The sequence below is a fragment of the Pithys albifrons genome, chromosome 4 (genome assembly GCF_047495875.1).
Source record: "Pithys albifrons albifrons isolate INPA30051 chromosome 4, PitAlb_v1, whole genome shotgun sequence".
Lineage (NCBI taxonomy): Eukaryota > Metazoa > Chordata > Aves > Passeriformes > Thamnophilidae > Pithys > Pithys albifrons.
Genome location: NC_092461.1, coordinates 57,318,402 through 57,379,349, shown reverse-complemented (window position 1 = coordinate 57,379,349; position 60,948 = coordinate 57,318,402). Strand labels below are relative to the sequence as shown.

Here is a 60,948-nt window from a genome sequence, read left to right as displayed (position 1 = left end):
GACCTGCTGTACTTTAGAAATCCCTAGTGTGTACGACCCAAGCACCTTTTCCAGATTTTAAAAAACATTTAGAGTTGTAAACCTAACACTATTTTAATAGACAAGATTGAATCTTTGCAAATATGTGACATCTGACACACAAGATTCCATGTATTTTCAATAATGTGTCAAAACTTTATTGAGTTGGCTCAACATCTACGAGGATTCATGTGGAATATATATAAAAAAAGATTACTTCCTTTTTTATTTTAACCTCAAACAGAAGTACAGGAAGGTTTCTGGTGTCTGTTACAGCATTCTCATTCATTTTCATGCAGACAATTTTTGGTACAAACAGGACTCAGACCAAAAGCTGAGTAACTGCAGAAAATCACTGAGGTAAGAAATGTCTCTGACAGTGTTCTATCCCTTCTGCTAGACAAGGCATTAAATGTTTTGCTTTCTTTTGCAATGGAAAAAAGAAGACAGGTGTTTTGTCCATAGTTTTATTTCATCAGGAAGGTTGATACAGTTCTGCATAATAAAGGTCATTGTATGCACAGTCTGAAGTACAAAGTTCCCTTTGAAAACTCCAGCACAAAGACACTGCATATTGACAACATTAAACAATGATGTGGGTGGTATGGAGAAAAAAAATTAAAATAAACCAGCATTCTTCCTACTGGAAAAGCAGAATAAAACAAGGCACTTTCAGTAAGTGAAGAACAGAAACAAGCTGTATCAAAGATTCCACAGAACCTGACCCAGAGCACTGTAACAAAAATCTGCAGTAATGAACAAGTAAAATACAAAAAGGCACTACATAATCCTTTCCCTGCAACTCCTCTCTCTTAACCAATTAGCCAACTGAACTTGGCACAATGGAGTCTTAATTATAAAGTGCATTTCCTGTCAATACATTTTGAAAAATAGGCTATACAACATAGGTACCAACATCCCCATGTGTACGATATATTGAAACAAAAATACACTGCAACTAGATTCAATCTAGTTATGAACTGTGCAGGAAAAAATATGGCTTCTTTACAAGTCTTTCAATAACCACCATATAATCTTGAACATCTTTAAACAAACATAAATGCATTAGCAAGATGGTAAGAGGTAGTGTTTTGAGTAAAAGGCAAACTTACCGATTTTATTGTTACATGGGTATATAGCAAAGGTATCCCAGATTTTCAAAGCAGCATTACTGAACACAAAGTATTACAGCATGCTATTTAGGGCTGAAAATACACAGTGTTTTGGGGGGGTCTCATATTAGTTCCTTCAGGAAAAATGACCAGTTTTAAAATGTCCAACTATCATCCCATTTCTTAAGTACTCTTCTGTTGGTACTGGAAGTTTTCCTATTGCATTGCATTAAAATTTCCAGAGAAACATACTTCAACTTCAGAATTTAAAACCAACACATTTTCCATTCTTACACATAGATGAGTCCATTTTTACTTCAACAAGCATTAATTTATGGCTATAGGAATATGAAAACACAAATACCAAACAGATGAACACACCAAATGTGTCACAACAGTGGCAGCATGTGACACCTGAGTTAGATGTGTTTGGTGATTTAGTGTGAAACTTGTCATTCCGCTAGGAAAGTCAGCCAAATTGTGTATGTCCACTATCTAAACTTTAGCTGATTGTAGCCCTTATTAGACTTCAATATATTAAATATATAAAGGCTAGATAAAAACTGAAATCAAAGCAGCACTGGGTATATTTCTTACATTTATAATTTGTAAGGATTTATGTAAACATTCAATATGTGCATTCTTGCTCTTTGCTGTAAATTCTTCACAGCCACTCTATGTTCCTCCCACAGACACATCCCAAACATGAGCCTTTCCCAGGCAACAGCGGCTGCTGCTCATCTATTCTTCATCCACAGTATATGCCACTTCAGCGACCTCAATGTCTGGGACAGAATTTCCAGTCAAAGAGCCACTCCAACATGGCTCATGGTTCTCTTTGTCTGAGCTGCAATGACAGATCAATAAGCTCTGTCAAACAGAAACTACTATGATTCTCCATAGTCATTCTATGCAGAAAATCCATGAAACATCTACAACGCTTTTTCAATTTATCACTTATTCCAGATCTAAAGTTATCTATCCCAAGGGTCTTTATGCAGCAGACGTGTACAATAAAATGCTGAATTCCTCAGCTGAGCAGAATTTATGCAAGACCAAACATTTTAAAAAACATACTTTTAGAATAACTAAAATGTAAGTATAATAATAGTATTTACCAGCTGTCCTCACCCAGGGTACCCTGGTCTGCTTCTACCGCAGAAGACTCCACCTCACCACTGCACTCACTTTCTTCTCCTGACATTTGATGAGCCATTTTTCCTAAAGATAAATCCCTACAACAGATAAGAACAGAGTACCACCAATTCATACAGCAAACATTCATCACTGACGAACTGTTTGTTTCATTTTAACCTTTGCACTTTCTTGGAACCTCTCAATCTCAATCCTACATGCTCAATTTCTCTTACTAGCACAGATAGGCAGGGCCTGCTCTGAGTAGCTTTTAAAACAGTTTATTTGCTCCAGCTGCTTATTCCTGAAGTATATTCAGTCCTCTGAATCTCTGGGCCACCAAGACAACAGAGGGATGGAGCACCTCTCCTATGAGGAAAGGCTAAAATAATTGGGATTGTTCAGCCTGGAAAGGAAAACGGCTCAGGGTGACCTAATTGTAATCTTTCAGTATCTGAAGGGAGCCTACAACAAGGAGAGAGACTATTTACAAGGACATGTAATGACAGGACAAGGGACAATGGTTTTAAACCAAAAGAGAGCAGGTTTTCATTAGATAGTAGGAAGAAATTCTTTACTGACAGGATGGTGAGGCACTGGAACAGGTTGCCCAGAGAAGCTATGGAGGCCCCATTCCTGGAAATATTCTAGGCCAGGTTGGATGGGGCTCTGAGCAACCTGGTCTAGTGGAAGGTGTCCCTGTCTGTGGCTCAGAGGTTGGAACGGGATGATCTTTAAGGTCCTTTCGAACCCAGGACATTCTACGATTCTCTGGTTGCATCGCAATTGGATAACTTTAAAAATTCAAGCCCCTGAGGAGGGTGTATGACTTCAGATAAAAAATTACAAGCAGATGATTTAAGCCACACACATCTTGCCTAATTGGCAGAAGGATTATAACCAAAACATAGTCAGAATGAAGACAGGAAGGATGATAAAAGATTTCTTCAATAGTTTTTCAAGTTTCTCACTGTAACTTTACAAAGGCACATATTAAGTTTCAGAACAGTATGTTTTCACATTAATGATAAAGAGACAGGTAGTTTTTTCTTAATGGCAAACACAAGGTAACAGTCTGACTAGCCTGGATATAAATGGGAATATGGTCATATAAAATGACCAAGGAAATACTTTTTTTCAAAGTATTGCTCTGTGTGGAAAACATAAATCAATTTAGAACTGAAAGCTGTGACTTGAATTGGAAATAAAAGTTTGTGACCCATTTTGTGTTGAAAGTGGTACTACTGTATTTCACTGCCTTTTAAAATTACTCTAACTACTGTTTCTATTCTTTTATTTTAATGTATGCATTTTAAGTAATATCTCAGCAGTATTCTCTAACATGATTATTGGCTTATGTCTGGGCCAAATCCAGCAATATATAAAGGCTTACAAGTCTCATGTCTTGTCCAATTGTTCCCTTCTACCTCACATACATTTTAGGTACCTGCCCTTTAGAGCATGCAGGCGTAAGATGCTTAATTCTTGTTCAGATAAAAATTTCACTACAAGGTCAAAGACAGACACATTTCACAGAATCACAGAATATTCCGAGTTGTAAGGGACGCATAAGGATCATTGAGTCCAACTCTTAAATTAATGGCCCATATGGGGATCAAACCCACAACCTTGGCATTATTAGCACCATGCTCCCACCAACTGAGCTAACCTCAGGGTCTTATTCTTTTGGGTTCATCTCCCCATCAGACAAGCTGAAGTTCTTAAACAAGATCACAAGTTTACTTGATTTTTACAACTATAGGTCACAGGAGTTATTTTCCATCATAACTATACAGACACTACTTGGGTGACTTGCAAAAATTTTACATGTCTGTGAAACTGGTAGGGTGTTTCTGTGTATAAAAAACATTTCTATCTGTCTTCAGGGAAAGCACTAAAAAATAAACGCCCTTTTTGCTATTCATGCCTTCTTATCTTTAGTCACACAGAATTTCCTATCCTTATGTTTCAGCCAAATGCAGGTTATTTAATTTTTATTGACTGTTTCTCTATTTAGGCCAGGAGCACGTCATAGCGCCCTTGTCAAACCAGGAAAGCATCTTTCAAATGTTAGAACTTGCCTTTAGAAATAAGCAACAAACTGAATATGGTGTTGTGATCAGAATTCTCAATAAACCACAACAATTCCATTTACATATTTTCCAATTATAGGTCACTTGAAACTTATGTGATTTGTTAGTCAACCTGGATGTGCTAGACTCAATGGCACTGTTAAAATAAAATTAGGTGTTCTTTTTTAGTTCTGTCACTGTCCCTGGTCATACAAACACACACACATACACACAGAGGAGATGGGTTTTCATCTGATCTCATTATTAGGAAGAAAATCTTTACCATTAGGAAGAAATTATTTCCTGTGAGGGTAGTACGGCACTAACTGGAAAAGGCTTCCCAGAGAGGTTGTGGATGTCCCATCCCTGGAAGTGTTCAAGGCAAGACTGGATGGAGCTCTGAGCAACCTGGTCTAGAGCGTGTGGCATCCCTGCCCAGAGCAGGGTGGTTGGAACTACATAATCTTTAAGGCAGCTTCCAACCCAAATCATCTTTGGTTCTAATGAGACCATGGGACTTTACTCTGACTCAGCAGCTCCAGTGGTGCACTGAATAGCAGAATATAAACTCCCCTCCTGCTGCTACAAAATTTAGCAGACAGGCACTGTAAGACTCCACCATTTTTTCTTTGGGTTTAAATGGACAATCTCCAGTGCTGTTTAAGTATCTTCAGCACCATGCCTGGCAATTCAGAACAAAGTTAAAGACATTAATACAGACATATAGTTCCTTGATCACTATGCTCTGGCAAAGCTTTGAGTACAGGCAGAATTTTTGTAACTCAAAGCAGTTTTTCCACTCATCTCTAGCAGGGCATTTCATGTTTCTAACATTTTGAAAGCAGAACAGAATCTTGCTGTACCTTTAAAGGACTTAAAGGATTAGGAAACAATTCCAAGTTACTTTGGAGGGAAAAGATGGGACAAGTTTCTCAATCATTTGTACTAAATAGCTTTTAGCCAGCATATGAGAAAGAGCTTACTGAAAATATTGCTTTGTGGGTGGTTATGTAGGGAAAATGCTTTCCAAGAATATATCTAAAGCTGTGACTTGGTGCTTGTGACTAGATAGAGAAAATGCTTTCATGGCGATAAACTCCTAAACCCCATAAAATTCTACATACCTAATTCTTCTTTCAACAGCATCTATATGAAGTTGCTTTTCACTTAGCAATTTCTTCAGTGATTCAACTTCCCTTTGTTTTTCAAGGAGTTCTTTTTGCAGGCGGTAATTTGTTTCCTCAAGAGTTTCACAGAAAGCCTAAAAGACAAGTTTGAGAGCATCTTCATTTAACTTTAGTAGACTCCCTTTATTGATTTTTCTTTTAGAAATATTAAACTGTAACAGAATTGTAGCTGCTTTTCTTCAGGTTGATTACTATAAAAAGCTATGTAAATTTTAAGAAAAGTTCTGTCCTTAATAAAATAATGCTGCTTTGAACAATGAATTTATTATGCTAAGCTGCAATGCAAATACTTTACCACATAATTTGTCTCACAAAACTAGAGAAACTTTAGAAAAGTAGTCCCCGCTTTTGAAGCTTTTTGCCTACCTAAGCTGAACTCCATGCTCCCTCTTCTCCTCATAAAGCTTTGTTTCCACATGACTCAGAAGTCAGTTTCAAAGTATCTAATTCTTCACACAGTGTGAAGAATATGTGGCTTAAGTACATGTTTGTTACCCAGGATAAAGAAAAAGCTGCACAGTTCTGTACGAAACACCTGTTACAACTATGAAATCATGACAATCAGAAGACCAATACAAAAACATCTGGAAAAGGTTTAACGGAACGCTGCAAACACCAACTACTCAGCGATGAGAAGTATGCTCTGCTCCTCTGCTGAGCATGACATGTATTTATGGTACACCCCCGTGGATGTAACAGTGAGCAATCTCAAAACTTAACATGATGAGCAAGTGTTTAATGCAACCCCCACTGAATGCAGGAAGTGACAGAAGCCTTGGCACAGAGCCTGCTCGTCTATTACTGGAAAGCACAAGGCTTGCAATAGTACTGTGCAATTCTGATTTAATAATTTACATGTTCTCAATAAGTATGAGTCCCACGTGAGAGGCTTTCTTGACCTAACATTATCTGCAACTAACCACTAGTTCAGAATCCACTGAATGTAAACATTTTATACGAGCTCAGTTAAGAACAATGTTGCTAAGACACTGTTTTCCTGAAGTTTTAAAACAGGATACAAACATCAAGATACATCCTTGGCTTTAATGGCAGCAGATTCATCATCTTTAAAATGTTAAGTTTTCCTGTAATTACACAATACAAATACAGAGTTTTTCAATCCAATAACCCTATTTTTTCACTGAATTTTAATTTATTTTATTGACTCAGATAGCAAATTTATCTTTGTTGACAGGCATTAAAGACCAGTCATCAGTTAAATCACAGCTTTATTCATGTCCACTAGTGCCAAGAACATGTGACAAAATTTACTCTCCACACAGCATTTGTAGTGATTGCTTTAGCTATGGCTCCAGTTAAGCAGTCATCCCATTTCATCCAAGCCAATTAAATAAATTTTACTGTATTTTGTAAAAATACTCAGAGTTGCTGGTCCCTAGCTGAAAACTGGCCATTATTTCCTTAAGAATATAATAAAATTATATTATTTCTACCTTTGTATTTATGCACATGGAAATTTCCTTATTCACAAAATAGCTAAAAATAGTGCATAAATGTTGTAAACTGTTTCACTGCTCCATGTGAGAACTGACAAAGCCTTTTGGAAAAACTCATCTCTAGCTGCAATCTGGGCCTCAGCTGCCCAACGAAAGGAAGTCACGGTTCACAACTGAGTAACAAAACATCAATATATTCTGAAGGATGCTGTAATAGCAGAAAGGTGAAATCAAAGCTGAGAAAAGGAATGATGTGTAATGAGGTATCTTGCTCTTTAAACAGCTGGACATCTGGAGTCTGGAACAGTTCTAACAGCCATGTTGGACCAATTTTCCCTGAAGTTCTGAAAGGGCAACAGAACTAGGCCAGCTGGAAGACAGTTTTGCTTCCTTCTTCAGTGGATCGTGAAACAAACACAGATGGCTGGGAAAGGATCTGTGCAAACTACCAAGAATAAAAAAACATACTTTAGTGAATATTTTGTCTACTTTTCTGTGATTCAATTTCTGTAAGGCCTAGTTAGCTTCTAATGGAGGATGTACCTGTACCCCTCCCCCCAAAAAAGATAAAAGTGTTTTGTCAAGTCCTTTTGAAACTGGAATAATAGAACAAAACATAAACCAAAGAGAAGATCTGTATTTTCCATTTTCAGAAAAACAGTAACAGAAGAATTTTTTCTGCAATGCTTTGTATGACAGTAGTGCTTTTCCTGTAGTTAGGCAGTTTAGGAAAAGAAAAGCAATGAACTGCAAGGGATGGATATAGATGCTTTTGGTACGCAGGAGTTCAGGTTCCTAACAAGCAGGACCAGGACAAAAAGCATGAGAACAACCAGGATTTCAGGTTGAGCAGACTTCAATCTCTTCAAAAACCTGCTTGGAAGAAAGAATCCATGGGAAATCACCTTGGAGAGAAGAGCAGTCCAGAAGAGCTGGTTCATATATAAGGATCACCTCCATCAGGGTCTGTAGGTAGAGCTCAAAAAGTATGAAGTCAAGCAAAGCTTGCAGTAGGCATATATGGATGAGCAAGGAACTCCTAACTGAACTCAGACATAAAAAGGAAGTGTACCAGGGGTGGAAGCACGAGAGGTGACCCAAGAGGAATATAAGGTTGCTTCCTGATCTTACAGAGACAGGGTTAAGAAAGTGAAGGACAATCTGGAGCTGAATCTGGCAAGGCATGTGACAGGAAACAAGAAAACAAGACAGGATTCTACAAGTACATGATCAACAAAAGGAAGATGAGGGAACCCACAGACCTCTTGTCTTGATTGGCAGAGACCAGCCTTCAGTAATTCCAGAGCTCTGCAACCAGAGGGAAGGACAAGGAAGGGCATGACTAATTTACCCTCAGTGGGGAAGGACCAGGTTAGAGAGCACTTAAACAGCTTGTGCATGCATATAAGTCCCTGGGGCCTGACAGATTGCACCTGTGGGTGCTAAGGGAGCTGGCTGCTTGTCCACCAGAACATCAGGTCTCATGATTCAAATATCATAATAAAAGATAATTAATGGACTTGAACATCTTTCATGTGATAAAAGGAAGAGAGAGATGAGAGACTTCAGTCTGGAGAAGGTTTGGAGTGATCTTATCCATGGGTATAAATACCTGATGCGAGGGACTGAAGAAGAAGGAAACAGATACTTTTCAGTGGTGCCCACTGACAGGACAAGAGACAATCAGCACAAATTAAAAGCCAGGAAATTCAATCTGAACACAGGAAAACACTTTTTTACTGTGATGGTGATCAAAACTGGAGCCAGCTCCACAGTGAATGTCCTCTGCAGGATATTGAAAACCTGACTGGACACGGTCCTGGGCAAACTACAGTAGCTGACCTTACTTGAGCAGGAGGGTTGGACTAGATGATCTCAAGAGGTGCCTTCCAACCTCAATCACACTGTGTAGTAAGGTGGAGTGTCCCTTGGAGAGGAGAATTTTGATGGTTGTCCCTAACAACTTAACAGAAATGGTAAACAGCCAAAAATAAAACAGTACAGCTATTTCAGACCATCACAGTTTGTCTGATTGAAATTTCAATGAAGGCAGCACTTAAATTTCCTAATTATGTTAACAAATAATTATGGTAATTTTAAAAAATTTTCATCAGCTTGAGAAGCAACAATGAAAAGTGATTATACAGAAATCAAATAGGAGGTTTTAACAAAAACCACACCAAATCCTTCACACACACAGAGCAATGTAACAAAAGCTAAGGCACTTCTACTAACATGCAACGCAGACTGGTAAATGTAAATTTAGTTGAAGGAGCATCGCTTAACATAAAACATATTGTTATGCTATAAAGCAAGAAAACTAAGAACATCTGTTCTAGACAGACTCAATATTGCTCTGCATGCCAGTGAAAATTACTTCTAATAAAACAGGCTGCAGCACAGAGAATTATTTGTTCAAGGTGTTCATATGCATGTTGTAAGGCTGCTGTTTTACAACACTACTTGATACTACTTAATTTTCTGCAAGAACACTATTTTTTGGTAGTCAGAATTAATCTTTTCATTACATTCATTACAGGGAAGGGCGTCCATTCCCACGAAAGGGGTGCTGGACCCAGCTGGTCATTAAGGTCCATTCCAACCCAAACCATTTTATGGTTCTATGATTTTTTAGCAAAAAACATTTCACTGCAAACCTGAAGTCCAAGGCATAAGCATTGTAACAATGTGCTGAATGTAAACTTATAAAATCTCTCCTTATATTCAGTAGTTCTGTCATACAAGCAGTTGGTTTAAAAACCAAACTTCATCCACGGCTCATAAAAAACAAAAAAATGAAGTATTTTGGGACAGGGATGAAGTACAGCAGTCAAAGGTGATCAGTGTGTACTGGGCCTGTTTTAGAAAGATGTCCTTGCATGACTTTTGCGAAACAACAGAAACAGAAGCGTTTAATTCCATACCATTCAACAGATCTTACAATATTCTGACAAAAACTGCCTTTTGTATTCTGTTTTTATCCTATTACTTAGCACTTACCCTGCTTTCTTCTAGGCTGTCAAAAGGACCTGGAGGATCATCCAGACAAAGAAATTCTCTCACTGCAAGGCTTTACGAAATAAAAAGACAGTGAATTACTGAAGCACAAAACCAGCAACAACACTTACATATGATCATACAATAGCAGTATTTCTTTAAGGAACACCAAACAAATTTATCCCCAATTATTCAAAATAATAACAAAGCATTAAGTCTCAGTTGTACGTGTTCACCAGGGACATTATTTAAAATGTAACTTATGAAGATGAGCAAGCATTTTTAGAACATGATTTTTCTTTTCTTTTAAAAAAATTTTAATACAATTTGTTGCTACATGACAACTGATGAGTTTATTACTTTGGTATTGAAGATGTTTGAAAAATTCTCCTGGTGAAAAGTAAGTATTATAAGATGGATGAAAAGTGAGCTGTTAATAGCCATATGCAGATCCCTTCAGGTAGCATCAGGGGAACTAAGCAGGAGTACTGAAACATGTACACCAGTCTCCATTTTGCTAAGATCATAATCCATTAACATATAAATGATCTGTAATTTTTATATATACAGCACATAACTTATATACATACAGTACACAATTTTTATATAATAAAGAATAATAGGTTAAAAAAAAGAAACAAAGTCCACGTGCCATGGATATACTGCAGAGTCATGTCTAAATATACATTCCAAACTAATGCATTCCACTTAGAATTGTGTAGCAGCTGTCCTCCTACCCCTCTGTGCACTGTTTTGCAAAGGCCAAAAGAAAGAAGTGTGTGTGGTTTACTACAGAGTTTTTCAAACATCTTGCTCATTCTACCTTCCAAGTTCAGATTACTTTTCACAGAACTCTTAAACACCTCCAAACACACCCCTTCAGCCACCTTTCTAAGACTTTCCTGCTTGGTTGTATTCATTCTTCTACAAATAACCTCCAATCAGAACACTGAATTCACAATTAATTAGCAAGTAACTTATGAGCAATGCTGTGCTTGCACTCACTACTGAACAACTTTAAATCAGCTCCTACTGCAATGAATGCACAAAAATGGAAGATGTGAATCTAAACTTAATCTCCTGTCTCTTCTTCCCAGCTAGGTCCCATGGAAAGTTGGGGGCAAAAGGTAGTAATTTTCTGCCTTCCATTCATTCTCTGCATTTGAGGTAGACAAAAAGTACAAATACAAGAAAGGAGACTTTCACCCAGCTACTAATCTAATCAAACAGCTTCAGGTTTGGCAAGCAAAATGAAGAGAAATTTCTTCAAACACTAATCATGGATTATAAAATCACTTCTAGTTCTAAAAAGGCTCTAAGAATATTTAAACTACACAGAACATTTATTTGTTTTGGATTTTTTTAAGTCTGCTTTTACATTCGTATTGCACATGTGAAGATACAGACAGCCAAAGGTTGGTGAGAAATCTTGTCTTTTTATCTACTTTCAACTCATCAGCCTTTATACCAAACTTAATATTCTTTTTCTCTAATCATTCCTTTCCCTACTTAATTTATGTGACAAATATTTTACAATAATCAATCTGTGATCTTTGCAAGGCATAAGCCTAAACTTGCACAAATAAAACAGCTTCTCTCAAGTACTCAAATAACAAAAAAAATTCTGCCACCTAAAACAAGATTATCACTCCAACTACCACAAAAAATGATAGCTGGTAAAAATTCATCAGGGAAATGATCAGAAAACATAACCTGAAACCAAATGAATAATTTTACAGAAATACGAAGTACATTTCAACGAGAAGAGGAGGGTTGGTTTTTTTCCCCTCCTCTCCAAATAATTTAATCTGTGTGAGATGACCCTTTTCTAATATGATGCTCAAGTTCGTTTTTTTTAATGAAAAGAACAATTCAACCATTAAGATGCTGAAAGAACTCACATATCCCTATTGAAGAACTCATTATGTGGAAATACTTCCACTCACCATTTTTCTTCAGCATCTTAATCCTTATTCACATATGCACTTCAAGCATTTTAAAAGTATTTAGTAATTTTATTGTGCTATTAAAGGGTAACATTAACGTGGCATAACACACAGTAATGCTTGTTAGTGAAAAACAAAATATCCAGAAAAATAAATGCAAAAAAAAAATTCTAATCTTAGTATATCACCTACTGACATTAGGTCAAAATTGGTTTTCTTGTTTTCCCTGAAGTTGCTGGCAGAAAACCATGTCTTTTTCTACAATTTTCAAAACTAGAAATTGAAATGAATGAGCATTCATTATTTTACCTAAGGAGGTCAAGAAACCTAAAGCCACAGGTCACCAAAAACATTGTTTCTTTACCTAAAATATGCACCTGATGGCACAAACATTTCACTGCACCCCAGCTCTGCTCAGTCTGCTTTGCCCCGATCTCCCCTCCATGTGTTACATCTCTTCCTTTCACCAAACAGAAGATCCTGCCTTAAAAGTATCACAGAAATATTTTATACCATGTAGCAGAGACTGCCATACACGGCTTCTTTCTTTGCTGGTGTGCTGGCTGACATCCTCCTCCAGAGGCAGCAGTGCCAGCACTAGGAAGGGCAGCAAGGACAGTGTGGCACGTGGTATCCCTGACTCAAAGCTGACCAAGATTCTTATACAGGGCGGAGACAGGAGAGCTGTGTCATCTCTATAAAGCCAGATGATACTTCTGTTCAGCAGGTTAAACTTCTTCCTCCCACTTTTGTGAGTTACATGAAATTTTCTAGAACACATTAAACTCTGTGGGAGAATTTCAATTTGATCTTTCACTGAAACTTCAATACAATGCAAAGTATGAGAAGAAACCCATAAAACAGAGGTGCTAAATTCAGTCACTTTCACGCCATCCTACATTTTATCTTTAAATTCCTTTGTGAATCTAGTTTTATTAAATAGGTATAACCAAATGAGGTCTCCTATCCCTGAATGGCAAATTTCCCACTGTCAATGTCTCAATAATAATAAAGTATATAAAGCACAAAGAGAAATAAAGAGGCTCCTCTACAAAGAGAAAAGGCTTGTTTAGTTTTGGTGTGACCCAAGCACCTTGACTTATTTGCAAAACTGAGTAAGCAGAAAGCAGGGTCAGATGCTCACCATTGCTCATGTGAGGTGCAAATATTAATTTCCACTAATAGTAATTTTTATTCTTTGGTTAAGTGGGTAAAAATATTAAGACAGATCAAATCTCCCTATTTATAGTTACTTCTTGAAGAATTCAGACCTTCCACAGATACAAGTATTAGAATATAACTGTATCAATAAGTTAGAAAGTTTATTAAAAACTACATCTTCATGCAGTCCTATACAGACAAGACCAGAGTTCCCAATATCACATTTCAGTTAACAATCTCTTCAGTAGCGAAAATACAAACTGATTCCACAAGTATTTTATTTCCTTTTTGTATCTGAAGAGCAATGCAGTCTAGAAGTTATGGTTTGGGCTTTTTTTGCCTTAAATTATGACACAGTACTTTGTCCAGTATGTTCCATCATTAAGGTAAAAACAAGTTGATGAAATGTCAAATTATCTGGAACAACATGAAGCTATTAAAGCCTTCAGATCCATTCAAGCAGACTAAAGGTCCATTGTGCTCACTAGTCTGTCTCCAGCAGCATAAGAAAAGTGATACTTAGGGAATATTAGAGAACAATTCCTTTGTTTTTGGCAGACCTATTATTGTGTAATTTAAGAATCAGGAAGTTCTCAAACTTCTCAGCTACATACTTCACCCGTATAATGATATTTAATAGCCACTGACACAGAAGATCACGAGTTGATGTCCATTTCTTTTTGAAATCATTTAAGCTTTGACATCTCACAACAAAGCTTCACCACTCAGTGTGACATAGTGCAAGATGACCATGAATCATCAAAATATTAACATTCTTTACTCATCTTCCCTGTCCCCTTTGATGATTTCATATGCCCTGTTTAGCCAGTCCTTACCCAAGACAATAGACTAAAGAAAAAAGAACTCTTCTTGCAGGAAGTTTTTCTGTAGCTTCACCTGTTGTTGCTTTCCCTGTACCTCTAGCAGACATCTCCTTTGAAACTGAATGATGTGGACTATGTGGAAGAACAATTCAGGTTCCCACAGAGATAACTTTTTCTCCCTTTTAGTTCCTCTAAAAATTTTAATGAAACTTTTTTGCTATCGCTGAATACTGAACCAATTAAAAAAAACTGGTGATATCAGTATCAAGTTGTAATAGAGTTAAAAATTCTGTATGAATGTACTTGCTGTCATTTTGTACTTCAAGCCAAGAAAACTGATATTAGTCACTCAATGCCTCAGGATCCTTCTACAATAGTTCAAGAGCTTTTTGTTCATTCCCTTTCCCTGATAATCTGAAAATGTTCTGAACATTGGTGCCCATAACTGTGATTCGGCATTCCATATGTAATTCCCCTAAACTTCCAGCTATCCTTTTCCCTTTTAAACATTCAATACGAGCCTTGTCGTAACTACTTGCTTGTTAGATTTCCCTCTACAAAAGAAGACATTATTGCTTTTTAAAATATTATTTTTATTCACCTGCTTACTATCTTGCGATTTTTTATTACAAGCAGTACCAGAAGTCAGACCGATATGTGCATCTCTGGTTTCCAGACACCGAGTCAAATGCCTTATAAAAATGTGTCCAAAGTAACTTCTAACTAAGAAGTAAAGTTGATATAAGCATTATATGGTCTCCCACCACAGCCTGGCAGTTTTACACTTCAGTTCCTTTAAAATTCTTGAGGCAATGCTGTTTGCTTTAGAGAAATTCTTTGTTTTGAATGAAGTTTCAGATGATGATGGGTCCTCAGACTCATTCCTCAAAGAATCCCTGGTACAGTAACCTCAACTTTTTTATTTCTGTTGCTGGAAAAGGTTTTTAGAACCAACTGCTCTGCCTCTAGCAATCTGCTTACTCAAATTGTCTTCTGGCCTATATTAAAATGATTTTACATTTCATTTGCCGGAATTATGCTTGATTCATCTTCCAGCTTTGGAAGAACCCCCCACTTTGTACGAAAAAGATACTGCTCAAAGAGACTTCTTCACTTTTGTTGCTTAAACACGTTTTTTTAAACTGTTAGGAGTTTTTTGATTTGTGGTTTAACTTTATTTACATACAGAAATCTATAAAGGGACTCCTATTACCATCAGATGAAGCAAACTAAAAACTTGTAGTTTAATCCACATTTTAAGAACTGATTCCGTAACAGTGTCGGTACTTTCCACTATGAAAGACTAACATTTAATGTTAGTATAAATTAACAATATATCAATTCCACATTAAGCAGAGAGAAGTAGTATTTTAGGAGTAAACATGGGGATTATTGTAACATTTTAAATATTATAGCTTTTAGTAGTTATCCATGTACATTTCAATATCTTGCAATTCCTCTTTTTGGTTTATGTTAAAATAGGATTAATTTAAAAGGACACTATATAATTCACATAATGACCAAATGCGTAACATGAACGTTAATGAAATCCCTCATCACATTGCTCAAAGATGCACTACTAGAGAGTAGGAGTTGATAAAAGGAACTAAGCAAAGTTTAATCACATACCAGTTAGCAATATCTTTGTGAGCTACCAGGTTCTGGAGGAACGCTTGCAGTCCCAACTGTCGATCTTCCAAGAAATCAGGATTATAGTTATCCTTGAACCATCGCTTTGGTGGAAGGGCCAACCGAAAGCCTGGAAACATATCTTTTAGCTGAAATTGAAATCAAAGCCAAAAAGGAAAAAAAAGGAAAAAAAAAAAGTCTTGTCAAAACACTAATTTTGACAAAGGCACTGACTTCACTCAGAATTATGAGATCTTCCTGACTTCTGCTAAGTTCAAGCACAAGGTAAGCCTCAACCACAGCATAAATTGTGGACACAGTTCTGTCACTTGCTGTACTGCCTTATGCAACTCAATGACCTCTCAAATATACCAGATAAAAACAGGAATTTAATGTCCGAGTCTGCTATTTAATGTCTTTGAGTTAACAAACATAAGAAAAGTGTAAGTAAAATATATCAGATGAGTAAGCAACTTGTCTTTTTGGGGGGCTAGCAGACTAAATTACAACACATGCATGAGGTACTTCTCGTAAAGAGTAGCTCTTTGTACTTCTAGAGTATTAAAATTTCAATATGCATGTATGGCTCAAACCCTAATAGTAACATACAACATTGTACTGAGTTACTGAAAAAGCAATGGGGTATAGTCAACATCAGAAATATAAAAAATTTCTTTTCAATTCAGAAATGAAATATGCAAGCGAATGGAAGCATAAAACTATATAATGGACCTGTTCACAGGATATGCATAACAATCAAAAAAACATTAACATTTCGATAAAAACTGATTTTCGGAAGCCTTTTCTTAGCAGGGATTCGTAACACAGAAAAATCTTGGAAAAAGATCTGCAACCAATGTGAAAAAGCAAACTAGTTTTACAAAATCTAATATCCCAACTGCCACAAGAATTGTTCAAGCTTTTTTTTTTACATACAGGATTAAGCCAACTTTTGTCAGAGATGTTCTGCATACACCTAATATATCCATACGGATTTTGCAGTGACAGAGATTCTACAGTCTGCCTTGAGAACAGTTTAGCACTCAGTGTTTGCAAACATGCAATGTACTTTTTCAGTGAGTTTCCTGATTCTTGCTCAGCAAAATTTAACCTTTCTGACAGCAAGTGTTACCTATTTAACTACTCTTTATGGACTCTCAGAAAATACTAATGGGTAGCTCTTTCAGCAGATCAAGTTTTTAAAAAGTTTGAACAGATACTGCATTTCAGATAGAATCTCTCTACACAGTCTAAAGGAAGAATCACATTAATGGATCACCTTTACTAATAGAAGTATCATTTCACAGCACGAGAAGGGTGCTATTTAAACATCTCAAGTATTGTATATTGAAATATTCCAAAATAATTACTAGTTTCTTATTTATAGAATAGTTTATTGTCAAAGCCTTACTATTTATTTCTGTATTTAATTTAAACTTAGGTTTTCCTCTTACTGAACTTCATCTTGATAGTTTTATTTTTGGTCATTCAAGGTTCCTTCATCTCTTACCAAGTAATTATTAAATAGAACATATATAAGTATCCTCTATGCTCCACAACTGCTCTTAAGTTGATAAAATACTGAATAGAACCGAACCCAGAGAATGTAACAAAATGAGTTCCTGTGTTATTTGCACAGAAGGCTGCAGATAACCCACTGCTGGGAAAGCTTTTCAACCATACAGATTTCTCCTTAATGGTAATTTCACTTGTCTGGTTACACAGATCATGTAATTTATTTCTAAGGGAAGTGTATGCCTACCCACAGATTACTCCTTTTGCTGATGAAGAGTATGAGAAAGCCAGTTGCTGTCAGCAGACTAATTTTCCACAGCACAGTCCTGGGGCATTCTTTCTTAAACAATCCTTAGACATGGCAGGAAAAACTGTGGATTAGACAAGTTATTCTGGCCATGATTGCTTGTGTGTACCCAGCACTTTTTCCACATGCTTCTCTGCTACATCATCACGTGAGAGATTATGCATGTCACATAAGGCACAGTCTTGGGGAAAAATGGTTAAGACTGGTGTGTTCAACATCTCTATCAGCAAACTTTAGAAAGTTCTTTTCCCCCTGTTCTTTGGGATCAAAGTACTTCTCCTACTTCTCCAACTCAGCAGGTGCTATAAACAAACCAAACCTACGCATGCAGCCAAATTTTAGTCTTTGCTTTTGATCTGCATTTTAGTCTTGGCTTCTAACTTCCCATTCTAGCATGTTCCAACATCCAGTGAGATTAAATTTTTTGTTAATATTACAGCAAAAGACACTATTTCAGTCTTTGCTGTAACATTCACTACTTGCTTCCCATAGTCTGAACTCAAGTAATGGATCTCTTATTCAACTGCATCCTTCCTCACTTTTGTCTCTGAAGATTTATATGACTTTACTCATTGCTCTTAGCATCTCGTGTCAGTCCACCTTGCATCTCAGCACTTTTGCCTTTAGATCATTATGTGGCATCTTGTGTAGCCATACTGGGAATATTTTATTTTTCATTTACACTTCACCATCATCTTCTGATTGTCTTCTTTCAGTAGATAATGGAGTTTTCATACCCTTTTCATTGCCTGGAAAGTAGAGAGCTTTGACATTCAAAGAACTTGGGCCTCACTTGAAATCTGTTCAGGTTTTAACCTGTTGCTGCATTTACTCATCCACAAAAGGGGAGTTCATGGTTTTGAGGTCTTTTACCTCCATTCATTTCTACTTTATTAGCTGTTCCTCATTAAAAATACTTCCAAAAACAGTGGAACTACAAGATACTTTCTAGGATCCTATGGTTATTTTGCCACCTTTATGTTCTTTCTTTAAGAGATCAGAGCAAATAAAGAATGCTACTACTAAGCTCATTAGCTGCTTCTACTAGTTAGCTGAACTGTATTTGTTCATCTAGGCCTGATTTTATCTACACATGCCCCCACTGTGACACTGTTCCTACTCTCACATTTTCTCTATTTTTAGCCACTGCCAAAGTTCAACTCTCCATTCAGTCTGGACTCAGGAATATGTAAATGCCTGACACACAAACGCTTCTACTCTTTGTCTTTAGCTGGTGTTCCTGAGAGGCCATTTGCATTCTGTTAATACCTCAAACTAATTCACTGATAACAACACTAAAAGTTGATGCAAGTAAGCCAGTTCTTGACCTATACTTCACATAGCTGGCCAAGCTACAAACTGCTGTATGACCCGACTTCCAAAAATTTGAGCTGAAATACCAAGATCATCATCTCAAGAGAAGTCAGGCTTTTGCCAGTATTAAGACATTCTTTAATTTAGGACTGTCTTAAAAGACAGAAATTTCTTCAGAAAGAAATCTCTACTAATTCACATTCAACAGTTTAGACTGCAGTGATGTTTTAAAGGCAGCCTAGAAGATATAAAAATAGGCCAAACCAAGAACACAGAGAACTGTGTTAAGATCAAGTCCGTATTCAAAATTTGAGCTCAATTAAGCTCTTAGTTGATCAGGCACATCAATCCAAGGAGATGATGTTGTCTTGGGTTGAGCTGGCAAAAAGCCAACTGCCCACCACAGAGTCAGTCTCTCTCCCACACTGAGAAAAGGGAGAAAGGGAAAAACCCCTCAAACTAGGTTTAAACTTAAACTATATCTATTTATACAGAAAAAAGAAAATTAAAAAAACCCCTATAATATAACACACACTTACACAAGTTAGATATAACAACAATTTTCTACCTCCCACCAAAACCAGATTCCATCACTTTAGATCCATAAGCACCCCAAAAGACACCCAGCAAGAAAGAGAAAGTATAACAACAAAATGTTTCTACTTCCCTGAACTCAAACAAAATTCAAGTAGCAGCAGCAGGGCCCAAGACATCAGGGCAGCAGCAGCACGTCTTGCCTCCACTGCAGACGTGATGGCAACTAAGAAACCCCTCCTACCTATCTTAGGTTTGCGTCATCTGGTATGAAATATTTCTTTAGTTGCTTAAGTAAGATGATACCTGTCTCTTCTAATCTATGCAGATTCTCTGAGCCTGCTAATTTGAGGCCTAGCTAAAACTACCACAAATGTATGTTAAAAAAAAAATCCCTTACTGTTGGTAAAACAGTGTTGGGAGTGTTATAAAGTTACAAATTGAAACATGGAAGAACTTAAAAGCAGAGAATGTGTTAAACTGGCAATGAAGGATTATTCTTAGGAGTGAAGAGTGGACAAAGAGAACATTTTATACTTTCGGTAGCCAAGCACTATTTACCAATAATAAAAACTTGTGGTTTTCAGACAAGAATTTTTTGCTTTTAAGTCTTCTAAAAATACTGAGTTGCTGAGCCAGAATTCCTGTTTATCTGGCATTTCTCCATTTTTGAAGACCTGATATAGTATTTCACAATTAATTTTGAAGATATTAAAAAACTGAAGACTGACCAACATACACAGAACTTCATGAATCTTCAGGTTTATTATGAAAAAGGCAGAGTTTGTTACACAGAAACAGACTGAGCAATTACTGGATCATTCCTGCAAGAGAATACAAGCCTCTAGTTCTATATCCTTGCAAGGCATAAATAACAAAGAGTCAATTTCCTTTGCAATATAGAGTAGGAATAAATACAAAGTCTGAAGCACATTAAGCTTCAGATGAAGTTGCCACTACACCTTCTTTACATCAGCTGCAGTTATTTCATGTGTCTTGGAAAAAAATGAGCAATCATGTTTTTCCAGGCATTAATATAGTGTTTTATATGCAGTAAAAAACCAGGAAGATAAGTGACAAAAACGTGAAGCACAAAGAAAATGAGACATGAAGGAAGAGTGAGGCAAGACAGTTGAGCATTTACAAGTGTGTAATTCCCACCTTGTCATTAAGCCTGGAGAAGTCTGTGTATCGTCTGAACACTACCCAACTTTCCTCTGGACTCCTTTTTACCAGTATTTTGTATACCTGTGTAAAAAGACAGGAATATCAGAAAAATGTGCAAAACTCCACATTGCATTGTCTGGAAGGCAGAAATTGTCCTTTATTTCTTAACAGAACAAAACTCACGGATAAAAAGAAATCTTAATTAGATGAAAAGAAACCCAAATAACTTAATTATCAGTAAACAGTATAAATTAATTTCAGAATTTAAGGAAAAAGTTACTGTAATTCCTGAATACATTTAACTATTTCTGTGTATAAAAAAGGGTCTATGAAACTGTACCCACATTTCCTCCCCAGTAAAACACATGTCTCAGCAACCAAAGAGGTAAGGGAAGTAGTGATCTACTTTAACCTTTGCTAAATTAGAGTTTTACTCATTGATCCTTAAGGCCAATCTGGTTTTAAGAGGCCTGCCAATAATCAGGTACTGAGAGTGATACTGTTTTAAAAGGTCTCAGCTGACTTGCTTCACAAGGAAAAGTGATGCAGAATAAAATTACATCCTCCTCTGTTTGCTTTTGTCTTGAAAATGAGGTTTTGTCTTTCCAAAGTATGACCACTTGACTAGATAACTGCGTGAGAATGATTATACTAGCACTGTATAAGTGAAGGAATGTACCTTTTGAAGCTGATTTAACAAGACAACAGCACAACAGTGCCATACTCCTATTTAAGAGCAATGGATAAATAAACAAAACAATAATAATAGTAATTAAAAATTAAACCATTACTTTTTAGGAGGATTGACACTCAAATGCACGAACACATTGAATCTAACAACATAACTTCAACTAGAAAACATTAAACAGTGTCTGATGTCATAACCTTACTTTCTCCAACATAAGGAAAGAAAGGCTCTGCAATTGTACTGGGTTAGCTTTCCCAGTCTATGTGTCTTCAGTTTAAAAAAAACCAACCCACAGAAAAAGATACTTTTAGAATCATAATGATAAACAATCCCTTAAAAGCACTTAATCAAATTCTCTTTAAAGTATTTCCCCCAATCTGTTACATAGTAAAATATTATCCAGTATTTCATGCTTTCAGAGCAGGTTTTCTTAGCTGATAAACTATAAATGTTTTTTTCTTGTTGCAGTCCCAATGTCGCGTGCTTGCCAACCTCTGTACATGTGAGACTGGTTTTAGCAATTTTGTATTATATATTAAGTTGCAGACAGTTACAGAAACTACAGATAACTATGGCGCAAATTAAAAGCAATTTTTCAGCAAGTATTTATCTATGTTTCAAACACAGAATTTCACTTTTAAGTAGCATCACCTGTTCAAGTCATGCATTGTGACTGAGAAAACTATTAATTTTTAAAATTCAAGCTTCAAGACATGCCTACAAAGCCATCATTAATATGCAATTTGTCTGTCTTGCTTTTTATGTATAAATACTTGTCCAAATTGTTTAGCTTTCCTGTCAGACTAAAAGTATAAACAGTTCTATTTTCATAAATAAAATAAATAAATAAATGCAAAATTGTGAGGAGTCTTTTCTAGTACACAGTATAACAGAACAAGAAATTTTGGAATATTGTTGTGGATTTATTCACTAATCAGCATTCTATTATATTCTTTTATTCTTTTAAAGGTTCTGCAAAGGTATTACTTAAAAATGCACACATGAAAAAAAATTCACTTAGTCTGATCCCCACTTCAAATGGTTTCCAAGTAAACATTAGGCTACAGTTTTGGTTTTTTTGCAAAGACTTCACAAATTATGGTCAACTTAAGTGTAATAAGGATTGCACGGAGTTTATGATTAATAGTCCCCCAAAATCTGGTCAACCCAAACCAAAAAAGTTTGGCTTTCCCGCACAAGTTGAAAAAAAGATGGTTGTTTGGATTTTTTGTTTGTTTGGGTTTTGATGTTTTTTTTAGTTTTTATTTTTATGATTCCTAATTAATAAACAAGAACTGAAGTATTAAAAAACTCAACTCTCAGTTCCTTCACACAAGGTCTTGGAAAAAATTACAAATGAATTCAACAAATTTAATTAATTTCAGTCAATCATGAATTGCGTTATTCCACACATACAAAATATTCCATGAAAATATGCCAGTATTTAGTAACAGTCTCTGACCAATTCAGCATCTTATTATCATTTCTACTTGGCTTTAAATAAAAAAGAAAAAAAAGGTATTGACTGAACATTCCAGGACTGGTATTCCCTTGAGACCAGCTGCTATCAAACAGATGTTTTTCAGGCTAGGTTCTCTCTCCCATAAGCTTCAGCAGTCACACACTCCAACATGCACTAACATGTAACTCTGGAAGTTAGGACATCATCCAGCTTAAGTAATTTAGATTCATGTTTTTGGGAACTATGAGATGCTACCAACAGTAAAAAAAAAATCAGAAACTGTCTCTCCTCTCTTTTACAGGTGATTTCAATTTAACTTCCACTGTCTTTCATCTCATTGATTTAGCACTGCAAAAGCAACCCAGATTTCTAGGACTAATTACCTGCTGGCTTTAAAGCACAATAGCAAGCTTATTTTTAACATGCAACTGAAAACAAACAGTTAATTATATGCTTTTAGAACAAAACAGCAATAGAAGTGGATTCAGGAAGAGCAAAAATGCATCCAAGCATTTTAACAATGGAAGAATGTTTCACTTGCACTGTAACCTGCCTTCTACATAAAATAGGGAGTCAAAAGTCACTGTAACTACACGCACACTGGAATATGCCTTGGCATATTTTTGGAATATTCCTTCTTCAAGGAAGAGATGGAGGTGCTGCAGTGCATTCAGAGAAGGACAACTGAGCTGGTGAACGGACTGGAGCACAAGTCTGATGAGGAGTAGCTGGGGTTGTTTAACCTGAAGGAGGCTCAGGGATGATCTTATTGCTCTCCACAACTGCCCGACAGGACGTTGTAGCAGAGGCTCTTCTCCCAGGCAACTTAGAGGACACAGTCTCCAGCTGCACCAGAGGAGGTTCAGGTTGGACATCAGGAGGAATTCCTTCACGGAAAACGTTGTTAAACATTGAAATTGACTGGTCAGAGAGGGGGTGGAGTCACCATCCCTGGAGGTGTTCAGAGGTTGGACCTGATGATCTTGGAGGTAATTTTCAACCTAAATGATTCTGTGATACTTTCAGACTAATCTTTGTCAATATAACAATATTAATTATTGTTTTAGTTTTGAAGATTACTATCCCAAAGGAATTCTTTAATCCAGATGTAACAAATATTCTGCTCTTTTCTTATGCTACCACGCATGAAGATATTAGAAACTGAAAATCTTAGGAAAAGACAGGCTATCATTCTCAAATAATTAAAAAGCAGCATTATTTAATATTTTGCAAAAAGAACTTGACTTCATTAGTATTTTAACTGTCATAAAGGCATTACATTCCACACTTCTTTAATATAAAACAGGCGGAAAAAAAAAGTTTGTCTATTTCCTTCTCCTTATTTCTGATTGTTATCTGAACTAATATAATTAACAGTAGCAGCTTCCATCAGTTCCACAAGCTCTGTATTATCGTAAAGAAACGTTTCAATCACATCAATAAAAACAAATGTGAAAGTGCATTAATATATTTATGGCATGTAAAAGAAAATGGAACTGTCAGCTACAGTACACTGAGAAAAATCAATACAAGCCAGGTGGGCTGGTGTTTTTGCATGAGCTAAGGCACAAGTGACTCCTCACTCTGATGTTTGCAGAACAGACTTCCCCTTACTAGAAACTAAAATGAACAGGGCAAGAAGTCGAAACCGACATGTTTGCAGCACTTTAACACAAACATTTTAAGTTAGGAATAACTCTAAAAGGCTAATATTTGGGTTTCTTATCCTTCATTTGAAATAAAAAACTACATTTTATTTAAGACGTTTAACTACCTAGAACTTCTACAAGTTCAGTTTCACAAGAAATTGTAATTCTGCCAGGAATTCCTGACTTTTCTAGTAGAATTTGATACTTTAAGAAACATGAATTCCTGCTATTCCACATACACAACTACAGGAAAGATTGCTTCTGAGTCCCAGTTTTCTCACCTGTGTAACAGGACTGATATTTTCCTGCCAGGCAGTACTTCAAAGCTAATCTGTTAAACTAGTAAAGCACTCCAACATCTGTGAACTGCAGGATTAATTATCAAAAGAGAATGCAAAGCACCTTCAATAGTTATCTTGGATGAACTATGCTACCCCCAAAACTTACAGTGAATTTTGCCCTTTCCTCCATCACCTCATAGCCCAGTATAGTAGGCGTGGACGGTCGATCTTCCCAGCTTCTGGAATCTGCATTCTGCTCAATTTCCTCTGCAGGCTGAGTACAGTATTCTATGGATGTGTCCAGACCTGTAAATTTAGTCCTAACAAGTGGACTACTACACACAGATGATGTAGAGCCAATCTGGTCAGGCACACTCATCTTTTTAAAACTACCAATTGTAGAGTCCTCCAGCTGTCCTTTTGAGGAACTTGAACTTGTCGAGATGCTCCCAAAGGACGAACTTCTTTGGTTTCTGTTTGTAAAGCCGGATGATGAACTTTCAATAGGAATAGGAACAGGAACATATGGCGTTGCCATCCTTCATGAAAAAACCCTCAGGTTTTGGTCCAGGAATTTAAGCTTCATTCACTGTACAAGCCATGTTTCCTCTCCTTTTCAGGAACAGCACCTGCAGTGCAAGACAGAAAATACTGCTGTCATTTCTAAGCCAAAGCAACACTAAGACACTGATTTGGAAAGAAATCTGTAAGAGCTTTGAGGTGGTACAGACAGTATCGACGGCAAAACATTTTAACAAGGAATTAAGCTTCATATAAAATGCTGCTTATAGATTGTATCTCTACCATTTGAAAGACAGCTTTATAGCTCTTTCACAGCTATTAAATTTTAAATTACAAGATTACGAGAGAAAAAAGTACTTTTGTCCTTTACGATTTAAGTGCTATTTTGTTTTATCCAAAGTGTCAGCAATTCTTGGGAATAGAAGAAGCTGGTGTAGCTTTATTGGCTGTTTAATTTAAACAGTACACGAGGTTTTCTCAGAATTGCTTCTGTAAAATATCCAGAAGAGACCATGTGAGCCAAACACACATGCACCAATATACATGAGTAAAAGACAAGACAGTAAACAAACTAGGTGAAAAACATATTTACATATTACACATTTACTGAAGTATAATGGATCTTTCTTCAATGCCAAGTATTTTTTCAAAACAACTCTGTTGCATATAATGCTGCAGACGTTTGTCACAATGTCAAATGGGCACACCTTCTGGAGTCTGAATTGGAGCAATTAAGTTTTACAAGCATGCACATCAAAAGCAGGGTTTTAGCAGCAGCTAGTTTCCATTCTAGCAGATTAAAATGGACAAAAACAAATGTAGGGGAAAAAAAGATAAATTATTTCATATTTTTGCTTCAACAAAACCATGTCAAACCAAACTTTTGTGTGCATATGTATACATTGCTAAAAAAAAGTGAAAGAAAATTAAGACAGCAGTATCAAATCGCCAAAAAAGCATCATCATCTTATCAAAGTACTCAAAGAAGAGCTCTTACAAGATGCAAATTATACACCAAGACTTTGGACTAACAGGATTTGAGCCAACACCCATTTCACCAACCACAAGGCCGTAGGAGGCTGTGAAATGGGAAACCATCAACCTGATTCACATCACAAGATCAAACATCTACTGCAGCAAAACCCAAAAAAGTTTCCTAATTGCAAGGGTGAAGTGATGCCTTCCTCCTCTTGCTCTAAATAAATCTTAGAGAACATGAATAAGTGAATAAATTTTAAATGAACCAGCATCAGCAAGACTGAAAAATGCTCTTGAACAAATTCCTTGAGTGAAGGAAAAAACAAACACAGACATCCATTCAGCTGTATTGGGAAGTCTTCACACACTCAGTCTGAAAGCTCACGTAACTTGACCAGCAAAGCCAATTTCAAGCTGGCAGTGATTCCTTGGGAACACCTCTACTTCACAGTGGATGAGGCTGGATGCTCAAGAGAGCTGAAACGTCAGTACCATAACCCCCTGCTGACAGACTCTGTTGGTGAGAACAGGCTGTGGCCTATTCAGCAGCTTCTGTTGCAGCACAGTCCTGTGCTTGGTTGTGTGACTGAAGCCACGTGTCAGGCAGCTGACCTGCTTCAGCCTCACTTAGTATGAGAGAAGCAAGTCACACCTGTTTCTGAGACAAGATGTTCTCCTGGAGCTACACTAAGATTTAAATCCCTTTTTCCACCTGTACCTGAGTAAGCAAATCTATTTTTGGCCTTGAACAGTAAGTTTTGCAATAAGTTTTCTTTAATATAAATAGAAACATCAAGGCATGAAGTATTGTCTGCCAAATTTTCTCAAGCAATATTCTCTAAATAAAAACCTAAACAAAACACTGAAAAAGGTAACTCCTTTTCCCCTTGCCACTTCAGAGACTCTTCCATGTTACCAGCATAAGGAATTGAGAGCAGGCCTTAAAGAATGTCCTACGCAGCCAACTAAGTCCAGATTGCAATAAATTTATGCATCTGTAAATAAAAAGTGATTATCTTGTGCTGCATGACAACACCACTGAGATTAGCTCAGTTGGTTAAAACTTGGATGTATAATGCCAAGGTCATGGGTTCAATCCCCTGTATGGACCACTGACTTAAGAATTGGACTTAATGATCCTGTGGGTCCCTTCTAACTCAGAATAGTCTGTGATTCTGAGACACAAATTGATACATCTCGGGGAATCTCTTGAAGTTCACTTAGGAGTCGAGTCGGTGAAATTCTGAGAAGCAAAAGAAACCACTTGTGCTTTTCAGCACTTTATTGAAAGAAAAAAAAACCCCAAAACACCAACAAAAAAATCTACAAAACCCTAAGTGTCTTCTAGAAGAACTTCTTTAAACTGAAATGCCAGTCAAGAACTTACTATCTTGAACTTATTTACTTACTACTTATTACTCTTTAGTGCACATGCATTTCTAAACAGCTGTACTCAATATAGCAAGCAACATAACACAGACCTACCTGAGGATACAGCACTTGGTGCTAAGAAGCCAACACCTTCCCTGTTCGTGCTTTAGCAGCTTTCCTTTCAGACCAGCTGTAATTTGGTACCACTGTCTGAATGCTTATTAGCAGCTGGACTGCACTAAACCTGCTCCCAGGGTATGTATTCTGGTTTAGTTTCTTTTGCACTCTGCAAGGCTATTCCAAACTGTGAGCCAGCGCATCTTAAATGGTAATGATGACAATATTTTCTTCTCAAGGACATTCTTGACTCAATCTGACACAGTAAACACACCAACAGATAAATAAAAGGTACTAATACTACCAGTGTCACGTGCAGATTCCTGTAGCTCAAGAGTAACAGAAAAGTATTCTCTGACCAACAGAAAAGTCTAGTGAGAAAAAAGCACATCATGCCACTTAATTTGAATTTTTTTTGTCAAAAACAAAAAATCAAACAGAAAAAAAACACAGAAAAAAAACCCAGACAAAAGTATTACAGTAGAACTTACCAGACTCAAAAATACAGACATATGGATAAATATGCAAACCCACCCTGAAATGCAAAAACATCACAACTTCCAAATATGTAAAATATTAACATGCTATTAATTGCAACAGGGTTTAAAATTACATTAATTTGCACTTTATGAAGACTAAACCCTAGGAAAAAAAATACTCAAATGAGGGTCACAATCTTAGGAATCAAGACTTTTCTAGGAATATGGTTTACTGCCAATTCATGCAATAAAAGGAATAGAAAATAATTTCATTAAAAAAAACCACTTTAGCCAAGCCATGTCACCCATTGCTTACGCTGGTGCAGCAGGGAGGGAGGATTTAGGTGCACACTGTGCTACGCCCTAAGCTTCACTGTGGACTGGCCTCACATGTTACTGCACAGAACCATTCAACTCATTGCACCGCAGCAACTTTCAGAGCAAACAGATCACTCACGACACCTATGAGATAACCCCGAGACTTCACTTTCTTGTCTAGACATTTATCCTACTGTTTGCAGGAAATTTGCTTCCTGTTCAGAAGCTGTATTTGGGTTAGCTTGCCTTCCAACTCTCAGTTAAGAACAACACAGAAGGAAGAGAACATTTGCTGGAAGCACTGGACTACTAGATCGAAGACAGGCTAGGACAGTTCTGGGAATCCAGCCGTCACATGTCACAGAGTAGCACGACACCAACTTATCCCGTGTTTACAGCTGCCACCTCCCTTTCTGTGGGTGAAGCAAATAGGCTGTAATAAAATCACTTAAATAGGGTTCGCCTCCAGCTTGCAGCTATCGCAATTCCAAACCCTTTTAAGCTAATGGTTTGTATGTTAAATGAGAAACATGTAAGCCACGCGATTCAGGGATAATAGATTAGAAACAAAACAATCCTTACTTAACAGCTGTAATTGGATTTAGAAGACTTTTAGCTATGCAATACTATTTGTGATCTGGTTACATATATTATGCCTCTCTTTGGACAACGCAGACGAGCTGACCTCTAATGTTTAGGATTTAAGTGCTACTGTGGAATGTCAGCTGAAAAGCAACTGGAATATTTAAAGAAACAACTTGCTGAGTTAGGTTTTATAAGGTTTTTTGAAAGAATCATTTTGTCCCGACTTCAGCCAAGTTACCTAATAATCTTTTTCACCTGGTTATGAACTCTAAACCTGGGGGCTATTTATCACACTTCGTGCACCCGCTCACACAGAGGGGAGCAATTCCTGTTCCAAAGACTGTTACGGAATCAGAAACCCCTGAAGTTGCCCTGCCCCAGAATCCGCACATCAGGGTGCGCTCCCTCCCCGCAAAGAAAGACCTGACGCTTCTGAACCGGGAGACCTCCCCGAGCGCCGCCGGCACCGCCGGGGGTGGCCCGGCCCGGCCGAGGGGCCGCGCTCGGGCAGCGCCAGCGCCGCTTTACGTAACTCCCGGGGCGAGCCCGCGGCTCGGGGGGGCGCGGCGATCGGGCCCGGCGATCGCGCCCCGTCCCTTCGCGAGGGGCTGCGGGAACCGGCGGGTCCCAGCGCGGTGCTGGGAAGGAACCGCCCGGGGTGCGCCGCTCCTCACCTCCGCCTCGGCCCGAGAAACGCGCGGTCCGTCCCCGCTGTCCCGCCCGAGCGGAACCGGACCCGGCGGTCCCACCGCCCGCGGCCGCCTCCGCACAGGTGCGCGGGAGCCGCGCCACCGGCGGGGCCGTCCTAGTTCAGCGTGGGACGGGCGGCGGCGAGGTCCGGTCCGGTTCCGTTCACGCTGCCCCGGCCGCCTCCGGCCGGGCTCCCCCCGCCTCCCTCATTCCCGGCGCCGCCGACTCCCGCCCCGCCGATCCCGGCGCGCGCCCCCACTCACCTGCTCCCGCCGCCGCGCGCGCGCCGCTGCCCCGTGCCGCCCCCGGGTCGGGCCCGCCCCACCCCCGCGGGGGCGGAACTGCCGGGCGGGGCCGCGCCGGGACCACAGGCACTGGTGTGCCCCGCCCCGCCCCGCCTGTCGCGGTGCATCGCGGGGGTTGTAGTTCTCCCGCCCGCCGTGTGGCGCCCCCCGTGGGCGGCGAGGCCTCCGCGCGGGCCGGGGAGTAAGGAAGGGAGAGGAAGGGAAGAGGGTTCTGCGCTTTCCTGGTTCCTGGGCGCTGGGAAACCCTCAAGCGCTCCCACGTGGGGGTTGTTAGCGGGGCTTCACGCAGGAGCGCCATAAGGCCCCGCTGTCCTGTGCTGTAAAGGAGAGCACTCTGGACTCTGAATTCCAAGGTCCTGAGTTCGAGTCTCAGCGGGGACCGTCTCATGGTTGTTAAATGCCTTCCTGCCATCCTCGGATGCTGAGCAGGATTCAGTCCCGGTTGTTAGTACCGGGTGCTGGGACAGTCCCGAGGACTTCACTGTCACTGTCCAAGCTCGCTCAGCCGTGGCAGATGGACCTTAGGACTTAAACGGTGGGGCCAGTTCTGTGCACGCTGAGCCTCACCTCAAAAATCCACTTTGCAGGCTGGAAGGGCGCACCCACGTGGGGAGAGTCCTTCCCAAATCTTCGTTCGCAAAGTTTGGCCATACATATATACATACATACATATTGCGGGGTATGCAACCTAGAGTGTGTAGTCAGCAGTGTGAAACTGGAGACGAGGAACACAGTTTGTATTAAAAAGTACATTTTCTTCATATATATATATTTTATGCATCATGTAAAAACAGCACCTAGAATTTCTGAGAGAGCCTGTCAGGTTTTCATCTGGAGGTCAGCAGGCACCTGGGATTTTCTGGTGTTGCCTTTTCCCCGTGTGGATCTTTTATTTGGCAGGTGCTTGGGCACTTGAGGCCTTCAGGCTGCTGGGGCAGTAGCTGTGCCTGCTGCCTGACATCTCTTGTGTCTGTGGCTGTGGAAAACACGGCAGCTCTTGTTCTGCTGTGCAACTCATCTGCCTATTTATGGCAAACTCTTTCGCAGGGCATGGGCACACAAATTCTGTAGCAAAACCAGGCTGTAAGGTGATCTGGTCTGTGATTGCAAACATGAATATAGGCCTGTGGCATTGCCCATGTCAGTATCTACTGCCCTGGGGGCTGCTGTTATAAGAGTACAATTCTGCTGGATTTTTATTCTTAGGGTGTTAGGGACATTTATTTTGTTTGGGCTTTTTTTGTGTGTATGTGTGTTTTGTTTGCTTTGTTATTTTTGTGGGCTTTTTTCCTCTTTTTTTTCCTGTGCCATATTGTTTCAGCAGTATGCTGAATTGTCTGGAATTAATTTTGAACTCAGAGATTTTTATGGATGCTGGTCTTTCAATTTCCTCATATTTGGCACAGTAGTTAGTACTCACCATGAGTAGAATTAATAGATTTGAAAAGCGTTTGTGAATGGGTAGTTCAGGAGCCATGCCATGGGGAAATTCTTGCTTTAACTTCTCAATTCTGTTTTAAATATGTAGTGCTCAGAAGAGACAATGCACTATATTAAATCTGAGGAAATTTAATCAATTGTATTTTGAAAATTGCACTGCCGAACTGGATATGCTAAGCATTAACTATTATGAACTTCAAACTTTATCTCACTCAAGATGAAAATGTTCTTTAACATGTAGCAGCAGAAAAGAAAAGTTAGAAACAAAAGAATTCTAATTTTCAGTTGTCCAGAACAATTTTTCTTCTATAGTAGTTGATCATGTCTGGCCATTGCAATAACTTAGTTGTATATTCTGTTTGAATTTTTATCACTACAAATATTTATTTATAAAGTTTGCTACCTACACCAAGCTACTTTTTGAAAACAAATTAATTTTTTTTCACATCTAGAAGCATTTGATAGTTATAAATTCATATTTTCAGTTTGCTAGTGTGCTATGCTAACAAGTGTGACATGATTTCATTGTACAGGTTAACATAAAATTTTTAACAGCCTTCCCAGTGATAGGTCAGTTTTCATTATGCACTGTTGATTGAACAAGGGTCCTATCCCAAATCCTTTGAAGAGGACAAGATGTATTTTGTCACCAGGTATAGGAACAAGGGATGAGTTGCATTTCTTTGGTAATTTGGAAATTCCAAAGAAGTCTGTGGGATTTTTGGCTGCTGAGGAATGTGTGTTAAGTGCCATCACATCACAAGGTGCTATCCACCCACAAAAATCATCGGGACGACTGTTGCTTCACTGGCCAGAGAGAAGCTATGCAGGGTTAACGTGAATTAAAATTGGGTCTATGCCCTTCCTGGTTTTCTCTTTGTACTAGTTCTTCTCCGTATGCTCCGGCTATATCAATCCGTAAGGCTCTGAGAAAAGAACAGCTTCCTTTGTCCGCTTGTGGAAGCAGGTAAATCTCTTTGCAGGCGAGATGAGCCACCCTGTGGCAATACCCTGCAATTCACCTTCATTGAGGCGAAAGTTAAAACTGATTGCTGAATGTGTAAAAGAGTAGAAAGTATTTTTTGGGGTTTTTTTCTGCACATATTGGTACCTGATGTCACCCGTGTTCTGCCTTCATCTGCTAGTTGTTTGGTTTTCCAGAGGATTGGTGTATAAATATGTTATAGATCTGATAAAAATCTGTCTAACCATTGTAATCCTTTGTGCCAAAGATGTGATTTTTTTGCTAATGCTAGCTGGTTTGCTAGCTTAATTTAACCTTGTCTAGGGGCAAGGGTTTGCAGAACCAGAAAGGCCTATTAAAATAAAGGAATTTTATGCAGCCTCTGTGAACTTCCCAGCACTTTCTCTGCTGGGAAGAAGAATGCAGAACTTGCTGATTATGTAACACCAGTGGTTCTGCAAAGTAACCCCTCAAAATAATCCTATAGGTGAGAACTCTGGGATAATGTTACTGAATTAAATGCAGCTTCTTTTGTGCTAGTTTAGGCATAATGTGATACATTTGCAAAGTCCCACCTGCCCCCACGATCGTGTGAAACACTGATGGTAGACTTTCAATCAGGTTATGGGATTTAGGTACTCAAATCTCATTGCATTTCAGTTGGATGCAGGCACTCAAAGTCCCTTGTATTTTACAATCCACATGCTCTATCCCATTATATTCGAGTGGGATCTCGGTCTTTCTCTCTCAGGATACTGTGAAATCTATGAATTGGAGGATATTTGTTTTATGACAAATGAGCCAATTTTCCTTCTTAGCTGTGGAGTCTTCAGTGTTAGAAGTGATGGAGTTTCTCCAAAAGGCAATTCTTTGTTTAATTCCATTCAGGTGTAAAATCTACACAATGTTAAAGAAGTACAGCTGGATAATTTGCAAGTGGGCACCCACATTCTGAGTTGTGATCCTTTCAGAAGTAATACTTTCAGCAGTTGCCATGTCATTCTAATGTGTCTCCACTTCATAGGCATTATATCAGTGTGTGTCTGTGTGCATTGTATCAGTATCTTAATACTTCCTATGTCTGTGTGATGCTATTTCTGCACATATTCAAAAGGATCTTGACTTTTGAAAGCCTAAAATACTCATGTCCTTTTCAATGTGGCTTTTGAGAGCTCCTCACCTTGCAAAGTTGTACTATTGCATTTCAGATATCCAGGGGTCAAAAAGGAATGAGGGAGACATAAGAGATGGGATTTAAATTCCATAGCAGGCTGGTTCCTTGCAGGTTTGGTCTGACTTCCTGTGATTCACTCACTTCTCTATGGTTGACTGTGTTCAAGGTTCCTTTGAAATCATTGTGGGGCAACTTGCTTGTGCAGTACAGGCTCCTGGAAGCCTGCACTCCTCCTTCAGAGTTCAAGGTAGCACACTTGAGGACTAAGCTCTCCCGAAGTCCAGTTCTTTATTAGCTCTGGGTCTTTATGGTTTCTAGCTCAGGTTTTGAATTTCAGACTTGACCCTTGACCAAGACTCTGAAGTGTGGGATCCTGATTGCCCCTTTGGCACCCAACTGATTACACTCAGCCTGGTGACACCTGTATGGTATCTTTTGATGTTGTAAACCTTACTCGTAATATCATGTTACACCTAAATTACTTTCAAGGTGGTATCCTGATAGTAGTCTTTTTATGGAATAAAAGTAGGCTTGGTAGGCTTTTTGTGGAATACCAGGTTCACATGTGAAGTTTAGCAATTCACTGAGCTATGAATGGGACTTAACAGTTTTCTATTCAGTTATTCCTATTGTGGTTTCCTCTTAGATGGGAATCCTCAAGTAGGAAAGCAGAAGCAGCACCCTCTAAGGAGTTAAGAAATTTCTGCCTTCCAGAGGCTAGGTCTGCTTTGAATTGTAAGAAGTTTTTTTCTCAGGGATTGCTTCTGGATAGACAATCTCTTGGGTGTTATGGCCAGAATTTTCAGATGAGTGAACTATAAGTGTGGGTTGTAACATGTGCTTCTGTTCTTTTGCAGTTACTGAGATCTCTAGGAAATTTCCTTCCTTCTTCCTTGCTTTTTATTCTCACCATCAGCATTTTCAGTTCCTGTCCAAGCTGGATATATCTTGCGTGAGTTTTAAAATACACAAATAGTTATGATCACCAACTGCTGACAATGACGTATTATTATTAATTAGGAATACATGAAAGTATTCTGATAATTGATTGTATTGATGCTTGGGCAAAATTGACAACTGAAAACTTGTTGACATCTGGCTACCCTTCTGGAATAAGAACAAAACACTTAACTTTGACCATGGATAGATTTTGTGATATTTCACTGGGGTTCTGCTTTCCTTGCCTTCTTTGCCTTGGTCTATACTAGTAAAATCAGCTTTCAGGTACCTTTCATCTGCTGTGATCAGTGGGAAAGTTTGGAGCAAGTCAAATTTATTTTGGTGTAAGAGGATTATGTTGAGGAACATTTAAACAAACTGGACATATGGAAGTCCAGTGACCTGGTGGAACCCGGTGTCCATGACTGTTGAGGGAGTGGTCTGATATCACTGCAAGGCCACTCTCCATCACCTTTGAAAGGTCATTGGGTTCCTGAGGACTGATGGAAAGAAAATGTCACATCCTATTTCAAGAGGATGGTGAGATGGTGGATCTGGGAAGCTAGCTACAGGCCAGCATTTAGTCCCTGAGAAGAGAATAGAGCAAATAATTTGGGAAACCATTTCTGAAAACCTAGAACAATAAAGCAATTAAGAGTAGTCAGCATGGTTTTAGGAACGGGGAAACATGTCTGGCCAACCCTATAACTTCTTGTGATGAGGTGACTAGCTTGTTGAGGGAGGGAAGAGCAGTGTTTATCTTGACTTGATGGAGGGTTTAGATGTGGTCTCACATAACATTCTCATAGATAAACTGATGGGACTAGGTAAGTGGACAATAAGGTGGACTGAAATCTGGCTGAACAGCTGTGTCCCAGAAGGTTTGAATCCCTGGTGCAAAGTCAAGTTGGAGTCCAGTCCCTAATGGTGTATCCCAGGGTGGATACTGAGTCCAATGTTGTTCATTACTAATCTTGATGCTGACACAGAGTATACCCTCATCAGGTTGGTGGGCCATAAAAACTGTGAGGAATGGTTGGTATGCCAGGTAATTGTGATACCATTCAGAGGGACCTCAACAGGCTGGAGATATGGGCTGTTAAGAGTCTCATGAAATTCAACAACAGGAGATGCAAACCTTGGGGAGGCATAACTCTATGGGCTAACAAGTACAGGCTGGGAACTACCCAGCTGGAAAACAGCTCTGCAGAAGTCCTGGGGATCCTGGCGGACACCAAGCTAAAGAGGAATCAGCAATCAGCCCTTGTGGCAAAGGTGGCTCAGGGTATCCTGGGCTGCATTATGAGGATTGTTGCCAGGAGATTGAGAGAGGTGATCCATCTCTTCAGCTTAGCATTGGGGAATAACATCTGAGAGCTGTGTCTAGGTCTGGGCTTCCCAGTACAGGAGAGATGAAGACACACTGAATCAAGTACAGAAGAGGGCCGTGATCATGACTGTGGGCTTGGAACATCAGGCAAAGAGGAGAAGCTGGGAGAACTGGAATTGTTCCTTCTAGAGAAGAGAAAGTTTGGTGGTGTTTTACCCATGTGCAGAAATACCTGATGGGAATATACAAAGAAGCTGGAGCCAGGCTTTTCTCAGTGGTGTCTGGTGACAGGACAAGAGTCAGAGTGCACAAGTGGAAATACGGAAGATTCCATCTGAACATATGAAAGCACATTTTACCATGAGGGTGATCAAACACTGGAACAGATTGGCCATAGAGGTAGTTGCTTGATGATATTTAAAAACCTGACTGGACACAGCCATGAGCATCTTGCTGTAGCTTTTAAGCATGGGCTGGGATAGATGATTTTGTGTCTGTGATTTTGTGAGCTTGCAGACCACCATCCTGTTGTTACTGCAGAACAAAAAGATACCAGGCACCATCTCTATTTCTGTTTTTTTTTTAAAGCATCTAAAAGCATCTCCTCTTCAAAGACTATGGGAACAAAAATTTTTCTCCTTATTTGCTGTTTTGTGATGAAATAAAATTTGACTTGTGGCAAGTTGACAGGTAATCTTTGAATGTACTTTCTGATACTTTTTTCTGAATAAGGCTTTTTAATGCCTTCTTTTTTCTTCCCTGTAATCATTGTGAAAAGAACATTGTAAGAAAAACCCAGGGAGCAGAGAATAAGGAATTATTGTTATTGAGTAGTAGACTACATGGTTTCTTTTCAATCTAAATAAAATTATTATGGCAGGGATTTCAAGCATTTTGGTTGAGGAGACATATTCATGTACATTAATTAGTTCCTTACATGCCTCTGAAGCTTCAAGTTTAAAAATGGTTGGTTTGCTCTTAGATAAAAGTAGAGATTTTAAATGGTCTTTCTTTTGAATTGAAACATTCACTTGCTTTCCTTGCAGGGAAAGGAAATATCCTTTTGAACATGATGGTACTCTAGGTTATAATGTGACATGATAGAGCTTCTGGTCCTTTGATACAGCCTTTGTTGAAGGTTTTGGTTTTCCCTCTACATTTTGTTTCATATGGCACAATGTATTTTATTATTGCTTTGTGAGAGGTCTCAAAAGGGGGGCAAAGAAAAAACTTGGTCTTGTTAAAACATGAGTGGATACACAAGTGGGATAGACTGTTTATTGTTTCATGGGTTTCTGTGTGACCTTGGAAAAGTCACTTAAATTTTATTTTATTGTCTATTCTCACTATTTGGTATAGGTTTATTAAGCAAGCTAACAAAGTTGCAGTGGATATAATCTTCTAAATCTGAAAGACTTCACTATTACTTGGGCAATCCTGTGTTCTGAATTTAAAGTGATGCTTGTCTTTCCTGCACAGCACAGATCTGTTACAATGCACGTCTTTTGCCCACAATCACCAATGTGTGTGTGTGGCTCGGCTTCGCGAACGAAGATTTGGGAAGGGCTGTCCCCATGTGGGTGTGCCCTTCCAGCCTGCGCAGTGGATTTTAGGTGAGGTTCAGCGTGCGCAGGACTGGCCCCACCGTTTAAGTCCTGAGGTTCATCTGCCACGGCCGAGCAAGCTTGGGCAGTGCCAGTGAAGTCCTCAGGACTAGAACCTACAGCACCCGGCATTTCCCAGGAGGTGTCCCATCCAAGTACTACTCCGGGGCTGACCCTGCTTAGCTTCCGAGATCTGACGGGATCGGATGTCAGGGAGGCATTTTACTGCCTACAATCACCAATACAGCCCTATAAAAGGCAGTGTTCATTAACTGTATCCTGGGCACAAAGGATATGAGTTTCATTGTTTTTTAACAATAACATAGAAACCTTTTCGTTTATTTCCAAAGTTCAAATAGCTGCAGTGGTGTGAAACAGCTTTGTCTTGGAGAAACATGTGTCGCATTGATATGGAAATGAGCACACCCTGTGCTTCAGTAAGTGCCAGGGTGGCAATGTTCAGTACTGCTGCACTTAAGTGAGCTTCTGCATTGTGCTCAACTTGTGTTGAGCTAGCCAAAATTCTAGTGGTTTTTTCTTCTCTGTTAGAAGCAGACTTTGAACTACTGCTATACCTGACATCCATGCATGTAAAGTTGGATATAATCACACTGTTACCCTTTTGTTGTGAAGTAGCAAAATTGAATTTGTTTTAAATGAATATTATACAATAGTGTACTTAATTTATAGTAATAACCCTTGCAGATAATATGTACTTTTTTGCTTTGAAGAACAAAATCTCTGTCCTTCAGAAGGACTCTATCCATTGCTTTCTGTTTACTTAGCCTTTTGGTCTCTTTCTATTTCAACTTTACCTTGCAATTCAAGGGTATGTTGCACACTGACACATTAATTAAACATTAACATTTGCAGACTATTGCAGGGCTGGAGGCTACTGTTTAGTGGTTATTATTATTGCTATCTTGTGGAGCCCAGAAGTGTGCTAAACATTTTCAGACACATAGAAAAGCATCATTATTTTCTGGCTGAATTTGTAACTTGATATTGAACAGGATGAAACAAGTGATGATAAGAAACATTTCAGACAGAAATTGATGAGAGAACAAGGGTTATCACAGAAAGATCAATCACTCATCTGAGGCCTTGACATAGAATTTACTATTAGGCAGTATTTATTGTGATGGATGATTATATGGAGCAAAGACTTTTTTATGAGAGATGGGCTCTAGTGGGAATGCCTTAGCAGATCTGAGCTAAATCACAGAAACTGAGAGTCAAGTCCACTGCACAGTGTGTTCTGCACTACTTGTCTTGCTGTCATCTGGACATGGTTCCAGTGTCTAGAATGCCTATCCCTTCCTTCTGAACTGTCCCAATGTCTTATTTCCCAATGCATGCAAGAGTGTGGGAGGGAAAGCAGAAGTGAGAGTGGTCTCAGCATGTCAGTAGGATATACAGCCATGTCTCACAACAAGTTTGGGGAAGAGTCATAGGTACCACAAATTGGAGGCTGTAGTGGTAGTTTCATCTAGAAACAGGCACAGCTGATCACTAGCAAACTGCAGCATTCCCCAAAACTCAGTAATTTTAAATGAAGGGGAAAATTGAATAATAATAATTGATGATTGAATAATATCCTTTTACGTGCTCACAAGGAGGGCAATCTTCAGGATGCTTTTTAAATGAAAACTTTGCTGTGGCTGGATGCACTGGAAATGGCAAGTGTATAGTTAGATGGCAAAAAATCCCCAAGGGTGTTTGTAAGAAAGGTAAGTGATCCTGGATGGAGATTTGCTGTCAGAACTGTTGTGGGTATTTCAAAGAAGATATCGTATGCAATGGAACAAGGTCAATATTAAAATGGTCAGGTTTTAATCAGATATCAATATTGCCTTTCACCACTATAGGCATTTATACCCACATCCCCACAAATGCATACGACCTGCATAATTAAAAAAAAAACCCAAACCTTATTTTTGATGGTGTTACTTTCACAACTGTACCTAAATGGTTTCATGTGTTAGTCTGACTCACTGTATGATGGAAAGGACATGAAGTTTCAGCATGAAGGCCTTGGCTTATTAAGCCCACAATTTGATGGTGACAATTGTTTTTATCTTTTAATAAAGATATAGAAAAAAAGAAGAAAAACACCTAGGGAATTTGAAGTGTAATTTATTAAGTGGGGAGTTTAAATATAGATTTTAAAGTAAAATATGTAAAAATACATAATACAATAATAACCAGCATCTTCTCTTTGCTTTCCTTTGTATATAAAAAGGTTTTGTAAGGAAGTTTTTGTTAAACTGTTTTATAGGTAGTATTAAAGACCTTATCAAATGTCTGTTTTTGAAAAATGTATTTGCAGACGACTCAAGCTATTGTTTTTCCTAAGTTTATGCTCTGATATCACCGAGTTTGGAACCAAACAACACAAATAGACATAAAAATGGAGAGAAAAAGCTAACATTGCACTTTTTATTGTTGATGCTGATTTTTAGCTTGCAGCTTCTTGATTTAGAATGACAGGCATGCTATGCTATCTTAGCATCTAGCCAAGGACCCAGACAAACCTGCATCAGCCACCTTTCAGGGCATGGGTTGAAAATGAAATGAAAAGAGGTTCTGTCTTGGTTGGCTGTGTCAGATTTCCACCAAAGAGGAAAAGTGAAATAGGAAAGAACAAAAATAAATCAGAACAAGAAAAAGAGAAATAAAAGAAATTTTACATGTAGTACCTAAATCCTATGTTCTATACAATGTTGCTGATTAATCTAAAGAGCAGTGAACAATCATGGGGTAAAGAGAGCTGGACTTCTCTTACTCTATACAATGTAGAATACAGGATTTTACACCACAGGGCTCAGTGTTTTAATTTTCCTTGCCTGGTATTGAATGAGCTTCTTCAGTGTGAAATGAATTGTGTACTGTAATTTGAATGTAGCAATCTGACTATTGTGCAAGAGAGATGGTTGAGAGGAAGCATAAATAATAACCTTACTGTTTCTTTATGACATGTAGATCACACTGCACATTAGATGATGAAGATATTTTGTCCTTTGATATCCTGTGCTCTCACAACAAATTATGGTACATTGAAGAAATGAGCTCTGAGTCTAAATGATAGTAGAAATGATGAGCTAGAAAATAATGTAAAGAGCTGGTACCTATGAAATTACTGCAAATGTCTAAAGAAATGGGGTAAAGGAAATTGCTCACAGAGTTGTTCAAATGACTTAAGCTTCTGTCTGAAAAATATGTAATCCGTGAGATGACTTTTAAAAATGAAATGTGATTAAAAACTGAAGTTTTTGAAGCACTGTATCTGATGCTGTATTACAAGCCATCTTTCCTTAACCTCCTTCCCTGATGAAAGTCTTAGAACATTGAAATGAGGGCAAGTAGAGAGCAAAAGGATTGGTAATGTCACAAAACATCTTTCTTATCTAAGTCACTAGTCCTTTTCCAGGCATGTTAATAGTGGTTTGAAGTTGTCTTTGCCAGGAGAGGATTCAGTGGTCTATGTGATATGAATTGATTGTTTTGTTCTTATTCTTGTTAGATATTTACATCACAAAAAAAGATCGTCAGCATTGATACCATCAAACTGATGCCAAAGAAAAAGCAGTGGCTGAGGATTCATTGCAGAGAGAAAATTGTAGTTAACATGGCAGACATTCCTTTTAGGAAAGGGTTAAATGAGTGATGTACAGTGGTTGGTAAACTTGTATTTTTTTGCTAACTTGTTCTTGTGCCATCTTGTCTAGTTTTGCATCAGTGGAATGTCTTTCCCACCAACTCAGGAACAAGGTTCTTCATGCCTATGTTTAACTATCTAAATTTATGTTTGAGGTGATTGTCTAGAATCCTCATTGCCCATACTAAAAAAAAGCATTTTCAGAGGACTTTGGTTTCTCTGAGATAACCTTTTTTGGGATTTTGTTAGATCGCTTTGCACAGGTCGTCTGTGTACAGAAATGTTGAACTCCAGGTCATCCCTTCCTGGAGATGCGGCTGGATCTTGGCTTTATTCATATGGCCAGAGAGGAAATTCATGCAAGAACTCCTTAAGTAAAATGGTATGTGGGTTAAACTTTTCCATGACAGCTGCAAGATTAAAAGCAGAGATGAACTGAAGATGGTGCTATGCATTCTGGGGTACTTTTCCTATTAAAAAACCCCAAGAAACAAAACAAAAGAGGAGAATGTGACATTTTAGCAAGTGTTAAATATCCATGATGAAAATGTTGGTGATGAAACTTACTCTGAAGGCATAAAGCAGTGTTTCCTCTTACTTAAGAGCATGAACTTTCCATGACTTCCTGCAGTGCAAGCTTATCTTTAGTAACTTTTCTTTCACGGGCCTCAAATTAGTTACTGAGCTGTCTATTTTAGTTTTGGAGTCCATAAAATGGGACTAACAGTACTTTCTACCTCCCTCAAAAAAATTACTTAAGAATTAATGCTGACTTACAGGTCAACTGTGGTAGGTATGTGCTGTATGTGCTCAAAGGCCCAGACTAGCACAGAGATATCTTGAAATGGATGTTACAGACTTAACTTAAATATCTATCACATATTTTTCATCAGTTATCAGTCAGAAATTTTTTTCAGTTGCAGCTCTTGAGCCCTCCCTTGTGCTTCTTTTTTGGCCTTTTTTCTTTTTTCATTTTCAGAAGGAAAATACAGAGCATAAGGGTTACTCTAAGCTGTGTTCTTGGTTATATATTTGGATGTTGTGGAAAATGGAAAAACAAATTATTGCCATGTTTTATTAAAGAGCCATGTGTCTGGACCAGATGTTTGCTCTACAGCCAGTGCTGCTAATGACGAAAGAGGTAACTAACCATAACATGACTGATTTCTAGGTGAAGGTCCATTTTTGCATCTACCCCTAGCAGGTGTATGCACTTTCTCTATTGCAGAGGATTCACATTATCTGTATTGCAAAGAACATTATGTAGCCTGTCCACTACTGGGACTTAGGGAAGGAAACGTGCTGGTGAAGATCAACAGATCAGTACTCTTTCTTCAGGACCACATACTTCCTTATTTATTAAATGTGTTTAGTCAAGTGACAAGTGAGTTTCTTTCATTGTACTTACTTTACTGCTTCTGTTGCCTTGAGGTGTGAATTGTGATTACTTAGATAAATGAACTGAAAGACTTCCCTGGCTTCCTGAAATACCTCATTATGTTTTTTAGTGAGGTACTGTTTTTAATTTGTAGCATCAGCCTCATTGTGTGAATCTCTACATATACCTCAGCAACTTTTTCAGGAGTAATACAGTATGGGTACATGTTAAAGGTTCAAACAAAAAAAAAGGAGGTTGGAGGAGAGGTCCTTCAGGGAATTTTCCTATCCCTACCAACACAAAAGGTTTTGGGAGTTGAAGGGCCAGGACTGAAAACAAAGGTGTGGCTGATGACTCCAGATTCCAACTTCATGGAGGGGGGAGAGGTGAGGAACAGACTCCCAGCACCTGGGAGGGAGAGAGGCTTTTCCTGATGTTGGGTTCACTTCATTTGGGGCAGCTGCTGTGACTAGAAGCCACCATTTGCTGAGCCGGTGAGCGCATCTCAGAGGGAGCTCCTTCTGGCTGTAGTCTTCCCCCTTTCCCCCCTCCATCTCTGGGCACCCTGAGCTTCAGGGAGAGAGAGAGAGAGAGGAGGGTCATGGCTGCCTCTGGATACGCTGCAGACCTTTTCTGGGGACTGACTTTGGCTGCAAGGGGATTGCTGGGAACTACCACCACCACTTAACTTCCAGGATTTCCTTCTTTGAAAAAAGGACAAGGAGAGAGTCTGCTCTTCCCCATGGAAAAGGTTTCACCCATGGTGACTGCTAGTACCATGTGAGTCATAAGGCTGGTACCTTTTTCCCTCTTTTCTCTGCCTTGCTGGGAAAAGACAGAACTCACCTGACAGCCAGCCGAGGCGTGACACTGCCACCTGCTGTCCATAAATATAATTGCACCAGGAGGAAACGACTGGGGCTGTTTTGATGCTGGGGGAGTAGTTTACTCTGTTCTGTTTATAGTTATATATATATATATATATCTACATATTGTAGGTAAGAACAGTTATCCTTCTTCTAATTTTCTAATTAAAGTTCTTTTAAATTTAATAAGGTGTGAAGTGGTTATTAAGGAGGAGTCCCCTCCTCTAGTCTTGGTAAACACTTTGGTTTCCCTTAAACTAGGACAGTACAGTTTCCATCTGCTTTCCAACAGTGAAAGAAGAATGCTTTCAAAAAGCTGTGTGAAATTAGAAGAATAGCTTTTTTTTTTTGTTCTGACTCACAGCCAGCACAGCTACATGAGAGGGAGTCCTGCTAATCCAATCTGATTTCCTTTTCTGACAAGGTAACCCACCTAGCTGATCAAAGGAAGCCAGTTGATGTAGTCTTTTTGGATCTCAGTAAAGCTTTCAATACTGTCTCACAGGATTCTTCTAGACCAAATGTCCAGCACACAGCTGGATAAATGTTGTGGTTTCACCTGGCAAAATGCCAAGTAGTCACCACAGCAATGATGCTCTCTCCCCCCTCTGAGAAAAGGGAGAAAAAACTGAAAACTTAAACCAGAACTGGTTTATATATTTACGCAGAAAAGGGAAAATTAAAAGCAAACTACAGCATAGCACATATATACAAAGGTAAGAGAGAACAAACAACCTCCACCTCTCTCCAAAAGCAGATCCGAATCCACAAAGTGCCCCAAAAGACTCTTCCCAAGAAACACCCAGCAAGGAAAATGGAGACACTAACAATAAAATGTTTACTTCCCAAAATAACAAAGCAGTGGGGTGGCAGTGAGGCCCAATCTCAGCAAAGCAATAGCAGCACGTCCTCCTAGGACTGCAGCCATGATCAGAAAAAAAAAAAGCACCTCCTCCTCTACTTTATTTATATCTGAGATGATGTCAGAATATGGTATGGAATATCATGGGCTAGTAGAAGTCAGCTGGCCTGACCCAGCTCCAGTCTGCTGAGAATCCAAGGCCTGTTCTAGAAATCAAAGCCTAAACCTGGGCCTACCTAAACCCAGGACAATAAACAAACACATCACACAGTGGGTGAGCAATTGGCTCACCGGTTGAGCACAGAGGGTAATAGTGAATGGGGTAACATCAGACTGGTGACCTGTCACTAATGTGGTTCCACAGAGCTCCTTCTTAGGCCTTGTGCTCTTCAACATCTTCATAAATGACTTGGATGCAGGACTGGAAGGGATATTAAGCAAGTTTGCAGATGACACAAAACTGGGAGGAGCTGTTGACTCTCTGGAAGGCAGGGAGGCCCTGCAGAGAGATTCAAAAAAATAGTGGGCTGGGCAATCACCAACCCTGTGAAGTTCAACAAGGGGAAGTGCTGGATTCTGCAGATGGGATGGGGCAACCCTGGATGTTTGTGTAGACTGGGGAATGAGATGCTGGAAAGCAGTGCCATGGAAAGGGATCTGGGGGTCATGGCTGATGGTAAATAGAATATGAATCAGCAGTGCCCTGGCAGCCAGGAGGGCCAACCAGGTCCTGGGGGGCATCAGGCAAAGCATCATCAGCTGGTCAATGAAGGGAATTGTGCTGCTCCGCTCTGCACTGGGGCAGCCTCACCTTGATCATTTTGTGCAGTTTTGGGCACTGCAATATAAGAAAGATCTTAAGATCTTGGAGAGCATCCAAAGGAGGGCAATGAAGATGGTGAAGAGCCTTGAGGGGAAGCTTTATGAGGAGAAGCTGAGAGCACTTGGTCTGTTCAGTCTGGAGATGAGGAAACTGAGCCAAGACCTCATTGCAGTCTCCAATTCCTCATGAGAGGAAGAGGAGGGGCAGACACTCTTCTCTATGGTGACCAGTGACAGAACCCGAGGAAATGGCCTGAAGTTGGGTCAGGGGAGATTTAGTTTGGATATTAGAAAGCGGTTCTTTCACCCAGAGGGTGGTTGGGCACTGGAACAGGCTCCCCAGGGAAGTAGTCTCAGCACCAAGCCTGCCCGAGTTCAAGAAGCATTTGCAGAACATTTTCAGGCATGTGCTGCGACTCTTGGGGATGGCCCTGTGCAGGGCTAAGAGTTGGATGTTATAATCCTTGTAGGTCGCTTCCAATTTACCATACTCTGAGATTATGTATGATTTTAGTCAGTATGGTTTTCAAAAAGGATGAAGCTGCCCTGCTTTCTGTGAGGTCTAAAATATCTGTCTTCTTCCCTCACATTTTTGCAAATGTACTTCAGCTTTCCTTTACATCTTATATCTGAATTTGAGTATCCCCATAAAGGAAAGGAAGATTCAAACTTTTAGGGAATCCCAGTGGGTGTCCCTAAAAGATAATGCAGTGGTGGGTACTAAATAGAGCATGCTCTATGATTTACTACTGAATCCTGAGAGGTTTACTTAGACACAGGATCAAGCCCATTGAGAAAAGAGCAATAATTCAAACACTTCTCAGTGATGAAATTTCTGTCTTCCTGTAGTTGAGTTAGTACTGAAAGGTCCAACAAGCTAATTAATATATTTTCAATTGGATTTTTTAATAAAAGGCAATAAATTTAAAGCACACAACTGTTGTATAAAGTCATCATAAAAAATGGGACATTGTGTAGTAAATTAACCATCATTTATTTTAAAAGAGTGTTTCTAATGAAAGATTAGCACTAACTGTATTTCATCACACTAGGGAAAAAAATTGACAATTTTCCAAGACATTTAGATCTTGTTCATAGCTATTATATTTTAACACTTTCTTTATTTTTATCTCATCTGCAGAATCTGCACTGTTTTTGAAAATTACTTTTTCCCTAAAGACCAGAAACTACTTCTTCCATTCTGAACTTTAAGTGTATATATGCAAGATTTTGAATCTTCACTAACTAGGCCCACTTACAAGGCAAACTTTTTGCAACAAAGCCCATGTGGTTATGTTAGCAGTTAGCAATGTCTATTGCTCTCTTTAATATCTTTTTACCATGTTCTCCTAGCTTAGCATTATTTTCCTGTTCAACAGAAAAGGTTTTGAGGTTTTGAAGGGGTTTTTTTTGCTGCTAGTCTCATTCTAAATGTATACCTATTTAACTGCAAATGCTATCTGCTTGCTTGGGGATTTAGTTTAAAACTCTTCTGGTCTTGGCTGTGTTTGCTATCATCACTAGCTATGCTTTCAATTAAGTGTACCTGAAAAATTGCTGTTTTCTCCTTATTGTCTATTTTTTTTCCTATTTCTTCACTAAGACTTAAATCTAAAGCAATGCAAAATTTACCTCATCTTTAGTTAGATTAACATCCCAAAAAAGAAACAGACATTGGTAAATAAATGGGTCCATGTTAGTTCTGACAAAACTGTCTTCTGTTTCTACTTAATTTCAATGTGTTTGAGTCTGTTAAACTATTTCTATTGGAGAATATAAAAATACATAGTTTAATGCAGGTTAAGTACATTGATACATGGAATTTTTCATCTCATATAATTAAATACCCTCTACTTTTTTCCTCTGTGCAAACAGAGGATGTTTTCAAGGACAGTGACAGTAAAAACTTGGCTCCAGTCAAATACACAGAAATTTACTTGTGTTCTTTTTAAAAGTCTTTAAAGATTTCTCTGGACACTTCTGTTCATGTTGTCTGCAGGCTGAAAAGCCTTCTACCTTCAAAAGCTTTCTGCAATGAACTAAGACATCAATGCTTTTTAGCACTGATAAAATAACACCCTTTCAAATACTTGATGGTGGAGGGATGGTGAGTTGATCACTCAGCTGACTGACCAAGTCAGTCTTAAGATTTCAGGGTAGAGGGGAAAATACTGCTTTTGTTAATGCTTTCTGTCATCTCCAGGTGCCAAGAAATCAGGTGAGGTGAAGTAGATGTTTTTAGGAGAGAATTTTGCCTATAGTAACTTTTGCATTTCTAATTTATACTTGGTTTGTGTTTAACTTTTTTAGTTTGATCTAAATAAAGTGCATATCATGGGTAGAAAATGACTTTTCTTCAGAGCTAGTCTTCTCAAGTGATTCTTCCTTTTTAAAATGACAACTTTCTTTTACTAAGTCTTGAACAATGGTTCTTTGGGCCCCAGTCATGTCTCAACATTTATAATAGACCTACATGACCTTTTATAAAGTTTGTAATAGAAAGAATTAGGAAAGCTCACATGGTCTCAGTGCCTTCCCTGGTTGTCTAATGGCTGAAGTTGCTGCTGTTGTAGGGCATTTTACTTCACCCCTTTCTATGCAAGGATCTAGTCTGGCCATTTGAACCTCTGATAAAGGACTGAAGCACTGACTGGTTACTTTTATTCTTGACATTTGCTCATGCACACCCATTAGTCACTCGTATCTGTGCAGAGGAGCACCACCTGTGTGTCCATCATTCACATTGTACCTTGCTAATGACTTTGCAATATGTGTGCACAACCATGGTTTTGATCTAACATTTGTATTTGCACCTGTTTCAAAGTCCTTTTATACTGCTGGAGCAGTGCAAACAGGCAGTAGTGGCAGGTACCTAAGGATTAAGCACTGTTTTAACATGAAGGGTTCAGTTCTGTCACCCTGACTATTTCAGGTAATACCTTACCGTACAAGTACTTGTAGGTTCAGTGCATCTATTTATGTGATGAAGTACTGTTTATGTGAGAAAGGGCAACAAAATCTGGCTGCTTGCCCTTGAGCTCAATGTGAAATAGGATACTAACTGACTGTTACAGAGGAAAAGCTGTCATAAAAGAAGCATTTGATACTGGGAAGGAAAGAACAGGTCAGCAGAATAACACACCTTGAAGAACAGAAGCACTAATTATGTGCCATTATTTGTCAGTATTCCTCTTCTGTAATCTAGAGCTGCATTGGCAAAGTTAGTTGCAGAGCTCAGGATTAGTGCTAGTGGGGTTGTTAGTATACCTGAGTGGCTTAAGTAATGCCAACTGAGTGTGATCTGCCTTTATTGGTAGCAGACAAAAAGAAAGCAATTTTGTCAAAATCCTCTTTATTATATTTTCGAGGATGTTCCCCATAGAAGAAAACATTGCTTTGAAATGTATTAGTTTTGAAGCACTGGCATCCACAGGGCTTTTATTACCTCTGAGAACTTGGAAATAGAAGTTTGAGGGGAATCTGTGCATAACAGACTCTATACTTATGAGCTACATTTTCCCAGCATGCAGAATTCTAAATATTGAATGATGGCAATTACTAAGGGCATTTGAAGAGTGAGACATTGAGGAGTGTTGTCATATTATATTAGTTATGGGTAATAGCTGCTGACTTTGGAACAGTGATGTGAAAATCAGACTGCTTCAGAAGCTCAATTTGGAAGTTGGGAGAGTCATACAAGGTGACAGATTTGTACCAATCCAGGAAGCGTCTTGGAGGCAGATAACTGCTGTTTCATGCATAAGTAGTCAGAGTCCCAATATTTTTTCTATGCAAATCAATGTCAAAATTCAAGTTAACCTGATTAGGATCATCTCCTTGCAGGAAAGGATTTTCTGTTGCTACATCATAGCTAAGAGTTATAATTACATTTTAGATGGAGAAAAGTTGTGAATTCCATAATTTACATGTTATGTTGAATCTACCAGCCCTGGGAAAGTTCTTAATATCAGTTATTGTCTGCATAGAGTAATTCTTGGTCAGAGACAAAAATGAGGAAGGTGCTTTTCTGTGAATTTAGGAAGGCAATTTGAATTGGTATGCATGGTATGCATTTGTGCTGATCCTGCAATATGCATTTCTCATAGACGTATCCCTAACTCACACTTACATTTGGTTTGAATACATCCCAGTAGACTGCTTGCTCATCATTGGTACTTTGCCTAAAACAGTGTGATCTCCATAGCTAATGATGCTTAAGGTTTTTTGTTGCGTTTCATCCCTCATCTACATGGGGTCACCTTTGTCATTTTGAGAGAAAGACTCCCACAAAAGAAGGATGTTCCGGAGACATTGACAGAGACCTGCAATATGTCTCAGGGTGGAAGGAAGATTCTCTTTAATCTGTGCTATAAGTAATAAAATGTGGCCAGGCAAATAATTTTTCTTCTCTGGAAAAGTTCAAATAAACCGTAAGGGAGATATTACAGACTCATCCAGCATATAAAACCCCTCATGGTCTCATTCACTGATAAGGTGACAATAAAGAATTTATTTTGTGTCTTGCATATTTGTCATTTTTAGGTGTCAGAAGTATTGCATTCTGTCATTACTTTAAAAGATTTTCCAAGAAAGATGTTCTTTTGTTATCATACTATAATCTGTATTTTACAATGGAATTAAATGTATTCAAAAAGAACTGTTTTTAACATCTTGGTATCTTGATTAGGAGGGTTGACATTGTAAATAGAATTTCCATATGGGAAAATTTTATAGGTATGGAATTATCTTGGACTATGCTGTGGCTTTCTGAATGCAATAAGGTATGTCTATGTTAAGATTTTCATAAGCTGTGACAAGTTAGGAAGGAGTACATGTTGTAGTGAGGTTGGTTTGTTAGATTGTTTTGCTCAAATACAGAACACTCTTGGCAAATACATAATTTCAAGGTTAGTTCCCTTGATTTCTCTCTGTTACCTCAGTCCCCCTCTCCAAACAGTGAGACTCCTATTTCTATAATGTATTGTCTCGGTTTGAGGGGAAAAAAACCAAAATGTTTTACCCACAAGCAGGGGAGGGGCCTCCTCCACGATAATCACACCACTCTTTATCAAATTTAAGAAAAGGAATTTTAATACAAGAAGGATAACTGCTATATATATATATATGTAAACAGACTAGTGCAACCCACTTCCCCAACACCACAAGAGAGGAAAAAAAAACCACAAAACCAAAAGAAACAAAACAACAACAAAACCCAGCAGGTTTTTTTCTCCGGGAGAAAAGGTTATACTTAAGTGTCCTTGTCACAGCCCGGCTGGCTGCAGAGTGAGTTTCAGTCCCTCTCCAGCGAAACAGACGAGCAGTGGGCTTTCAGATGGACTCAGTCTCTTCCCCCTGTGTTCCCCGTCCAAGAAGCAGAAAGGTACGAGCAACCAGCAGCAAATCCAAGGCAGGTAGCAGCAACAGCACGGCACGAAAAGTAGTCCGAGGTGGGCAGCGGCAAGACAGCCAGGAAAAAACCCCAGCAGTAACCAGCAGGGCAGCCTGCCTCCTTCGAGCCCCCACTCCCCTGTTCCGCCGAGCCAAGACTCCCAAGAATATCCAAAAAAACCCCAAAAGAGACAAACCTGCCCCCACCCCAGCGATCAACAGTTAATTGCTTCTTTTGTTAACCGCTGGCCTGGGCAGTTAAGTGGCAGGGGAGAGAATTTACATAATAATCCCAAACTACAACATTATCCACCCCTAAATTCTCTTCCATGCCGATACTCTACATTAAACTTAAATTTTCTTTCAAATAATTAAGTGTTTACAAATACAGTAATATGAGTTGTTTACCCAGAGATAAGTTCCCCTTGAGGTACACATCGTGTCTCTCCATCTTCCTGCATCACCCACCAGGTGGAACCAGATCCTTGAGCAAAGACAACCCCACGAATGGGTTTGCCTTTGCCTGAGGCAGGGTTGATCCAGACTGTTTTCCCTAGCATACCTCTCAGGTGTATTACAGGGACTTTGTCTCCATCTACAGTGTGAAGGGGTTCTGATTGGGCAGGACCGGCTCGATTGACAGAGCCTCTAGTGTTGACTAGCCATGTAGCCTTTGCTAAGTGTTGATCCCAGTGTTTGAAAGTCCCTCCACCCAACGCCTTCAAAGTGGTTTTCAACAGTCCATTACACCATTCAACTTTCCCGGCAGCTGGTGCATGGTAGGGGATATGATACACCCACTCAATGCCATGTTCTCTCGCCCAGGTAGCAACTAAGCTGTTTTTGAAATGAGTTCCATTATCTGACTCAATTCGTTCTGGGGTGCCATGTCGCCACAGCACTTGTTTTTCCAGGCCTAGGATGGTGTTCCGAGCAGTGGCGTGAGGCACTGGGTGTGTCTCCAGCCACCCTGTGGTTGCTTCCACCATGGTGAGCACATAGCGCTTGCCTTGGCGGGTCTGTGGCAGTGTGATGTAGTCAACCTGCCAGGCCTCCCCGTACTTATACTTATCCCAGTGTCCACCATACCACAGGGGCTTCACTCTCTTAGCCTGCTTAATGGCAGCACATGTCTCGCAGTCATGGATAACCTGAGAGATAATGTCCATGGTTAAATCCACCCCTCGGTCTCGTGCCCATTTATAAGTGGCATCTCTGCCCTGATGGCCCGAGGCATCATGGGCCCATCGAGCCAAGAACAGCTCTCCCTTGTGCTGCCAGTCCAGATCTGTCTGTGATACTTTCACTTGCGCAGCTCGGTCTGCCTGTTGGTTGTTGAGATGGTCCTCATTGGCCCGATTTTTGGGCACGTGTGCGTCTACGTGGCGGACTCTCACAATCAGCTTCTCTACTCGGGTGGCAATATCTTGCCATATATCGGCAGCCCAGATGGGTTTCCCTCTGCGTTTCCAGCTGGTTTTCTTCCATCGGTCTAACCATCCCCAGAGAGCATTGGCCACCATCCATGAGTCGGTGTAGAGGTAAAGCTTTGGCCATTTCTCTCGTTCAGCAGTGTCCAGGGCCAACTGCACGGCTTTAAGCTCTGCAAACTGACTCGACCCACCTTCTCCTTCAGTAGCTTCTGCAACTTGTCGGGTGGGACTCCATACAGCTGCTTTCCATTTGCGATTAGTCCCTACAATGCGACAGGAGCCATCGGTGAAGAGGGCGTAGCGTATTTCCTCTTTTGGCAATTGATTGTATGGTGGAGCTTCTTCCGCACGTGTCACCTGCTCTTCCTCTTCATCTGCTAGACCAAAATTTTCACCTTCAGGCCAGTTTGTGATGATTTCCAGGATCCCAGGGCGATTTGATTTTCCTATACGGGCGCGCTGCGTAATCAGGGCAATCCACTTGCTCCAGGTAGCATCAGTGGCGTGATGTGTAGAGGCAGCCTGTCCTGACAACATCCACTTCAGCACTGGTAGTCGAGGTGCCAGAAACAGCTGTGCTTCTGTGCCAATCACCTCTGAGGCGGCTTGAACTCCTTCATAGGCGGCTAGGATCTCTTTCTCTGTGGGGGTATAGTTGGCTTCAGATCCTCTGTAGCCTCGGCTCCAGAATCCAAGTGGTCGGCCTCGAGTCTCACCAGGCACCTTCTGCCAAAGGCTCCAAGACAGCCCATTATTGCCGGCGGCGGAGTAGAGCATGTTCTGTATGTCTGGTCCTGTCCTGACTGGTCCAAGGGCTACAGCCTGAGCAATCTCATGCTTGATCTGGTCAAAGGCTTGTTGCTGCTCAGGGCCCCAGTGGAAATCATTCTTCTTACGGGTTACCAAGTAGAGAGGGCTTACGATCTGACTGTATGCTGGGATATGCATCCTCCAGAACCCTATGGCACCCAGGAAGGCTTGTGTTTCCTTTTTGCTGGTAGGTGGAGACATTGCTGTGATCTTATTGATGACTTCTGTTGGAATCTGACGGCGTCCATCCTGCCACTTCACTCCCAGGAACTGGATCTCTTGGGCTGGTCCCTTAACCTTACTCCGCTTGATGGCAAAGCCAGCTCCCAAAAGGATCTGGATGATTTTCTCTCCTTTCTGAAAAACCTCTTCTGCTGTGTCCCCCCACACAATGATGTCATCAATGTATTGCAGGTGTTCTGGAGCCTCACCCTTCTCCAGTGCAGTCTGGATCAGTCCATGACAGATGGTGGGACTGTGTTTCCACCCCTGGGGTAGTCGGTTCCAGGTGTTCTGCACGCCCCTCCAGGTGAAAGCAAACTGTGGCTTGCACTCTGGTGCCAGAGGAATGGAGAAGAACGCATTAGCAATGTCAATAGTGGCATACCACTTTGCTGCCCTGGACTCCAGTTCATACTGGAGCTCCAGCATGTCCGGCACAGCGGCACTCAGCGGTGGGGTAACTTCATTCAAGCCACGATAGTCCACAGTCAATCTCCATTCTCCATCAGACTTATGCACAGGCCAGATGGGGCTGTTGAAGGGTGAGTGAGTTTTGCTGACCACCCCTTGGCTCTCCAGTTCACGGATCATCTTATGGATGGGGATCACAGCATCACGGTTCGTTCGGTATTGCCGACGGTGCACTGTCGTGGTGGCAATTGGCACTTGCTGTTCCTCAACTTTCAACAGTCCAACAGCAGAAGGACTTTCTGAGAGACCTGGCAATGAGTTCAATTGTTCAATCCCTTCTGTCTGTACAGTGGCTATTCCAAAAGCCCATCTATGCCCCTTTGGGTCCTTAAAATATCCATTCCTGAGGTAGTCAATGCCCAGGATACATGGGGTGGCTGGACCAGTCACAATGGGGTGTTTCTGCCAATCTCTCCCTGTCAAGCTCACTTCAGCTTCTAGCACAGTCAACTCTTGAGATCCCCCTGTCACCCCAGAAATAGAAATAGTTTCTGAGCCCACATGTCCTGATGGCATTAATGTGCATTGAGCGCCAGTATCAACCAAAGCCTTATACTTTTGTGGGTCTGATGTACCAGGCCATCGAATCCACACAGTCCAATAGACACGGTTGTCCCGTGCCTCTACCTGGCTAGAGGCAGGGCCCCTCTAACACTGATCCTGGTCATAGCGGTCAGAACCTTTTCTCGATGAGTACACCTGGGAGGTGCCCTCCTGTGGGTCAGATTCTTGCCCGTGGGAAACTGGGACTGCACTTACTCTCACTGACCTTCTTCCATTCTCCTTCAGTTCTTGTACTCGGGCTGCAAGGGCACGGGTGGGTTTCCCATCCCACCGTCCCATGTCTTCTCCATGTTTGGCCAGGAAGTACCACATCTCAGTTCGTGAGGTCTGTCCACTTCCTCTGGCTGGGGGGCGTCTGGCTCTGACTTCAGAGGTTCTCATTCGCACTGGTGCCACTTGGAGACTTTCCCTAATTTCCTCTCTGATCGCTTTTACCTCTGCAGGCAGCGTCTTGAGACTCTCAACCAATGTCTCTACAGCAGAAATACGGGCCTGCATTGGGCTGTGGGTCATGCCTTCATATATCCGGAGCTTATTTGCTACAGCGCCCACTGTTTCTTGGTTCTCTTCCCTATACATGGATGCCAGGAAATCGGTGTATTCAGCTGGCCCCGAGTGTGAAAGGTTCCACCACATATGTGGTGTGCATCTGACCTTGTCAGGGTCATTATTGGTTTGCCCACCCCTTCCAAAAAGCACGTCCATCATTGCCATCTCCCTCAGACGTAAAATTCCTTCTTCCATCGTCTTCCAAGTCTTCCTAATGTGATGTTCCTGCAGGATTTCTCTATAAACAAACTTCTCTCTCACACTCATTAGAAGTCGTGCCCAGAGTGAAAGGGGCTTTGATTCCCTCACGAACACCTGTTCAATAGCCACATCCTGGGCCAGAGCCCCCAAAAACCTGGCTTCAGCACCATCTAGTTGTAAGGTTTCACCCATAAGGTCCCAAACTCGGATCAACCAAGTCAGGATGGGCTCACCCGGGTGTCGAGCAATGTCTTTCCGCAAACTACGGAGATTATCAAATGACAATGACTCAGTGATGATCTCAGGCTCTGGGTCTGCTTGCTGTGGAGGTGCAGCAGCCCCCTCATCGTCCGCTGGATGGTCTAATTTGGTCTTATATTTCCTTTTCTGGATAGGGGCAACTTCCATAGGCTTGGCCTGTCCTCCTGGTTTAGCCTCGTCCTGCATCACTGTAACATCAGAGGTTTTACCCTCTTCCCTTTTTTTAGCCCCATCCTGCATCACTGTAACGTCAGGGGTTTTACCCTCTTCCTTCTCCCTCTTCACTGTAACGTCAGGGGTTTTACCCTCTTCCTTCCCCCTCTTCACTGTAACGTCAGGAGTTTTATTCTCTCCCTTTTCCCCCTTCACTGTGGCATCAGGGGTTTTATTCTCTTCCTTTTCCCCTTTCACTGTGGCATCAGGGGTTTTATTCTCTTGCTTTTCCCCATTCACTGTGGCATCAGGGGTTTTATTCTCTCGCTTTTCCCCCTTCACTGGGCTAGGTTTCTGAATGCATTCTGGAAAAACCCTGGCCCTACCTTCAAACATTCTGTAAGCCGCAGGGATACAACCTTGCAGAAAAACCATAAAGAGCAAGATATCTCTGGCATCCAGGGAGAATTTAAACATCTCAAAAGCTGTTGTAGCAGACTTGAATGGGGAATGGACAAAGGGTTGGGAGAAGAGATTCCCCTTTGTTCCTTCCCAAGGGTCCGTACTATTATCACTGAATCCCCAGAGGTAGCAGCTTAGGTTGCGGCAGGAAAACAGCCTGGAGAGCACCACCCACATGACATCCAAAGGCATCGAATTCATGGCACCATAAATCCAGAGTAAGAACTCAATAATAATTGCGGCTATTTGAGTTTTGCTCATTGATTTGTTGATAAGACTTAAACCTGCCGCTCCTTTTGGCATGAATTTGTACCAACAAAAAGCCAATATATTATACAGGATGGTCCTGATGAACCCTAAGCTCAAGACCCACATGGTGCCACAAAATAGCAGTTATCCTTCTTTGTTTACAAGCCTCAAACGTTGGGCGCCAAGAAATGTCTCGGTTTGAGGGGAAAAAAAACCAAAATGTTTTACCCACAAGCAGGGGAGGGGCCTCCTCCACGATAATCACACCACTCTTTATCAAATTTAAGAAAAGGAATTTTAATACAAGAAGGATAACTGCTATATATATATATGTAAACAGACTAGTGCAACCCACTTCCCCAACACCACAAGAGAGGGAAAAAAAAAAAACAAAACCAAAACCCAGCAGGTTTTTTTCTCCGGGAGAAAAGGTTATACTTAAGTGTCCTTGTCACAGCCCGGCTGGCTGCAGAGTGAGTTTCAGTCCCTCTCCAGCGAAACAGACGAGCAGTGGGCTTTCAGATGGACTCAGTCTCTTCCCCCTGTGTTCCCCGTCCAAGAAGCAGAAAGGTACGAGCAACCAGCAGCAAATCCAAGGCAGGTAGCAGCAACAGCACGGCACGAAAAGTAGTCCGAGGTGGGCAGCGGCAAGACAGCCAGGAAAAAACCCCAGCAGTAACCAGCAGGGCAGCCTGCCTCCTTCGAGCCCCCACTCCCCTGTTCCGCCGAGCCAAGACTCCCGAGAATATCCAAAAAAACCCCAAAAGAGACAAACCTGCCCCCACCCCAGCGATCAACAGTTAATTGCTTCTTTTGTTAACCGCTGGCCTGGGCAGTTAAGTGGCAGGGGAGAGAATTTACATAATAATCCCAAACTACAACATGTATCTAGTTCATTACCAACATTAGTCCTTAGCTAATCCAAACATTAGCTAATCCTTAGATAAATCCAAACATTAATAAAATTAATACAATTTTTTGTCCATTGAAAATGATAGAAGTGCTTTTCTGTATGTCCTTTTCCAAAGTGATTTCTTTTCTTCTTTGTTCCAGTGCTAATTTTTGCTTTTGCACAACCTGATTTTCTTCAGTGGTCCGACAGAAAAATGCATGTGCTGCTGTTTAGATTATTGCTCAGGTTATTTTAGAATTAAAAAATGGAGTGTTGTGCTGGGATGTGTCATTAGAGCATTTATAGCAACATGCACCCTTGCTTATTAGGGTGAGATGCACTTTTTTTTGAGTGTAAAAGAAAGGAAAAGCAGAAAAATGCATGAACTTCAAATATATGAATTCCTATTGTTGTATCTTGGCTATAGTTCTATAAGTAGCAAGGGTCATACTGATTGTAAGTACACTAGAACTGTCTAATTTTTAGTGCTGAGGGTGAGGTTTGGTATTGTGTCTTTTGTCAGCTCTGGCCCATGTTTCTTTACACTTTAAGCAAAACATGGTATATCTAAAATTCAGAAATAAAACCAGAGCATAACATGCACTGAGGTTGAATCCATTATGTGATGGTAGGCATTGCTTATGACAGTACTGACTGTATTATTACCTGACCTACATTTTGTATAATTTCTGTATTTTCATAATCTTTGCCTTTCTAAGTATTCTTCTAAAGGGGTTTTAGAGATGAAATAGTGGGGGGAATCTCTTCAAAGCAAACACTTGGCTTTGCTCCTAGGAAGTGCTACTGGTATATTTATCTTTCTTTTTTGATAACACTGGGTAAGAGAGGTTAAACTGCAGTAAATCTTAGTGTATACTGTGAATTGTATATTTGTCTGTTCCCTGACAGACAAGTAAGAACCTTAACATTCCCAGTCTAAAATTATTTTTTGTTGCATTTTTTTTTAATGTGATTGCAATGATAGTACAATGCAGCTTCTTTTCTGGAAGCAGAATGTTGATTTTTCCTACCTTTTAAGAGACTGCCAAACAATAGAAAACTCTTGAATTTGGTACATTTGCATGTATTTGGAAAAAGTCTACTTTTGAATAGGACAGCCCTGTATCATTTCAAAGCACTGAAGAGTAAGTAATACAAAATCAACCAAGAGGATAATCTCTGACATTTACAAACATTTATAATGGCATTAGTTCCAAGTAAGTTGGCTGAGCCAATTTGAACCTGTAGACCTGAACAAATAAATAAGCATGGCTTGCCATCAGCTATTTCACAAATGTACCAGTATTGCTGTGGAGTTTTGTGCATCCAAATAAGCAAGGAGATTCCTTTGGGGCTTCCTTCAGTGAAAAAATTGTCTGCTTTACTAGGAAGCATTTCACAAACAGGTAAAAATACTGTCACACAAGTTTCTGGACTTTCTGGATTTTCTGCTGCAGTGTTTTAGAGCTGGTCTTAAAATAATGGATTCACAAAAGACTTAGTGAAAGGGCTAAAAGGTGAAATAGTTTTGATGAAATGTGTATGATTAGCAAGTCTGGTGATAGTTTCCCTTGCTTACCTGTGAGACAAATTTGTTCTGTATGCAGTGGTTAGAATGTGTTGTCAGTGTGGGCCAGAGCTTGCACTTGTTCCCAAACTGACTTCTCCAAATTTTCAGAAGCCAAGCCTGTTCTGAAGCAGCTTTCCACAAGGTCTGAGAAGTGCAGGAAAATAATAACTCAGAGACTCAAGCAAGTGTGCAGAGTGAGGCTGACTGGTAGCAAAGACCTTTGGTAGGACAATATGACAGAATCACAGTGTATGCTGAGTCAGAAGGGACCCACAAGGACCATCAAGTCCAACCCTTAATCTGGTACAGAGCCATCCCCAAGAGTCACACCAGGTATCTAAGAGTATCATCCAAATGCTTCTTGAACTTGGGCAGGCTTGGTGCTGTGACCACTTCCCTGGGGAGCCCGTTCCAGTGCCCAACCACCCTCTGGGTGAAAGAACCGCTTTCTAATATCCAAACTAAATCTCTCCTGACACAACTTCAGGCCATTATCTTGGATACTGTCACCACAGAGAGGAGATGAGTGCCTGCCCTCCTCTTCCCCTCATGAAAAATTGTAGACTTGCAGTGAGGTCTTGGCTCAGTTTCCTCATCTCCAGGCTGAACAGACCAAGTGCTCTCAGCTTCTCTTCATAAAGCTTCCCCTCAAGGCCCTTCACCATCTTCATTGCCCTCCTTTGGATGCTCTCCAAGATCTTAATATCTTTCTTACATTGCAGTGCCCAAAACTGCACAAAATTACCAAGGTGAGGCCACCCCAGTGCAGAGCAGAGCAGAGCAGGACAATCCCTTCCCTTGACCAGCTGACTATGCTTTCCCTGATGCTCTCCAGGACATGGTTGGCCCTTCTTGCTGCCAGGGCACTGCTGACTCATATTCTATTTACCATTGGCTGGGACCCCCAGATCCCTTTCCATGGCACTGCTTTCCAGCATCTCATTCCCCACTCTGTATGTATATCTGAGGTTGCCCCATCCCAGGTGCAGAAATAGGCACTTCCCCTTGTTGAACTTCACAGGGCTGGTGATTGCCAAGTTCTTTAGTTTCTCTGCAGGACCTCCCTGCCTTCCAGAGAGTCAACAGCTCCTCCCAGTTTTGTGTCATCTGCAAACTTGCTTAATATCCCTTCCAGTCCTGCATCCCAGTCATTTATGAATATGTTGAAGAGCACAGGGCCTAAGAAGGAGCTCTGTGGAACCCCCTAGTGACAGGTCACCAGTCTGATGTTACCTCATTCACTATTACCCTCTGTGCTCGACCTGTGAGCCAATTGCTTACCCATATGATATGTTTGTTTATCCAGCTGGGTGCTGGATATTTTTTCCAGAAGGATCCTGTGAGAGACTATATTGAAAGTTTTACTGAGATGCAAATATTACACCAGCTGGCATCCTTTGATCAGCTAGGTGGGTTACCTTGTCAGAAAAGGAAATCAGATTGGATTTGCAGAACTTTCCTCTCATGAAGCTGTTCTGGCTGTGACCGATGACTGTTTCTTTCAGGAGTTTTTCAATACTTCCCAGAATAACCTCCATGAGTTTTCCAGGCACTGAAGTGAGACTGACAGGCTTGTAGTTTTCAGAGTTCCGCTTGCTCTTCTTGGAAACTGGGACAATATTTGCCATCTTCCAGTCAGCTGGGACATTTCTGGATTCCCAAGACTGTTCCAAAATCATCAAGAGAGGTTTTGCAATGACCACCCAGCTCTTCAGGATTCTTGGATGAATCTTATACATCCCCATAGATTTATAGGGATCCAGCAGAAGCAGCAGATCCTGCACAATTTCAGGGTCTACTGGGAGCTGATCATTCTTGCAGTCATGGTCCTCCAGCTCAAGGGACTGAGACCCCCTTGGCCTGTCATCCATGTTGAAGACAGAGGCAAAGACAGCATTAAACTTCCCTGCCTTGTCTTTGTCCCAGTTTGTGAGGTGACCATCCTCAACCTGGAATGGGCTGATGACATTTCTATACTGCCTATTGCTATTAATATAGTTGAAAAGACTCTTTTTATTGTCCCCCACATTTCTGACCAGCTTCAATTCCAGTTGAGCTTTAGCCATATGAATTTTCTCCCTACAGTGATAAGTAGCATCTCTGAATTCTTTTGCTGTCATCTGATCTTCTTCCACTTGGCATACACCTTCCTTTTTCCTGTTATTTCCAAGAGAAGATTCCTGTTCAGACAAATCAGCCTTCTGCCTTGCCTGCTTGACTTCCAGCATTTGGGAATTGCCTGCTCCTGTGCCCTTAGGAGGTGATGTTTGACAAGTGACCAGGATCCCATGTCTCTGCATCAGCAGTGCTTTGATAAACCTCTAGCCCTCCAAACTCAGCTTCAAAAACTTAAAATATTTGCACAGACTACTATTTAAGACAACCTGATGTGGTGTTCATAATGAAAAGCTTGATTTAAAAGTGAGGAATTTACAGAAGCACAACTGAGAGTTAAACTTGGCTTGTGAAGCCTTTATTTCTGGTACTAATGTTTAAGATGGGAACAACTCAGCTGGACTTCCTGTTCCCCAGAGTGAATTTATAGGCCAGAGATTTAGAAAAAAAAGTCCTTTTGCTGGTATATTGAGATATTTAACCTGCAAATGCATAAGAGAAGGCAAAAATGCAATTCTCACAATGCTTTGATTGCCTTTTTTTTTTTTAAGAGGAAAACCAAATTAAAAAACTAGAAACAATGCTAAATGCCAATTGTAAGATGCATGCTTTAATGCTGATTTCCTGCCACCATCTGTTCTGTAACAAAAAGACAGTCTCAGTTTCTGGGTCAGAAACAAGCTCTGGTAGTAACTTTGTACTTGGAGGATGTCATGTGCTTTAAACCAATTCACCCCTGTGGTGCTGTG

General features: G+C 40.1%; 1 protein-coding gene across 3 annotated transcripts; it reads right to left on the bottom strand.

Moving 5' to 3' along the window:
- Positions 1 to 210: 210 nt before the first annotated feature.
- On the bottom strand, positions 211 to 29,844 carry SNX16 (sorting nexin 16). Of its 3 annotated transcripts, none has more exons than XM_071554276.1 (8): positions 29,778 to 29,844; positions 24,621 to 25,083; positions 20,369 to 20,455; positions 15,538 to 15,686; positions 9,981 to 10,050; positions 5,461 to 5,597; positions 2,249 to 2,365; positions 211 to 1,977 (listed from the first exon to the last, which is right to left on the bottom strand). In XM_071554276.1, the coding sequence occupies exons 2-8, from the start codon at positions 24,990 to 24,992 to the stop codon at positions 1,872 to 1,874; spliced, it is 1,038 nt and encodes a 345-aa protein (XP_071410377.1). In that variant the 5' UTR covers positions 24,993 to 25,083; positions 29,778 to 29,844; the 3' UTR covers positions 211 to 1,871. The 3 variants fall into 3 exon arrangements, with proteins under 3 accessions (XP_071410377.1, XP_071410378.1, XP_071410379.1); XM_071554277.1 differs by lacking the exon at positions 29,778 to 29,844 and adding an exon at positions 29,499 to 29,770; XM_071554278.1 differs by lacking the exon at positions 2,249 to 2,365.
- Positions 29,845 to 60,948: the final 31,104 nt, after the last annotated feature.

Excerpts from the sequence above, each read along its gene's own strand:
- SNX16 (XM_071554276.1), bottom strand. The coding sequence starts at position 24,992 with ATGGCAACGCCATATGTTCCTGTTCCTATTCCTATTGAAAGTTCATCA. Across the intron at positions 20,456-24,620 it reads AGGAAAGGGCAAAATTCACT|GTATACAAAATACTGGTAAA; the intron begins GTAAGTTTTGGG and ends CTTTTTACACAG. Across the intron at positions 10,051-15,537 it reads CACAAAGATATTGCTAACTG|CCTTGCAGTGAGAGAATTTC; the intron begins GTATGTGATTAA and ends TATTTCGTAAAG.